General features: G+C 51.3%; 1 protein-coding gene across 2 annotated transcripts; it reads right to left on the bottom strand.

Moving 5' to 3' along the window:
• Window positions 1–12590: 12590 nt before the first annotated feature.
• Window positions 12591–58776, bottom strand: KCNJ12 (potassium inwardly rectifying channel subfamily J member 12). Of its 2 annotated transcripts, XM_033090835.1 has the most exons (3): window positions 58226–58775; window positions 24577–24698; window positions 12591–17552 (listed from the first exon to the last, which is right to left on the bottom strand). In XM_033090835.1, exon 3 carries the CDS (start codon window positions 17494–17496, stop codon window positions 16210–16212), a length of 1287 nt encoding a protein of 428 aa, XP_032946726.1. In that variant the 5' UTR covers window positions 17497–17552; window positions 24577–24698; window positions 58226–58775; the 3' UTR covers window positions 12591–16209. The 2 variants fall into 2 exon arrangements, with proteins under 2 accessions (XP_032946726.1, XP_032946727.1); XM_033090836.1 differs by lacking the exon at window positions 24577–24698 and having other exon boundaries at window positions 58226–58776.
• Between the last annotated feature and the right edge of the window lie 1354 nt (window positions 58777–60130).

Below are 60130 nucleotides of genomic sequence, written 5' to 3'. Positions count from 1 at the left end.
TTCCTGTAATGCAGGTCTTGTGATGGTAAATTCCCTCAGCTTCTGTATGTCTGGAAAATTCTTTACTTCTTCTTCTTACATAAAGGATATATTATTCTTGGCTGATAATTTCTTTTTCAATACTTTGAATATTCAATTCCATTCTCTCCAAGCTTGTATTGTTTCTGCTTAAAAATCCCATCATAATCTAATGGAATTTTCTTTATAGGTTAGCCATCTTCTTTTCCCTCACTACCTTGTGAATTCTTCCTTTGTCACTAATTTTTGACAATTTTAGTATAATATGCCTTGGAGAAGGACTTTTGGATTGAGATAAATACATGTTGTCTTTGCTTGTTGGTTTTGAGGATACAGATTTTTACCTGGGTTTGGGAAATTGTCATCAACCACTTGAATAGGCTCTCTGTTCCCTTCTCCCTCTTTTCTCTTCTAGTATGGCCATTATTCTTATATTGCTCTTTCTGTTGGAGTCAGATAGTTCTTTTATTTATCTTTTTATTCTCAAATCTGTCTCTTCTTTCATCTATGTCATTTTGAGATTTCTATCTTTGATATCATGAATTCTTTCCTCTATCTCATCAGCTCTACTTCCTACACTCACTAGTTAACTCTTCATTTCTTTTATTGATTTCTTCAGCTCCAGAATTTCTATTTGGTCTTATTTTAAAGTTTCAACCCCTTTGGCAAAGTATGCCTTTTGTTCATTAATTTTATTTCTGAATTCATTATACTGCCTGAGTTTTCTTGTATCTCATGGAGTTCTTTCAGAACTGCAATCTTGAATTTTCTGTCACTTAAATCACATATTTCGAGGACGTCATAGAAATGGCAGTAGGGCGCACTTTTTGAGTTCTCCTCCGGATCTTATCACAAACGGGACCTATAACCCATCAAAGGACTCTGGGCTCATCACGCAGAACAGCTAAGTGACTCATACAAGGATTACTTGCAGGCAGGCAAATTGGGCGAGCAAGGGAAGAGGGAAGGGAGCGGAAGGGAGACACGGGGAGACGCGGCCCGCATCTGCGGCTGCAGGGACGCGGTCCGCCTCTGTGGCGGTGGAAACCTGGTCAGCACCTGTGGCTGTGGGGACGCGGCCCTTACCCTCAGTTGTGTAGACTTGGCCCGCATCTACGGCAGCGGTAGAAACACGGCCGGCATCCGCAGCTACAGAGATGCAGGGGATCCCAGGACCAAACAGAGAGCAAAGAAGCCAGGAGGTGGGCTCTTTCCCTGCGTCCCACAGCTGATCTCTCCTGCCGAGGGGGCAGCATATCCATCATTTGAGGCAATAACCTCAGCTGGGACCTCCAGTTGGGCCCCAGGCTGGACAAAGGACACAAACTCCATACCTGGGCCCCTCTACCCCCTGCTCTTCCAATCCTGCCCCTGCCCTTCCAGAGACTTGAGCCGGCCCCTGAACTGAGGAGTGGCGGCAGATTGCAGAGGAGCCGTGAAGCTCAGACTCTGGGAGGCCTGGCGGGCAGCCCTGGCCCAGGGAGACTGGGAAGTGTGTGTGATTTTGGCTGCGCTGGGAGAGAAGAGACTCTTCCACCCCCAACCACCACCTTTTCTGGCCTGCGGGAAGAGGGCGACGCGCGGCTGGGTTGGGAGAGTGAAGACCCCTCCATCCCCAGCCCCCACCGTTTCTGGCCTGCCTAGGGCGGGGCAAATACAACTGTGGAGGCACTCCCAGGGGTCAGCAGTAAGCGGCAGAGGCAGCTCCCTGCTTTCAGCAGCTGAGAAATCTCCCACCCGCCACACACACACACACACACACACGGAAGAAGTGCCCTAAGACTCAGGAGAACTGGACACAGGGCTGGTGGTGCTACTCTCAGTGTGCATATGTGCAGGCAAGGGCAGAAACTGCACTGACTTTGTAAAAACTACCATCCAGACCCCTCAGCCCCACGCATCTGAAGCTGCAGTCCCAATGTCACTCTGGGCACCAGGTGACTGGTTCTGCCTGCACAATACACAGGGACTGTTTGGTACAGCAGAGGACGACCTGGAGATTACTTAGTGGGCTTAAGCCAAGACTGGTGCTGCTTTTTGTTTTGTTTTGTCTTTATATCTTTGATATCTTTGCCTGTGTTGAATTGGGGTTGTCAGTTGGTTTTACATGTGAATGTATTTGATTTTTTTCTTTGTTGTTGTTGTTGCTGTTGTGCTTGGTGATTTGCTTTGTTCTGAAACTGCCCTACCAGGGCCCAGCTTAAGAGGCACAAGATTCAACATATCCAGAGGCCAACTCCAGACCAAACCAGAGTACTACCAGGTGTGACCTACAAGTCACACACTAGAGGGAATTCTCTACAGGCACAAGAGTCCATAGAGGCCAAACCACATTTAAGAGTACTACCGGGTGTGACCTACAAGTCACACACTAGAGGGAATTCTCTACAGGCACAAGAGCCCATAGAGGCCAAACCACATTTAAGCGGTCAACCCTCATGCAGCAGAACACCCTGCGGTGGGCAGAGCCAAGTCTCACAACTAGTCAGCCTAGGAGTTAACCCCACCTACTCACAAGCGAAAAGCAATTAAAGATCTTCTTTAACAGGACAATTTACAAACACAAGAGTCACCTTTGGAGCACACGCAGAGGAGAAGCATGAAGTCGTGCAAGTCAAATATAAAGGACACATACTACAGAAGATAACCCAGCAAGAACTAAGGACTCTAGGGGATCTACCTAATACATCAAAGCAAACACAGAGAGTCAGCCAGAATGGGGAATCAAAGAAACATGTCCCAAATAAAAGAACAGAAGTAACCTCCAGAAGTGGAACCAAATGAAACAGAAGTAACCAACCTATCAGAGACAGAGTTCAGAACACTGATGATAAGAATGTTTAAGGAACTTAGAGACGACATAACGAGGGATGTAGAAATCATAACGAACAACCAGTTAGAACTAAAGAACACAATTACGGAAATAAAGAACTCACTTGAAGGAATTCACAGCAGGTTAGATGAAGCAGAGGATGGAATCAGTGACTTAGAAGGCAAGTTAGCAGAGATCACCCAAACAGAACAACAGAAAGAAAAAAGAATAAAAAACAATGAAGATGGTTTATGAGACCTCTGGGATAACATCAAGCGCAACAATATGCGCATCATAGGAGCGCATCATAGGAATACCTGAAGGTGAAGAGAGGAAGCAAGGGATTGAGAACATATTTGAAGTAATAATGTCTGAAATTATTACTGATGAAGGAAACCAACATACAAGTGCAGGAAGTGTAGAGAGTTCCAACCAGGATAAACCCAAACAGGTCCACACCACACGTTATAGTTAAAATGGCAAAGCTGAAAGACAAAAAGAGAATCCTAAAAGCAGCAAGAGAAAGACAGAGGGTTACATACAAGGGAACCCCAATAAGACTATCAAATGACTTTTCTATAGAAACATGGAAGGCCGGGAGGGAGTGGCAGGAGATACTCAAAGTGATGGAAAACAAAGGCCTACAACCTAGATTACTTTATCCAGCAAGGCTATCATTTAAAGTTGATGGAGAAATAAAGAGCTTCCCAGAAAAGAATAAGCTAAGGAATTTATTACCACCAAGCCAGCATTGCCAGAAATACTAAAAGGACTTCTGTAAATAGAAGAAAGATGAAAACAATCTAACTACAAATTTCAAAATGGCAAAACTATGTACCTATCAATAATCACTTTAAATGTAAACGGATTAAATGCTCCAATCAAGAGACATAGGGTGGCTGACTGGATAAGAAAGCAATACCCTTGTATATGCTGTATACAAGAGACTCACCTCAGATCAAAAGACACACACAGGCTGAAAGTGAAGGGTTGGAGTAAGATATTTCATGCAAATGGAAATGAGAAAAAACCTGGAGTTGCAATACTTATATCTGACAAAATAGACTTTAAAATGAAGAACATATTAAAAGACAAAGATGGGCACTATATAATAATAAAGGGATCGATCCGACAAGAGGACATAACCCTAGTTAACATCTATGCACCCAACATAGGAGCACCTAAATATATAAAACAGATATTGATTGACATAAAGACAGAGATCAACAGTAACACTATCATAGTAGGGGACTTCAACACACCTCTGACAACAAGGGACAGGTCTTCCAGGCAGAAAATCAATATGGAAACAACAGCCTTAAATGATACATTGGACCACTTGGATTTAATCAATATTCTCAGAGCCTTTCACCCCAATGCTGCAAAATACATGTTCTTCTCAAGAGCACATGGAACATTTTCCAAGATAGACCATATGTTAGGCCACAAAACAAGTCTTGATAAATTTAAGAAAATTGAAATCATACCAATTGTCTTCAATGCTATGAAATTAGAAATGAACTACAGGAAAAAAAACGGGACACACCAATTCATGGAGGCTGAATAACATGTTACTAAATAATGAATGGGTCAAGCAGGAGATCAAGGAAGAAATCAAAAGATATCGGAAATTGAATCAGTAATCAACAATCTCCCAACAAACAAAAGCCCTGGACCAGATGGCTTTACAGGTGAATTTTACAAAACGTTCAAAAAAGAATTATCACCTATTCTCCTCAAGCTCTTCCAAAAAATCCAGAAGGAGGGAAGACTCCCAAACACTTTTTATGAAGCCACTATCACCCTGATCCCAAAATCAGACAAAGACACCACAAAGAAAGAAAACTACAGGCTGATATCGCTAATGAACATAGATGCAAAAATTCTCAACAAAATATTAGCGAACAGAATTTAGCAATACATTAAAAAGATCATACACCATGATCAAGTGGGATTCATCCCTGGTATGCAAGGGTGGTTCAACGTCCGCAAATCAAGTAATGTGATACACCACATTAACAAAGTGAAAAATAAAAATCACATGATCTTATCAATAGATGCAGAAAAAGCATTTGATAAAATGTAGCAGCCATTTATGATAAAAACCCTTAAGAAAGTGGGAATAGAGGGATCATATCTCAACATAATAAAGCCCATACATGACAAACCCACAGCTAACATCATACTCAACGGGGAAAAGCTAAAACCATCCCCCCTAAGATCAGGAACAAGGCAAGGTTGCCCACTATCTCCACTTCTATTCAACATAGTGCTGGAAGTTCTAGCCACAGCAATCAGACAAGAAAAAGAAATAAAAGGCATCGAAATTGGTAAGGAGGAAGTAAAATTGTCGTTATATGCAGATGATATGAAACTATATATAGAAAATCCTAAAGACTCCATCAAGAAACTATTAAAGCTGATAGATGAATTTAGTAAAGTAGCAGGATACAAAATTAATATTCAGAAATTAGTTGCATTTGTATATACCAATAATAAAATATAAGAAGGAGATATTAAGAAAACAATCCCATTTACAATTGCTTCAAAGACTATAAAATACCTGGGAATAAATTTAACCAAAGAAGTAAAAGATCTGTACTCAGAAAATTATAAGACACTGAAGAAAGAAATGAAGGAAGATACAAATAGATGGAAACACATAACATGTTCGTGGATAGGAAGAATTAATATAGTTTAAATGTCCATACTGCCTAAGGCAATATACATAGTCAACGCAATTCCTATCAAACTACCAATGACGTTTTTCACAGAAATAGAACATATAATCCTAAAATTTATATGGGATCATAAAAGACCCCGGATAGCCTCAGCAATCTTGAGAAATAAGAACAAAGTGGGAGGTATAACAATACCTGACATCAAATTATACTACAAGGCTACAGTAATCAAAACAGCATGGTACTGGCATAAAAACAGAGACATAGATCAATGGAACAGAATAGAGAGTCCAGAAATAAATCCACGCCTATATGGCCATTTAATCTACGACAATGGAAGCAAGAATGTACGATGGAGTAAAGACAGTCTATTCAATAAATGGTGCTGGGAAACCTGGACAGACACATGCAAAAAAATGAAGCTGGACCACCTCCTTACACCATATACAAAAATAAATTCAAAATGGCTTAAAGACTTAAATGTAAGATCTGAAACCATAAAATACCCAGAAGAAAATACAGGAAGAAACTTCACAGACATTACTCAGAGTAAGATTTTTACTGATATATCCCCTCGCATGAGGGAAGTAAGAGAAAAAATAAACATGTGGGATTACATCAAACTAAAATGTTTTTTCACAGCAAAGGAAACCATAAATAAAAGAAAAAGGGATCCTACTGAATGGGAAAAGATATTTGCCAATGATATATCTGATAAGGGGTTAATATCACAAATTTATAAAAAACTCACTCAACTCAACTCCAAAAAAACAAACAACCCAATTAAAAAATGGGCAGAGGACATGAAGAGACATTTTTCTAAAAAGGACAAAAAGATGGCAAACAGACATATGAAGAAATGCTCAACCTCACTAACCATCAGAGAAATGCAAATAAAAACCACAATGAGATACCACCTCACCCTGGTCAAAATGGCTATCATCAATAAATCAACAAACAACAAGTGCTGGCGCGGATGTGGAGAAAAGGGAACGCTTGTGCACTGTTGGTGGGATTGCAGACTGGTGCAGCCGCTATGGAAAACAGTATGGAGGTATCTCAAAAATCTGAAAATGGAACTACCTTATGATCCAGCAATTCCACTCCTAGGTATCTATCTGGAGAAATCCAAAACTCCAATTCAAAAATCTTTATGCACTCCTATGTTTATTGCAGCACTATACACAATAGCCAAGACATGGAAACAACCGAAATGCCCATCGGCAGATGACTGGATTAAGAAACAGTGGTACATTTACACAATGGAATATTATGCAGTCATAAAGAAGAAAGAAATCTTACCATTTGCAACAACATGGATGGACCTAGAGAACATTATGTTAAGTGAAATAAGTCACACAGAGAAAGACAAATACCATATGATCTCACTTATATGCGGAATCTAAAGAAAAGAGTAAGTGAATGAACTAATCAGAAACAGTTTTGGAGACATAGAGGAAAAACTGAGGGTTGCTAGATGGGCGGGGGGGTTGGGGATAAGGGGGAAGGTGAGGGGATTAGAAAACAGTCGGTAACCACAAAATGGCCACAGGGTTTTGAAAATTAATTTGGGGAACGTAATCAATAATGTTGTGGACATTTTGTGGAGTGTCCAATGGACACGTGTCCCATTTGCGAGACCACCTTGGGGATGATGTGGATGCCTGATCACTGCGCTGTGCACCTGAAGCTGAATGATAATGAATGCCAACTATGATTTTATATATATATATATGTATATATATGTATGTATATACTCACAAGAAGCGGAGTACAGCATTAGGAATAGAGACAGTGGAAATGTAATGGCGCTGTGCGATGTCAGATGGATGGTGGGAGGGGGGTTCACACAGTGTGAGGGATATAAATGATAAACGTCTAAGTATTACTTTGTCTTGTGCACCTGAAACTAATAAAAAAATAAAATTAAAAAAATAAATAAATAAATCACATATTTCCATGCCTTTTAAGTTTATTTTCTGGAGATTTTTCATTTTTTTTCTGAACTGCCTTGTTACCTTGGTTATTTATCGTATTTGATGGATTATTTCTCTGCCTATCCTTTTTTGGGAATGAAATCTGCTTTCTAAAAGAGTGTTTAGCACTTTTCTATTTAGCAGGTTATAAGAAGAGTCTTTCTCTTGTTTTCCAGTAGGTGGCACTGCAGCACACTGTTTTTATTTGTCTTGCGCTACTGGCAGTTCTCTGGTGTCTGCCCGCCAAATGGAAAATGCCGTTAGAGGAACTGTGTTTAATGATGTGTTTGATTGAGACACCATGTTTGCTGATTTCACTGTGTGTGCACATATATGTATGTGACAGCTGTGTCACTAGTGCTAGTGTGGTGAACCACGTTCACTGACATGCATGTGGCACTGTGTTCAGTGCTGCATGTAAGAGATACTGTATAGCTGAGTGGGTTCACGAGATGCTGCGTGTCGAGGTGCGTGTGTGAGTACCTCACCTGGGTGCCTGCCCCGTGTGTGATGGCACCTTGAAGAAGTGTTCCTTGTGCCTCTCCACGCCCGTGGAGGCTTCTGAGCTCTTTGATACCAATGACCCCAGTGTACAGATGGACCACAGGGGCTGTACTGGGGCCCCAGGCTGAGGTGATATGAACCTCCTCTCCTTTCATACTCATGTCCAGGCCCCTTGAGGTACCTGGAAGGGATGGGAGAAGAGAAGTTGAGGGGAGGATCCAGTTGGTCTGCCCTGGACTGTCCCATTTCACCACTGTTCCCCAGGTAATTATTATTAATTATGCCTCCTTCCATTTCCAAAAAGGTCCTGGCTTGGACAATAAATTATAGGCCACCCATGGGTTTTAGTCACTTTCAAAGTGTCTCAGGGACTGACTGGGCTTCTCTTCCCAGAAGCCCAGATGCCCTGGAGGGACTTGGCTCTGACTGAGGTTCTGGCCTCTGAAGCATCACCTCAAGGCAGGGGAGGAAGCCCCAGAAGCACCACCTCTCCTAACTTTGGGATGCCACAAGATGGTGTCACCTGGTGCCTTGTTTGCTCAGCAGAAGCCCCAGTCATTCTCAACATCTCCCCAACCTCTCCTTTATCACGTTATTTCTACCTTCTCGTGATCATTTAGTTCTATCCACACCTCAGTGACCCCCTAGTCTCAGCCTTCAGACCTGACCTCTCCTCCAAACTCCACACACATTGACTGCATGTGAGTTTTGTTGGCAGCTGCTTTTTCTTTCCTTTCTAAAAAAAAAAAAAAAAAAAGTATAATTGAGCTATATTTATCCTTTGTGGCATAGAGTCCTGGGAGTCTTCACAAAATGGACATATCTGTGTGACCATCATTACGGTCAGGATATAGATGTGTTCATCACCCCTCCCCTCCAAAATCTCTTCCTGTCCCTTTCTAGTCACCCCTTCCTCCACCCTGGACCCTGGTGATCACTGATGTGCTCTTCATGCATATAGTTTTGGCTTTTCCAGAATGCCATATAAATGGCATCTTTCTGAGTCTGGCTTCTTTCACTGGGCGTCGTGCCTTTATTATCCATCCATGGATCAACATTCATTCCTTCTCGTTGCTCCAGAGGATTCCATCATGGCGACAGGCCATAGCCTGGTTGCCCGCTTACAGGCAAGGGACATTTCTGTCTCTTCCAGTTTTGGGTAATTACACATAAAGCTGTTGTAAACATCCACTTACAGGTTTTTCTGCAAAAAATGAATTTTCATTTCTCTTCAGCACCACAAAGGAGTGCAATGGTCTGATCTTACAGTAAATGTATGTGTAACTTTATAAAAAACTGCCAAACTGACTCCCAAAATGAAGTACCATTTGTTGGCATCTTAAAATGTCCAGAGATGCCATCCAGTCCTCCCCATCCATCCAGGGGCTCACACTAAAATCAACAGGGTCAGCCAGGGTGCCCCTCAGCTCAGCTGCACATGCAGCCTCCTAACTGGCCCAAACCCTCACTTGCCTGCCTGGCTCAAGTACCCTCCTCTCTTCCCGGAACCACGTTAGCCTCGCTGTGCCACTCCCTGCGTGGCGATCAGAGTGATCTTCTTAAGAAATCAACTATTTCATGGGTCTTTCTTGCTCCCACCACACCTGGAGTGAGCAAACCTCGGCTGCAGCCTATCCCTCTCCTGTTTGGACTCTGTCCCTGGCTCTAAGGGGTCCAGTCTTCCTTCTGAGCACCAGCTCAAGGCTGCCCCCACCTGGGATACTTGTTCCCAGATAGGTGACAAGAGAAAAGAGCTTGTACTTATGTTGCCCCTCTATTTCCCTGTTTCTTATTCATTCTTCATGCACTGCTTTGTGATCATCAGCTCCGTTTTACAGAAGAGAAAATGGAGGCACAAAGAAGTTAGCTCCCTGGGCCAGGACACAGAATCAGGGAGAGGTGGAGCCAGGTTCACACCCAAGGAGTTGGTCTTCAAGAGGCCATTCTCGCTCTCTGGTAACTTTCAGGGCTGGCATGAAGGTCTGCTCTGTAAGGGCCCTTCTGACTGCCCTTGTTCTCTGCTGCCCACTTGGTCTGTAGGTCTGTGGCATTTATCACTTCTGGGCCAGGCACAGAGGAAGCGTTCAACTACTGAATGAAGAAAAGCCACACCTCACTGTCCCTGCCTCTCATTAGGTGCTGGGTAGAGGTCATAGCCCTCTGGACCTTCCCAGTGCTCCATGGGCAGACAGAGGAATACTCTGTTTCTGAGATTCAGCAGAAGGTTCAAGAAATGGCCCCATCCCAGCCCACCCTCTGTGGTTATAACTCCATGGGAAGAGACCTCATGGTCACTCAGGACACTTTTCTCAGGCTGGGACCCCCCTCCTGAGAGGAGCTTGGCTCACTGACCCCCACAAACACAAGGCTGGTTAACAGAGTTCACTTTAACACCTGCCCATCTGGCTTTACAGGCTGAGCCCAGCTGTTCTTCCAAGGGAGAGGGGCATGTGGGCCTTGTTCTCAGGGGCTAAGATGGGAGTGGGGGTACCTGTTTGTGCTGAGGCATTCCTGGGAGGCCCAGAACCTTACTAGTGTCTCTAAATAAGGAGGGTCTTGATGTCATGTGCCCTCTGTCTGCCACCGGGGGGCCCCAGCACATACCAGGTCCCCCCTCAACTCACACCTCCAGTCACCAGTTCCCCTTCCTCCTTCTCTGCCAACCCAGCCTCCCCACCTTCTATGCCTGCCCCTAGAAGGCTCTGCGGGCAGTGACAGCTCCCAGGGCTGGCCAGCTAAAAGGGCAGGACATTGGGGCCTCAGACAAGTCACTCACTTCCACTCTCTGCTGGGCAGGACATGTGGACCTGGGACCGTCCTTCTTCAAGCCCTGGTCCTATCCAGGTGCTGCCTGTTCTCTGAGCCAAAATCCAGCCGCTTGCGCTAACAGCAAAGTTCTGTCCCTTGACACCCAGTCACTGGCTCACCTGCTCTCCACAGACAACCACTGTCCCGATTTCTATCGCAGATTAATGTCTGTTCTACAACTTCATATCGATGAACAGCATGTACCTCTTTGTGTCTGGATCCTTTCATTCAACATTGTGTCTGTGAGACTCACCCACATTGTTGCATGTATCAGTTTGCTATTTTCATGGCTGTGTAATATTCCATACAATTTGTATGTGATCGTATGCATTTGTGTGCATTTGGGGTGTGTGGACATGTTTATGTAGAGGGGGTTGTGTGTGTGTGCGGGGTGTGTGTGTTGGTATAAGCCTATACCACCCTTTCAAACATTTTCTAGCCACTCAGTGGGTTCACAAAACAGTTATTGGTGCCTGGAGAAGCAGCGCCCATCTGTGTCCCCATCCCTTTCATCCCACACTGCATGTTCCACGCATGCCGTGATCCCTCCCCAGTGAGCCCATGAGCAGCTCCTCTATGGAGCCTTGAGGCAGTGAGGAAAGGCAAGATGCTTCAGAGGTTACCATTGCTGTGCAACATTGTCTGGACTGTGAATGACAACCCTGGGGTTGTGCAGTTTACAACTTATGCCACCACTCTGCTCCAGAGGCTGGTCTGGGGGCCCTACCCTGGCTGAAGGCCACGGTCTCAGAGCTCTAGGTCAGCCTCTGCACCAAGCCTCAGCAGGGAGGAAGAGCAGGCCCAGGCCTCAACATTGACCCTGATAATGAAAGGAAGAGCTAACATCTGGGCCACACTCAGGGCCCTCAAAGAGTATCATTCCTTGTGTGTAAGACTGCACACAGGGAGGGACTGCAGCTGACTGAGGCAGGGAGCATGGAACCAGATACCAGGTCACTGATTTGCTCCTTTTTGTCCTGCCAAAGCACCCTCCATGTAGTGCCCCAATGGACCCATTAGGGTCCTGGGGTAAGAACCCCAGGTTCAACCCAAGGGAACATCCCCCAGGTCCTTTGCTGATGTGCAGTTATTCACGTGAAAATAGTTTGAGCAAAGGAAAGAATTCTCTCCCTGTGGGTCTCTGCCAGAAGGCCAGTGAAATCCCAGAGACTGAGCCGTTTATACAGATAAAATTATTTTCCTCAAAGCGGGCCTTGCGCATCTCCCTCCTTGCACTGTTCCCCCCGCCAGCAGCACCTGTCTGCCCTCTGTCACCCTGTCACATTGAAGCAGGAGTCTTTCAGCCCTCCACCCATCCTGGGTTCCTCTGCTGTCACAGCAGTGAGAAACAGAGCTGTTGTCATGTTCCCAGCACTATGGGTCCCAGAGTGGGCCTCTGGTCTCCTGCACTCATCACATCTTTGCAGAAGGAAGGGAAAGGTGGGAGGTGCAGGCCCAGAGAGGACAAGGCAGGGGCCGACGTCACACAGCTGGGGAGGTGTGATATCCAGTCCGAGTGGGTGGTCTGACACATTCAGGGCCGTGTGGGAGAAGGTGTGCAGTCATGGGGGAATGAGGGTGTGTGCGCCAGCTGGAAGAGCATGCCAGGGTCTGCGAGGACGCTGTGTTCTGTCCCTTGTCCCTGAGCGGCTGCCATGTCCCACCTCCACCCTCAAAGGCCCCTGGGAAGCCCCATCACTGCAGGACACATGGGGCTGAGGGAGCACAAGAATGGCAGCTTGTTCTGGAGCCAGGCAGAGCTTTCAAACACACATCTCCACATGGTGGCACTCAGAGATCAAAATGCATTTAATGTGGTCTAGTCTCGTGGCCTATGTGTTTGTTATTGAAAATAACATGAAAATTCTCCAGTTTCACCATTTAAAATATATTTCACATTCTGTGATCTCACGCAGGGCAGACAGGGCCCTCCTTCCCACCAGACCTCCCCCCGCAGCCCCACTGGAACCTTTAAGCAGGCAGGGACTGGGTGGCACAGCACCAGTGGGACACAGGAGGCAGTATGCAAGGGTGCACACATGGATACACCACCCCTTGATATTTGTGTGCACAGCTCCCAGGACCTGCACACACTGACACACACACACACTACCCCCTGCAGGCAGGCACCTGCTGCTACACAAATGCACCACATGCACGTAACATGTTCACAGGCCTCCTACATGTAATCGCTCACTGCTGGATGCCAAGGACTCACATTCATGCCTAGATATCACCTCATGCCCAGGCACACAGGAGCCTCACCCTGGCACACATACTCCACACAGCCCATGTGGACACGAGCAGGGCAGAGGGCCAGTGGGACTACTGGGTGCAGCTCTGCTGAGGACCATGGCCGGTGAGTATCCTGGGTGCTGTGTGTGCCCAGCCTTACAGCCAGGCGAACATTTAAACATCCGCATATAAAACACACACACACACAAACACCTATGGTTATATACACATAACTATGTGTGTGTGTATACATACTCACACTTCATGTATATATGGATATCATCATGTGCACACATCGGTACAACAGTCCCACACATCATGAATCTACACTCTCACGAACTTACAGGCAAAGCCATAATTGCATGTTTCATTCGAACACAGATGAGACAATTCCACATATAAATCCACATACTTGGTGCTCACAGTCTCACAGTCACACACACCCTTCTGCCAGCATGGCCCTTTCCCACATAAGCAGCTCAGTGTCTCAGGGCACAGTGCAGAGGCCACGTCCTTAGCGCACTCCAACCTCTGGACCTCCTGGTTCAGGCCGTTGAGAAACTTCTTGGAAATCTCACTTCCTGGGAGGGTGAGGGTGGGAGCAGGTTGGAACACACACCTGCATGTCACACAGACCACATACCACGTACATACACATGCACACACACACTCACATGTGCACAAGTGTGCCCTACTCACCTGTGCGCAGCACGTTCAGTGGGTTAACATCCTCTCCACTCACCACACGGACACACACGACCCCGCACGCATCCCAGGGGCCCAGTGATTCTGGCTCTGCACACACACAGCTCCTCCTCCCATCCACCCTCCCATTTCAAGTGCATTAAAGAGGAAGACTATTTTGGTCTTTAGCACAAGCAATAAATAAATAAATACAGGAGAGGAAAAGAAAAGGGCAGAAGAGTTTGAAAACGCAGCATCTACTTTTGGCGAGAGATGAAAGGCAGCTTGGGGCTGCTCTCCCACAGGATCTGGCGGCTGAACAGGGAGGGGACAGGTCTGAGAGGAGGTGCACCAGGCCACCTGAGATTGCCAGGGCCTTGGGGTTCCGGGGTCCCTGGGCTCTGCTCTGGGTCGGGTGAGTGGAAGGCTGGCCTACCTGGCCCTGGGAAGATCCGGGCTGCTGGGCAGATAGGAGCACTGGCCACTATGCTTCCCTAACTGGGGTTACCTCAGCCTGACAATCTGGGTGTGGGTGGTGGGTAAGTGCTCCTACATCAACTCCACCCTTACCACCACGGCTAAGGCTGAGAAAGGCGGGCGCTCAGGGCTGGAAGGAGCGGAGATCCCTCCAGCAGACCATGAGATAAAAGAGCTGCCTCAAGTATCTTGGGCTGAAACTTCTTGGCCAGAAGTTGGGGTGAAATCTGAGGCTAGGAGAGGGTGTCGGGAGTCAGGCCTACCTAAGGGCCTGTCTCTGGGTGGGGGCTGATAGCCTGTGCCCAGGTCCTCCACAGCCCCTGACCTGAGGTCAGGGCTCCAGGGTTGGAGGAGGAGGGACGAGGCAAGAGACCCCACCCAGGGCCCAGCCTTTGCCAGTCTCCCAAGTCCCATCCTTATTTGCATGACTTTGCACTCTGCCTCTCAGAGGTCCTGATGGCTTCATGTTGAGAGCTGTCTTTGGGGCGCAGGTTGGAGAGGCCTGGAAAGGCAGGCTGAGGAGACCCCAACTTTCTAACACTGACTTCCTTATGGGCCTGGTCATTTGGGAGCGCAGCATTCTTAGCTGTCCTGGGAAGGGTCCAGCCCCCACCAGCTGTCTTCTCTGCCAAGAACAAGCCCACATTAGGCAGCTCTGGGTCTCCGGGCCTGCTTCTGGGCCAGTAGAGCCCTAACAGCCCCAAACCTCTTCCTGATTGGGGTGCCTGGATGCATGTGACCCTCCCAGTCACCTTGACTGACAATTCCACGCCTTCCCTAAAATTGTTCCTCTGCCATTCTGGCAGGGTACAGCCTGGCTGCCACCGACCTGGGCTCACAGGTGGTGCTGCTCCAGGTGTAGGGGGAGAACCAGGTCAGACAAGCCTCTGTAGACAGAGGGGCTTGCTAGCAGGGACTTTGCAGTAGAGTCATGGCAGCAAGGAGGACAGGGGAGTCCAATAAAAACAGAAACAGCTGGAGCCAGATCACCCAGTGTCTCTAAGGCACGACTCACCCAATGGCCCCATTCAGGATGGGGCTGACCTGCTTCCTTCTAGCCTGGGAACCTTCCACCTGGCTTCCCTTCCCACAGAGCCATCCAGTCCTACATTTCCCAACTGCCTCTCACTGTAGATGGCATAGAGGCCAATGGCCAGAAAAAGGAGAGAGAAACAAAACAGGAGAATCCGGTATGTTGAAGGAGAGGGGACTCTCCACAGCGGGCAGGTCTCATATCTGGCTCTGAGAGATACCTCTAAGGTACAAAGTCAAACTCAGACAGCTCAAACTAGTTTTCTTCTTTGGCCTCTATCCCCACCTCTATGACATTGGAAAGCTTTTATTATGATCATTAACATGGTCTTGGTTTTTCTATCACAAATGGAATCTAATTGGCTCATGAGCATAAAGAACCACTGTGAGCCCTGTGCTTGCTGCCTGGGAGCCACCTACACACACATGGCCTGCCCAGCCTCAGAGGACCTTCTGGAGCCTTCACCCAGCTGCTTGTATCCTGGCAGACCAATGGCATTCTAATTGTCATTTTTTTTGGTACACCCATGGATTAAAAAAATTTCAAATCATTTGCTACATATATTTTTTGTAAACAGTCATACCCAAACTAAGATTGAGAAAGCTGTAACTCTGTTTCTCCTCAAGTTAAAAACCAGTGAGGTGCCCTGCAGCGTGCCAGCTTTTGCCCAAAGGCTGGGCGGCTGTCGAGCCATTTCTGGACAGGCTATATCTTTTTCCTCAGGCAAAAACCCTTAGCCCCTAGGAGGCCACCTACTTGCCCCTGAGCCTGCCCAGGCCTCTGAGGTGGGGGTGAGGCACCCACTCCAGCCTCCCACTCCTTCACCAACCTTCCGAGGCCATTGTGAAGAAGCGTAAAACAGCTAAAACGCTACTGAGTCTGCAACTGGGGCTCCTGGCCCATTCTGCTCAAACCCAGGGCCCTCGCAGGATGCGGGCCTCACCCTGGCTGGGCAGATGCTGCATCTTGGCTAACAGTGGCTCAGATCTCTGACTCCCGTCTGTAGGGCCGCTGCTCAAGGGTGCCGCCACTGGCCTGGAGTCTGTCAAAGTTGTGCCTGGCCTGAGGGCTACTGCTGTCCTGGTCTTCGTCCACTTCATCCTCCTCATCGCGGCTCAGGAAGGCCAGCTCATTCTCATAACAGAAGGAGTTGGCGCTGGGCAACAGAAACTTGTTCTCCACCAGGTCCTTGGCGCTGCAGCGGGGCGTGGAGGGCACCTCGTAAGTCTTGTGGAAGTGCGAGTAGTCAATCTTGTACTGGTTCTTCTCCTCAAAGAGGACAGGCTCAAAGCGGTGGCCCCACAGGATCTCGTTGGCCAGGTAGGAGCTTCGGGCCTGTGTCGTCATGGCCGTGGCCTCCACCATGCCCTCCAGGATGACCACAATCTCGAAGTCGTCCGTCTCCAGGTCCTGCCGGCTGATGCCGAACAGTGGGCTGGCCTCATCAATCTCGTGCAGGATGGTGATGGGCGACACCAGGAAGATGCGGTCGAGGCCCTTGTCAAAGCCAACATCGATGTCAATCTGGTCCAGTGGGATGTACTCACCCTCCTCCGTGACCCTCGGCTTGATGAGCTGAGCCCTTACATGGGCCTCTACAATGTGGCTCTTACGTAGGTTGCCCACACGCCACATGAGGCAGAGCTTGCCATCGCGCAGTGCCACAACGGCATTGTGGCTGAACAGCAGCGTCTGTGCCCGCTTCTTGGGCCGGGCCATCTTGGCCATGATGGCACCGATCATGAAGGAGTCAATGATGCAGCCCACAATGGACTGCGCCACCACCATGAAGACGGCTACTGGGCACTCTTCCGTCACACAGCGCAGCCCGTAGCCAATGGTAGTCTGCGTCTCAATGGAAAAGAGGAAGGCTGCCATGAAGCCATGGACCTGCATCACACAGGGCGTGTGGCCATGGTCCTTAGCTGGCTCCAGGTCACCATGGGCCACCGCGATGACCCAAAAGATGACGCCAAACAGTAGCCAGGAAGCAAGGAAAGCCAGCGAGAAGATGAGCAGCATGTAGCGCCAGCGGATATCCACGCAGGTGGTGAACATGTCGGCCAGGTAGCGCTGTGACTTCTCATCCATGTTGGCAAACTCAATGTTGCATTGGCCGTTCTTCTTGACGAAACGGTTTCGGCACCTGCGCCGTGTGTGCACTTTGCCATTGCCAAAGCCATTGGCGCCTGACATGGTGACCAGGTGCAGCCCGTCCTCCTCCGATGACACAATGCTGTAGGGGTTGGCCCGGCCAGCTGTGGTCATCCCGGGGATGGGGTGACCCTCACTCTCTCCCAGGCTGGCTCCGGGCAGGGTGGCTCCTGCAACAGATAGAACAGCATGTGTCTCACAGCTGCCCATGCCTCTGCCCCAACCCAGGGCCCTCAGAAGTGGCAGACATTTGACCCTAATTTACCCACAGCCAAGCTCCTGATCTTCCCTCCCACCTTAAGCCAGCTCTTCACCCTCCTTCTCAGCTTGGAGACTGACACTCCATCCTTCTAGTACTGCAGCCAAAAATCTTGGATTCATCCTTAACTTCTCTTACTCCCACACCAAGGGCTCTGCTTTCAAAATATATTTACTATCCAACCCCTTCCCCCACCCTCATGGCCTGAGTCCCCATCATCACCCACCTGGACCAGTTTGGCGGCCACCTTACCAGCCTCCCTGCTCCTGCCCAACCTCAGGCCAGTGGCAGCCACGGGGAGCCTGTCCATCATCATCTGCTCCATCATTTGCTCCAAGCCAGAGCCCCCGGCACCTGCAGGGCCTGCATAAGCAGAACCCGGGACTCCTTGGCTCTTGCCTCCCAGCCTCCCCCTCATTTACCCCGCTGCAACCTGCTGTTCCCCACTCTCTCTTCCCCGACTTTTTCCCAACACCTCCCTCTTTCAGGCCTTGGCTTTAATGCCACAAGAACATCTCCAGAAGTCTCCCTGAACCCTCAAAAGATGGTACACTTCACCCAGGTCTCCAATGTAACCCCCCAGCTCTGACCTCTGACCTAATAATGGTAATAAAGGTAACAGCAATGATGCCCATGGGGTTGCACTTGGCCACCAGCCCTTCCCTGAGACCGTCGGACACCTGAGCACTTTCATTCAGTGCTGTCTCACCTCCAAGACCTAGAAAAGGTCCTGCTTCCAAGGAAACCCAAGGCTGGGCCCCACCCAACCTCCTGATGCTCACGCATTCCCCCCCAGGCACACACTCTCAGCACTGATATGCCACAGCCTCTGCCTCCTTATCACTACCGTGTTTCCCCGAAAGTAAGACCTAGCCGGACCATCAGCTCTACCGAGTCTTTTGGAGCAAAAATTAATATAAGACCCGGCATTATATTGTGTTATTATATTACATCATATCATATCATTATATTATATAAGATCCAGTCTTATAGTAAAATAAGACTGGGTCTTATATCAATTTTTGCTTCAAAAGACACGTTAGAGTTGATGGTCTGGCTAGGTCTTATTTTTGGGGAAACATGGTAGCAGTAGCTAGGGAGGGGACCCTAAGTTAGCACCCAGAGTGTTTACTGATGGCTGACCCAGCCCAGGGGCCTCCCTCATCCCCACCTTTCTCAAGTCTACAGAGCACATGGGGAGCACTCAGTAGTGTCACTATCCTTGGGCTACTCAGGGAAGTGCCTAGTCGGCCTGCCGTGTACACATACACACACACACACTGGGCGGTCTCAGGGCACGCCCCACGGCATGCACCCACACCGGATAAACACTTCCCATGGCTGGCGGTACATGTCCAGCCCCCAGACACAAAGGCCAGGGGCCACCCCTCCCCCAGTGCCCTGCAGGCTCCAGGACAGCCTGTTGGTGCCAGGCTGAGGCATCCGCAGGCTGGAGACCATGGCACCGCCTGGCCCTGTGGGCACTGATGCCATCTGGCCATTAGCATCGGGGCTGCGGGTGCTCGGGACCTCAGCCTGTCTCAGCAGGACTGGGCTGCACTGGAAGGAGGTAGAAATTCCTGTCCAGCTGGCCTGGCTAAGGTGCTGAGGAGTTGGGCATGCTCCTCCCCACCAGTGGGGACCCCATGCACCCCCAATCCCCATCTGGTTTCACTACGAGGTCAGAGCTAGACAAGGCTAGGAGCCCTTGAGTGCCCAGAAGACAATGGAGCCCCCGAGAGAAGGTCCCAGGGTGGCAAGGCCAGGAACAGGGAGGCAGATGACTGAGCATCCACCAGAGGCTCGGAAACTAGAAGTGACAGCCAGGAGGTGGCAATGCTGGGATAGGAGATAGGTGAGGGTGGAGCCCTCGGGTTACAAGGCTTCAAACCTCTCCCAGAGTCTGTCTCTGTTGCCAGGTGCTGCTGGATCCCAGTGCTGGCACATATACGATGCGCACACAATGCCTGAGCGAACCAGCAACTCAAACCACAGAGAGAACAGGCCAGACACATTAGCAAATGCTCTTAAGTCATCCAGTAACAGCTCAATGAGGTAGGTACTATTCTTACTTCTATTCCCTGAATGGAGATTCAGAGAGGTAAATTGACTTCCCCAAATCCACACAGCAATAAGCAGGAGAGCAGAGATTCAAACCATTTTTGTCTAATGCAAGATCTCCCATCATGGGGTCCAGGCTCAGCAGGGGCATCTCACGCTTCCATCCCCCCCTCTCCCACAGGTGTTCCAGCTGACCACCTCACCATGGGTCCGAGGAGTTGAGGCCAGAGGCCATACTGGTGGATTCTGCTTCTGCCTGGGCCACGAGGCAGGGAGTGGGTGGGGACCCCAGGGACTGTGCTGGAAAAATGGCTCAGCCCCAGATTTCTGCACCATCCAGGGAGAGGTGGCTAGAGTCAGGGTACTCAGGTGCTGGGTACTCTGATCACAAGGGGTAAGTTTGTGTGGCCTAGAGGCCTTGGGGGATGTCCAACGGGTCATGGCTGCTCCAGCTGGGGCTCCAAGCAGCTCAAGGCCTGTGTGGAACAGAATTACAAGAATCAAAGGCCGGAGGGCCCAGCCTGGTGCACTTCTCCTGACAGTTGGACAGCTTTACGCCTGGCCAGCTCCCAGGCATATGTGGCTGCTGCACTGACTCCCACCGTATCTGCCGGGCTGGGCACCTGGGCCCCACCGAGACCGTGTCACACAGGCCTAGGAATCCCCTCTTCTGTTGACGTTCCTCCTAAAACCACACAGAGAAAATCAACAAGGTCATGTTCACATCTACTCCGCCTTTTCTCAGAGCTGGAAACTGAGACTCAGAGCAAAGTCACTTGTCCAAAGTCACCCAGAAACTAAAGAACAAAGACAGAGCTGGAGCCCCATGTGTCGGTGCAGTCCTCAGTCTCTCATGCCTCCATTGTGCTGTGTGTGTGTGCGTGCACACTTGTGTGTGTGTAGGCATGTGCATGTGTGCATGCGTGTATGTGTGTGTGAGACACTTGGGGTGTGGGAGCCCCTCACAGGCTTTTTGTGAATACAGCACCACAAAGAAAGATCCAGAAGAGCAACCATGAGTAGATACCCCAGGACCACAAACTTGCCAAACGTCCCAAAAACGACACTCCTCACACACACAGGCATGGCAAGTAGGTCACGCAGCTGTGCGGTCTTTAAGGACTCAATTTAAGAAATGTGGGATGGTATCCTCAACCAGGGATTTGCGGTCCTGTTTGGCTCCTGCTAAGTGGGTGTGTATGATTAAATCAGATAAGAAATAGAATTAGATTTGTTCTGCTAGAAGAGGCCTTAGCAAGCAATGAGGCCAGCTCCCTACTAAATGAGAACGGAGGCTGAGACTAATCCCAGGTCACAAAACGACTTGTGAGCAAGGATGAGATGGTAGATAATAGGACCATTCTCAGCAGATGACCAGGTTGGCCAACGAGGGTTCTGGGCATTTCTGGGAGGAATGGGAGAAAGGCACCAGGATGCACTACCTGAGCTAGAAAAGGTGACTTCCACAGACAGCCGTGAAGCGAGCCCAGCAGGCAGAAAACAGGCAGTGGAGAACGTGGACCTGGAACCCTTGAGAAGTGACGAGGCTGTCCCAGCCAGCCCTAGCAGCGGTGGACACAGCTTTCCAGCATCCAGCATGCTCAGAACACCAGCTGGGCCTGGGCTGCAAGCTTTTAGAGAGGCAGCTACCACATGACCAGTGGGAGGGGCCAAAAGTGAGTGGGAGGGGCCTCTGGATGGAGGAAGACACCCCACACCCAGTACCCTGAGGCTCTGGACACCTCAGGTTTCAGGGACATCCGGGAGGACACTGGGGCAAAGCCTGGGCCCACATTCTCAGATGCCAAGAAATCAGTGACTAGAAGGGCCAAATGGAAGTGTTCTTAAGGGGGCAGGGCTCAAGGTCCTCTTCCCTCAGAGGCCTCTCGGCTGGCAGGGACCCCTTCAGAGGTCTGACCATTGTAATCAATGCTTATCCAGTGCTTACTACCTGACAGGAACTGTTCTGAGAGCTCTAATTAATGCACTTAAGCCCTATAACAACATTATGATCATTACCCTATTTTCAGATGAGGAAACTGAAGCTAAGACTGAGTCACTTGCCCAGGGTCACACAGCCTTTAAAGAGTGAGCACCTAATCTGGAGGTAGGAGAAAAGTCAACCCCCCATGTCCCTCACTCTAAGGCCAGACTGTGGGCATGATACTGTATTCTAGTCTCGGTCCTCAAGGCAATCCCATGTAGTGATAAGACATACACGCAGCCTGAATCTCAGCACTCGAAAACAGAGGTAAGACGTGTACCAGCACCCTTGGCCTACAGCCATTTAGGCCTTACTTAGAATGTCCAGGGAAGGGGTACTCAGAACCTCATGATCAAGTCCTACAATTGGAAAAAACCCTTAGAGGTCACTTCGTTCAGGGAAAGTTACTGTGTGGCCTACACACACTTCCTCCTACAGCCTGTGCCAGTGGCAGACATCACTAATCCATCATAGAACTTCTTTTTCAGTGTGTCCTGGGATAGTCTCAGAATCTTTCTTAATCCATTCACTGTCCATCAGACTTAGCACAAGAGCTTTAAAAATCCAGTCTTTCATTTGCAGAAGGGGAGACTGAAGCTCCAAGAGGAGCTCCCTTACTCAGTCACACGGGAAGTGAGAGGGCCAGACCTGGAGGGTGCAGCACAGCGACTCAGGGGAGTTCAATGGTGACAGGTACCGAGGGCTGGGAATGCAGAGGCATTTCTAGTGGGGGCACTGTAGAGCAAGCAGGAGGAGGAACATCCTGGCACACTCGGGGGGGCCAGTGAGGAGGCTGAGGCTGGTGTAGGGAGAGCAAAGAGTTGGCACTGAAGGAGATGGAGGGTTGGGAGGGGGACACTTCCATTCTCACAGTCTGGAGAAAACATGATAAGCTTGTGTGTAGGATCAACTTTGCAGGCCCATACACAGACAGCTTCTGCCCACAATGCACACCCACGGACTGCAAACATTTGGGGTCAACACAGGGCGGGCTTTCTCTGCCAAGGCCATGCAAGGCCTAAGGAGAGACACAGCAATGATACATTGGTATTGTGTTTCCCCCAAAATAAGACCTAGTCAGACCATCAGCACTAATGCATCTTTTGAAGCAAAAATTAATATAAAACCTGGTCTTATATTAGTATAATATAATTAATATAATATAGTATAATATAATACTGGATCTTATATTAATTTTTGCTCCAAAAGATGCAATAGAGCTGCTGGTCCAGCTAGGTCTTATTTTCAGGGAAACACGGTATGTGCTGGGGATAGGGTGTGGTTGGTTTGCCACCCATTCCTTGGGCCCTCACCACTCCATGGCCAATGCCCAAAATCCAACCACCAATACCAATCATTTTGCCTGAAAGATCTCTCCGGCAACTGGAGCACGCTCTGCCCATGCATCTGGCAGTCTAGGGAATGAATGCCCGAGAAGAAGCCTTCGGTCAGTGGTCAGCTCTCTGTCCCTCACAGGCACTCTGGGGTGCCTACTCTATGCCACTTCTCCAGGTTCCTCAGCAGACTGAGCTCCAGTTGCCCCCAGCAGTGACTTTGTTGAAAATACACCCCACGGTGGCTCCTTCCCTTCCTGGTCTCTCCCCTCTAGCACTTCTTGGGATCACCAACCACTAAACTGTCTGCATGGAACCTTGTCTCCTAGGCCTCCCTCACAGGCCTCAGGGGGGCCCCTCTGTGGCAGAGGCTCTGGAACCCGAGCCTCCCCTCTTGGATGCCCCATGTGGTCTTGGATACCCCATGGCCAATATGATTCTTCTTTGTCTAAACCTCCGTCTCCTTCCTTTCCCCCACCTCCCTTCCCCTCCCCTTCCTTACTTCTCATTCTCACCTTTCCCCTCTTCATGGTCAGTTGGCAGCCTGACCACTTCCCCATTCACCCCAGCCAGAAGCCTGGCCTCCTTCCTCTCCTTCAGCCCCTAAATCTACTCCCTCACCAGGTCCTGTGTATTTTACCTCCTGAATTCTTAAAGCCATCCACTCTCCTTGCCCACAGCTACCCTCCTGTCCAGGCCACTCCTGTCTGGACATGGCAACAGGCTTTTGATGGATTTCACTGTAGTGCCCCTCTGCACCACGTGGCCCAACCTCTGAATCATAGCCAAAGGGAATGTTTAAAATCTTTCCATCCATTAGGGATCCGCTGAAGGCCATTACTTCCATGACGCCCTTTTGGATTCTCTGTCTCTGGGTTTCTCCTGTTAGGGTCAGAAACTACTCTCTACCTTGTGTGAGAGTTGACCTTGCCCAGGCCCCATCTCTGGCCAACCTCAGAGGCCCACAGGGGCTGATGCAGGCCTGGCACAGAGAGGGAATCCAGGAAATCCTCACTGACCAGACAAAAGAATGAGGAAGTAAGACACTGAATAGAGAAATGGATGAGGAGATGGATGGATCAATGAATGAGGAGATGTGGGTGGTCAAGCATATGGATAGATAAATGTGACTGACAGATAGGTGGACGGATGGATTGGTGGTGACCATAGAGATGGATGGATTAGGTAAGTGGAAAATGATTGGCTAGATTACTAGAGTGGATGAATAGCTAGATGAATCAGTGGATGGAAGGATGGATGGGTGGTTGGGTGAGTAGATGAATGGTTGGGGAGGACAGATGAATAGTTGGGAGATGGGTGAAGACATGGATGGAAAGATGACTGGATGGGTTGGGTAGACGGGTAGATAGGTAGATGGATGGGGGAATGTGTGGAACTAGTGGATAGATAATGGGTAAATGAGAAGGTAAATAGGTGGGTGGATAGGTGAATAGGTAGATGAATAGATAGATGAGTGGGAGGGTAGGTGCATAGATGAGTGTTTGGTTGAATGGATGACTAGACGGACAGGTGCACACCAGCGACATTAACCTTACCTCTTGAATCCTATCTTCTAAGTAACGGTGCTGAGTGGGCAAGTGACTGTCTTCAAGGCTACATTAGTAGCAGCTGCCATTTCCCAGGCACCAGTTGGAGACAAATCAGTTGCTAGAAGGCCCTAAAGTTAACAAAGCAAAGCTAAATTACTGTAGACAGTGCCACTTTCCTCAGAGGGGCTCAGAAGTCAGAAATTTCCACATGAACCCATACTCTGCTTGCTTCCCCCAGGATCCCAAGGGAGGTGGAGGGGCCTCCCACACTTCTGGTGCCCCTCATCTCCACAGCGTGTGAGCCTGTCCATAACAAACTTTCAGAACCAGAGAATGGCAATAGAAGATGGGTCCCTGGAGAAAACAACAGCTGATATTTAGCGAGTGCCTACTACATTCCAGACACTGTGGTAGGTGTCCAGATGTCAACTCATGTAATACTCACAACAACCGTACAAGATTGGAACTATTGCTGTTCCCATTCCAGAGAGGTGGGTACTATGGGAATTCTCCTAAGATCACAGGGGAACTTGGTTCCCTAGCCTGTGCTCCTAGTTATCACCTGCAGAGCCTTCCCAATAACAATCACAGGGCCCAGCATAGATGGATGGATGGATTACAGATAGATGGATGGGTGGGCTATAGAGGGGTGGATGATGGATGGATAATGGATGGATGGGTGGGTGGGTGTGTGGAGGGCTGGGTAAGTGGGTAGATGCGTAGGTGAATGAATGGATGAGGTGGTTGGTAGGATACATGGATACATGAGTGGGTGTGCGGATGGATGATTATATGAGGTGTGATAAAAAATAAATAGTGAATGTTTACATAAAAAAATTCATTGCAGTAAAACACACATTGCCATTAATCTTCTTCAAAATACGCCCCCTCTCTTCGAACACACTTATGTCATCATTCTTGCCACTTTCTGAAGCAGTTGTGGAAACCCGCTTTTGTGAATGTCTTTAGTTGCGCTGTCGTGGCTGCATTGATGTCCTGAATCATTTTGACTTTGGGGAAGAGCCAGAATATGCACAGAGCCTGATCCAGTGAATAACGTGGATGAGGACACACCGCAATGTTTTCATTTCACAGAAATTGCTGTATACCAGAAGCGATGTGTGACATGGAGTGCTGTCGTGATGGAGGATGATTTACAGCACATCTTTTCTTTTTTTTCTTTTCACTTTTATTTAAGTGTGTTTTTCCAGGACCCATCAGCTCCAAGCCAAGTAGTTGTTTCAGTCTAATTGTGGAGGGCGCAGCTCACAGTGGCCCGTGTGGGGATCTAACCGGCAACCCTGTTGTTAAGAGCACCACGTTCTAATCAACTGAGCTAACCATCCACCCCAGACTTTTTATTTTAGTTAAAATTTATTGGGGTGACAATGGTTAGTAAAATTACATAGGTTATATTATAATTCTGTAATATATCATCTTTATATCACATTGTGTGTTCTCCACCCAGAGTCTGTTCTCCTTCAATCACCATATATTTGATCCCATTTACCCTAATCTACCAATAGTTTAGTGGTTTTAGACAGCACACTTTAAAACACAACTTCTCTCAAGTGTAGCTCACACCCGATTGTCTGCATCGAACAAGCTGAAACTTGTCACACACTGTTACTAAGGTTTGACACGCCGCTTCCCATATTGAAGGTCCCTGCCTTTCCATTGGATGGCACTCGGCAGCAGCATTCACCAGAATTTTTGATCACACCTTGTATAGATGGATGCACATCAGTAACTTGTCAGAGATTTACCTTGAGCAACCACACATCCTATGTGGTCCCTGCAACCCTCAGGCCTCAGTTTTCCCATTTGTCAAAGGGGGCCCCTGCTTTCCTCTTGTGCTGTGAGGATCAGGGGAGAGTGTGTTGGGAAGGGGTTCTACAAACTTCCAGAGGCAAGCTGACTTGGAATGCCCTCACCTTCCCCCACCTATTAGCCACTGAGCCCGTGGAGCCCCACCCTTTCATAGCTAAGGATGGCTATAATCCACTGTCACACTGGCTTTTCTGGCTGGAATGAAGGTAACTTGGTGAGTCACCCTCACATCATAAGTCTCCTGCGGTAGGCAACAGCAATGGGTTTAGAAGCACCAGAGCTGGGATCAAGATCCAGCTCCGGCCCTTACAAGCTGTGTGACCTTAGGTGAGTCACTTCCCCTTTCTAGGCCTCTGCGTACTCCGTACAGGGATGGCCTGGCTGCTCCTTCTTCACCGTCTGGGCTCTTACCTCAAGACTCCCGGTCTTCTTCCCCTACTTTCCCATCCCTCATAATTCCCTGATCAGCTGCCCTAGGTCCTGCAGTGTCTCTCTAAGGTCATTCACTGTCAGAAACGATGGAGCACTTGAGGCTCAGGGAGGCTGCATCATAGATCACTGCCCACAGCTGGGACTCTCCATGGCAAGGAGTTGTGATCAGGTCTTTGTTCTTCTGCCCGTCCCTTTGAGGAGCCTGCATTCTGCCTGGCCTTGTGTGCTCAGCTCCTGCCTTCAGTTATTCCAATCTTCACAGCCCCACCTGAAGGAAAGATGAGTGTCCCCACTGGACAGACAGGGAAATTGAGGCTGAGACAGGTTAAGTCACTTGCCCTGGGTCACCTAGAGCTGAAACTCTGAGCAGAGGTGTCTGTCACAGGACAAGGAAGCCAAAGAAGGTTAGGGAGAAGGAGTGAGAGCAAAAGGCATGGATAGCCTGCCCCTCCCCACTTCTTGTTGGTCACTTGGCCTGCACCAGGTGATCTCAACCTTGTTCCCGACTCCCTATTTTGTGGAAGGGGCTTCTCCAGACCCACAAACCCAGTGAGTCAGCTTTGTTCTCACTTGCGAGGGAGGCAAAAATAGCTCCCCTCTACAGGGAAACTGAGGCTCGGAACAGAGAAGTGATTTGCCCAAGACCACAAAGCCATTGAGTGAGTGGTGGCTTGGAGATAAGAACACAGGTCTCTGGATGCCCTGTCCAGCGCTTCCCCTGCTACCCTGCAGCAGCTGCAGCAGCCCATGATGTGAGCTCGGCCCTCTGAAGTTCACCAGACACTTTCCTAGTCACGGTAACAGTCCTGGACAGGGTAATCAAGGTTGGGGAGCAAGGTTTGTACACAACAGAAGGGCAGCTGGAGCCCAGAGAGGCCAGACTGGCCCTCAGTCTCCCAGCAAGTGAGGGCAGGGCCTGGACTGACGCCGGAGCCTCCACGTGCCTTTACCCCCTAGCACCAACCAGTCAGCCAAGGCTGGAGCTGAAACTGCCTAGGGCACAGGGCAAGGCATTTCCCCTTCCTGAGGCCCAACTTCCTCCTCTACAAAATGGGCTGATGACTAGCCTCCAGGGGATGTGACTGTGAAATTCAATGTGGTGACGGAGGTATGCTCTGGGCACAGGGCCTGGCACAGCGAGACTCCAGGAAGAGGCAGCTGTCAGAATCATCGTCATCATGACACCAGCCGTCCCTGGAGGGGTGGGGTCCAACGGGCCAGCAAGTCCCCAGCGCTGCATTTGAGGCCGCCCCCAGCTCACAGTAACCCCTTCCCTGAAGGAGGGTAAACTGAGGCCATATTCCACTGTGTGGCACACAGAGCCATAGTAAATGCCAGGTCCTCCCCGTGTTCTCTGATGGGGGTTTTCTGGCTCTGACAACCACCAGCACAGGGAGCTCGGAGCAGAAATGGGGATCCCCAACGGGATCAAACCTGGGACATCCCTAACCCTCCCATATGCTATGAGTAATGCTCTCCGAATGTACCCCAACAGGCAATGATGCAAGAGGGCTGTGAGCTCCACTGGGGCAGCACTCTGGCTGCCTTGCTCCTCTGTGCCTGGGGTAGTGCTGGCCGGCAGGTAGTTCTCGGTACGTGGTGGTCGCAGCGTCCACAGGTGCCCCCGACCCCTCCGGCCCCTCGCCTTCTGTGGTCTGGAGACAGGGGCTGGACACATTGACCCCAGGGATAGGCTGCACCAAGTGGCCAGGAAGGGCAGACATCCATCCTCTGAGCCCTGAAGGGAATCCAGGGCAGGAGGTTCTGGTCCCCAGGGTGGACAACAGGTCAGGCCAGGCACCAGGGAATGTTTCCGGTCAGGCCAGGCACCAGAGAATGTTTCCAAGGGTATTTTTATCTTGAGAACATCCTTCTACAGGGGGCGGGGGCAGGAGGGAGACAGGGTGTCCTTGGCCCCAGGCCTCTGGGAGCAGCAGAGGACAGAGGCCCCTGGGCACTCTCTACTGGATTGGCCATTACATGCAGTCCTCTGTCCCTGGGTTTTCTTGGGTTCTGGTAGCAGTTGGAACCTGGAGGGTCTTGAGGGTTTCATGGGGCTCCCAGCTCTGCTCCAACTTGCTGTGTGACCTGTGGCAGGTGTCTGTCCCACTCAGGGCTTCCGTCTTGCAGTCAACCTTCCCTAAGGCCCTGCTCAAGCTGGGCTCAGCTGGGCACCAAGTACCTGCCTGTGTGGGGCATCCTGCCAAGCGGGGGACATAGCAAGTAAACCAGCAACCACAACAAGGTCAGAACCTTGAGAGCCCAAGGGAGGTGTCTAACCCAGTTGGGGAAGAACGGGGCTTCCTGCAGGGGGCAGAGAGAGCCTAGCCTGAGACTGACTGCAGTGCAGTGAGGGGGACTCAGAGTCCCATGCATCGGGGTGCACATCTGGCTCTATTCCTCACACACTGGGCTTTGGGCAAGGTCTCCCTGCCTCTGAGCCTCCCTATTCCTACTTCCAATGAAGGAGCTGGCCCTTCCAAGCCTGACATTCCAGGATCCTAAGGGATTTGGGGCTAAGGAAGGTGTAGAGAAACAGGTGGGGGCACACCCTGTCACCCTAATAACAAGGCAGGCGAAGATGTTTTGAGTGCCTATGTGTGCAGGTGCTGGAGCCGAGGCATTACACTGACAGATGAAGAGACTGAGGTTCTCAGAGGCCCCTGGATGCATATTTATGAGCTTGGACTTGATCCCAGAGAAGAGTTTGAAAGTATGAGTTCTGGGTCAATATGTCTTGGGTTCAATCTTGTCTTTTCTCTTTCCATGTGACCTTTGGCAAGTCATATAACCTCTCTGAGCCCGTTTTCTCACCTGTACAATGGGATTAATAATAGTATCTAACTATGGTGTGGTGATGGGGTGTCAGCAAGTTAATACGTGGAGGTTGCCCAGCTGGAATCTCCTGGCCTCCACCCACTGCCATCATCATGTGTCTGAGCCTGACTGACGCCGGGGACGGGTCACAGGCCCCTGGAAGGCCACAGCTGGACCTCACTCAATGCAGTGCAAGAAGGAATGAGCAAAAGGACAGAATGGGAAGGAACTCCAGGGGGAGGGACCCAGTGAGCAAAGGCACCCTGGCTTCTATTTTTCTTACAGCCGTAATTTTCAAGCTTCAACCTCAGTTGAGTCTCAGGTATTTCCCAAGTGCTCAGCAGGTGCATGGGAGAGCAAAGACCTGAGGTTAAGTAACAAGAAACATCCTGTAACAAAATAGACCATGAATAAATAGGCTGGAAAATTTGCCAACATATAAATAATTATGATGTTTACCAAAACTCGCCAAAGCAAAACAAAAGGTACAAATGTTTTGTTTGTTTGATGTATGTTATAAAACAGGACCGATGCACTTAATACATAAAGAATTCTTTTAAATCAACAAGACATGCTAGGAAAGAGCAGAGGGCTAGGGTTGGACTCCCCACCGAGGAGGGTCATGTGATCCTCAGTGAGCTGTGTCTCAGGAATGCTCACGCCTCAAAGCCTCAGTAAGCTGGTTCCTCATCATGCAATGTCTTGCTCTGCCTTCCAGAACTTGATGCATCCTTCAAGCTCAAAGGATGCCTCCTCTATGAAGCCATCCAAGATTTCCCTGGGTTCCCTGCTGCTCCTTGCCAAGTCCACACAATATGTTTCTTGGCCCCATGTTTCTTGGAACAGTGCCTGGCTTCAGCTGAGTGCGTGGCACTTCATCAGAGATTGTTCCAGGTGGGATGGCCTAAGCCCCTTTGACAGAGGAGGAAAGAAGGCAGAGAGGTGCACAGCCATGTGATAGGTCATGGTCTATGAGCCACATTGCTGAGCCTCGCACCCAGGTGTCCTGCCTCTGGTCCCTGCCTGCTCCAGCCAACTCTTCCCTAATGATTCCTCCAGCCCCACCTTGCTCCCATCAGGGAAAAGGCCCCACCTTGGGGGCCTCATATCTTCATGATGGGCTGTGCCCAATATGAGTCCTGACTAGGCAAAGTCCAGGCAAGACCAGGGCCTGAGACCCGGCCTCAGTCCCCAGCGACCCAGAAGCTCTGCTGGGGGAACACAGGAACAGTTGTTTTCTCAGCTTCCCTTTCCTTTTCCTCCTTTTATAAATTTGGCTTTATCTTGAGACCAAAAAATTCACTGGGAGGGTGTGACAGACCTTTGAGGGCACTGGGATTCGCCTGGCATGGGCAGGAGGCTGAGTTCTGAAATCAGGAGTCCAGGAAAATAGGGTGGGCTTTTCAGAGGGCCTATCCCTCCACCCTAGGACCCCAGTTACAGCTCAGATCTGGGATCACTGCCAAGGCCTTGGGTCTCCCTCCATCTGCTCAGCAGAATCACACTTAGCTTTTACTCACTCACTCAACAGATACCTACTGAGACTCTACTATATGCAAGCATAGTGCCTGGGGCCACCGTTTGAATGGGGCAAGGCAGAAAACATGTTGAGGAGAAAAGAACCCAAGTAGTTCCGGAGGCAGGGCGGGCACTATTCTAGAGGTCAGGGAAGAACTCTCTGAGAGACTATGGGAACCACGTTCCTGGAACAGCAAGGACAAAGGCCCTGAGGCTGGAATGTTGCTCTATGTGTTTAAGAAACTGGAGGGAAGGCAAAGGAGCTGGGGCTGAGTGTGCCAGGGAGAGGGGAGAATAGGTGAGAAGGAGAAGGGACAGCTCAGAGAGATGACTTAGTTGGGGACACATAGCCAGCGAGGCAGATGGGAACACCTGGGCCTCCTCTTCCTTATCTGCCAGTGACAATAATAATCTATGTCCCAGAAATGGCGCCAGAGGAAATGCTCTCCACCTCCTTGCCAGACCCTCTGCCCAATGCCTTTTCTTTCTCATTCTCCCTCAAACTCCCATGCATCCTTCAACACCCACTTGCAAGCACCTAACCCTTGTACTTCCCTCAGTCCTAGACCAGACCATTCTGGGTGGCAATTAACTGTCCTACCAAGTCTTCCCACCAGAAGCCCCCTGAGGCCAGGGCCTAGGTCTGACTGCCTCGAGCATGGGGCCAGGTTCCAGGAGGAGGCTAAGGAGGGCAGTGCAGAGTGCAGAAGCCCCTCATGATCTGCCCCGGTAACCCAGGAGTGCCCTTGAGGCCTGCATTGCAAGATGGCAGGCAGGGCTGTATGCCGTGTCAGGACCACTCCGGCCTCAACTTGACATGGAACCTTGCTCTGTCTGGGCCTAAGTTTCCCCATCTATCAAATGAGAGGCTCCCCTTGGCCCTCTTCAACTTGTTGCAGGAAAAAGTCAGTGGCCTGAGGGATGGGGAGTCTCTCACCTCCTTCTCTTATTAACTGCTCACAGTAGGGAGCGGGGCATGGTTGGCACCACCTTGAGCCCCCTTGGAGCTCTGGGTGAGCCTACAGGGCAGGAAATGTCAGCTTTCTGCCAGGTCAGCCAGGGGTTCCAGGCCAAGCCTCAGCGTGTTGGGGGGCCCTCTCACCCATAATAGAACCCTGCTGGGAGACAACCCAATGCCTGCCTTGGGCATTTCACCTAGAACAGCTAATTTGGTGGGCCTGAGAGAGCAGCTTCTCCAGGCCGTGTCCAGGAAACTGAACCACAGGTCATAGCCCATGATGCCTGTGTTGGTCCCCAGGCCCCCATGAGGGCTGCCCAAGAAGAATGGAGGGAAACTGAGGGAGCCTGGGGGTATGTGGAGGGGTCTGGCAGGCTGCATGGGGCAGGGCAGGGTTCTGTGGTCCCTGCCACAACTCAGCACATTTCAGGACTCTTTCCAAGGGCCCAAGGATGGAATTCAAGGCTCTATGACCTTGATGGGGAAAACACGTGAACTTCCCTTTTCTCTCTGCAAAATGTGTTCTCTCTGTGACAAATGGAGACAGCAAAGCCCTGAAGCATCACACGCTGTACAGAAGGTATGAGGGCCTTCGCTAGGTCTTGCTGTCGAAGGCATTATTAAGCAACAGCATGCTATAATCACTGTATCGCATACTCTAAAATCATGTTTTGATAACTATTTCACATTTCTGGTTTCCTTTGTGGTCTTATGTGGGTTCTCTCATGCGTTCAAAAATGTTATCCTGAGCAAGTGGACATCACAAGTATCCACAGCCAACCAGACCGCGACTGGAGCCTCACCGATGAAATGGTGAGGTTGGGTGTCTGGGCCATCTCACTCATTCATTCGTCCATTCGTTCATTCTACAAGCATGTCTTCACTAAGCACTGAGTCCATGAGAGGTCCTGTGCAAGGCATAGTGTGAACAGGATGGAAAGGCCCTGCCCCTTGGTGCTCAGAACAGATAGGAGGGTGACAGATATCTGAGAAAAAAAGGAATCAGGCTGCAGGAGGTGCTGTGTGACTGCCTCCTGCTGGGTGGGACAGAGCCGGGGCTTGGAACAGGAAACAGCTCCAGGCAAAGGTCACGAGGCAAGAAGGGGCTGCATACAATCTGAGGGAGGAGGTCAGCAAGAGGGTGAGGGGGAGAGGAGGTCTACGGTGGGGGGGGGGGGGGCCAGGTCGGGGTCTCACCTGTGACCCATCTATGATGTCCCAGGTCAAATCCAAAGTCCCTTGGGAATCTTCCGAAGGCCCCGGGGAGGAACATAAACCTGAGGAATTTTCTGGAACACAGGGACAGCATCACCCTTCCATGCAATACCTCATCTAATCCTGGGTGAGATGCAGGCTCTTCTTGGCATAATTTCAATGAGGAGAATGAGGCTCAGGGTGGAAAGGCACCCACAGCTTCAGGGCAACTGACATTCGCACCTCACGCCGCCTCACACTGACCTCACTACCACGCAAGTCTTTCTAACTCCAGGGAACTGGAACTGTACACCCATCATGCCCGACACTTAACACATGCTACTTCAGTTCATGCAACCGTTCCTTTCAATAGAGGAAAGAGACTGGGGCTCAGAGAGGGTGAGCATCTTGCCCAGGGCTACAGAGCCGGTCCACAGCAGAGCTGGGATGGGAATCCAGGACTTCCGGGGCTGTGGGAACAGAGACCCTGGAATTAATCACACATACCTGGCCCTAACATCTCTAGGAGAAACCAGTCTCTCCAGGTGACTCAGGACCACCTCCTACAGGAAACCTTCCCTAGCTGCATGGCTCCCACCACCTTTTCCTCATGGCTAACTGGTGCTGTGTAGAGGCAGGGGCTGCAGAAAGCCCGGGGCTGGTGGGGCAAGGGCCTGGTGTCTGGACCTTGCCTGGCCCTAGCTGTGCTGTGTGACTCTGAGCCACTGGCCCCCTCTGAGCCTGTGCCCAGGAAAATGAGGTAGATTTAGGGTCATTTGTCCTACAGCAATGGGTCTTATCAGCAGATCTCTGTCCCGAGAGCAGGACGAGCAGCCACTGAAAATCCCAGAAAAAAGTGTTCTCATGCTTCAACGTTTTATTTATCATCTACTGTGTGAAACACTGCCTGGGTCTCTCCCTGCCCCAAGAGGAGGAAACAGGGTCAGAGAGAATCCAGTGGCCCAAAGCAACCGGCCAGTCAGTGCCTGGGGGAGGGGTGGTGGCCCTCCTCGAGCTAGGTATTCTGAAGAGGTCAGGTGCACCTGGCAGCTGGGGCACATGGCCAGGGCTGGGAGGGTGAATAAGGGTGCTTCCCACCTCCATGCTCACTCCAGCATCTGCTGGGGGGTGGGAGTGTTAGGGTGGGGGAGGCATGGATTCCTCCTATGCCCGGTCCTGCTCTAGCTTGCCCTGCCTCCGCCTCTTCACTCACTCATTTGTATGATTCATCCTTGCCTCAATTTCCACATTGGTTACATCAATTCCATTGCCTCCCTGGTATAACTGTTGGGAATTAATGGAGTTATTGGATGAAAAGTGCCCAGTACACGACAGGTGCTCATGTATGCACCATCCTTTCATGGATACACAGCCTACAGCACGGTGCTTGCTATTCTAGGAGTGTCATGGATGTGCGTGCACCTAGCCCCACTTTGCATTTCCCCAGAAGCAGGTAGTGTGGGAGGTGACCCCGAGGAAAGTGACACAGGGAAGGGCAGCAGCCCTTAATGGCTGTGTGATGAGTGCCTTAATGCAGCAGGCACCGGGGCTTCTGCCCACTGGCGCCTAAACTTGCACATTCATTATCCTCCTCAGGGGCAAGACAGTTGCAGGAGTGGCCTATGGTGCTGTGGGAGGCAGGGACTATAGTGGCCTGGTGTCATCCATCAAGGGCAGCAGGGTGGGGAAAGTTCCAGTGGCCAGAGGAGGTGCTCATGCAGAGACGAGGGTGCGGATGGAAGTTCCAGGTATGAAGTGGGCAACCTGACAGCTCACGTCTCACATGCAGCAGTGTGTGTCTGTGTGTAGTGTGTGTCAGCTGCTCGCCCCTGCTCCTTTGTGGGAACACAATGGTGCGTGTGCAGGATGCACACAGACACGGACCTGTGTCCTCACGAGGATGGATCTGTCCCAACGTTAGTGCTGGTGCTGGACACCCTGGGCTAGGTCACCGTGTGTCTGCTTTTGCACTCATACCTGCACATGTTCAAGCTTTGTGCAGACACACGTGTGTACCAGGCATGGCACACACATGCATGTGCACCGTGGTCCCTTGTCCAGCCCTGTCAGTGCAGATGGTTTGGTCACCTTTGCAATGGGGCAGGAGCTGGCTGAGCTGGGACAGCTTTGGTTCAAACCATGAAACACAAAGAGGCTGGGAAAAGAAAACGAGCTGAAGGGATGGGGGCGGGCAAAGGCTCTGCTCACAGCTGCCCCGCCTGCACCGGGGACTGCCCTATCCCTCCCCCAGCTAAGGGCTGCTGGAAGCTGGAACCCAGGTCCCAGGCCCTCTGTCAGGCAGGGCCCGCTGTGCGTCCTGGGGAGTCCCACTCAGAGGACAGCAAGCAGGGATGATGTGGGTCCTCCCAAGCCACGACACTGCAGGATCTGGGGAGGGACAGCTCACAGATTCACCGAGCACCAGAAGAGGGAGCCCCAGATACCAGGCACTTGGTAAACCATGGGATGCTGGGTCACCCAGCACAGAAGTCACCCTCTCTGGACAATAATGCACTAATTGCATATGCTGCCCCATGGCAGTCCATTAGCCCAGGTTGTGCAATGATTTATTCACTAGCTCTCATCTCTTTCTTGTCCCCACACCCAGCTCATCAGCTTCACTGCCTATGCCGGGAGAGCCTGACCCATACACACTCCCCTATCTTCACTTGAAAACGCTGCATGTGATGTCATCAGACAGCACGAGGATGAAACCCACAGGCAGCCAGGAGTTGAACTCCCACACGGGCGGGGGCATCTGGGAAGTGGACTCTGGCTTTCTAGGCAAGTCTGTGGATTCTCACATTCTTTCAGGACAGCCCTTGCTTGAGAGCCTGGGACAGGTGCTCCACTTATATTTACTGGGCTTCACCCCGAGTGCCTCATTGTGTCCTGAGAAAGCCCTGCAGGAAAGAGTCTACTATTATCCACATTTTCCAGATGAGGAAACGGAGGTTCAGAGAGGTGAAGTGACTTACCCAAGACCAACAGCCTATAAAAGGAAGAGGTGGGGACTAAAGCCAGGCAGGGGCCCCAGAGCCTGTACCTCTCCTCACAGCACGTGGCCTCCCTGACTGAGCAGCCCTGTGAGGTAAGCCCCATTAGGATCCCTGTTTTACAGATAAGAAAACTGAGGCTCAGAGAAGTGAAGTAACTTGCCCAGGGTCACACAGCCAGAATGGAATGGAAGCCAGACAGGTGACCTTGACTGATAATGTGCTTCACTCCGTGCCCTGGGTGACCCCGTGGATGTGTCCAGGGAGGATGAGAATGGCTCATTGCAGTCAGTTCCCACTGCTACCTGAAGCCGCAGCCACGTGGAGTCCCCTCACCTGACTTCTTCAATGCCCAGCCCCACCTCCCAGGCGCTGAATGGAGGCCCAGGTTGGCCAGCTTTGGTAGCTCCAAGGACACAACTCTCAGCACAGTGACAAGTGTGAAGGGCCCTCAAATCACAACGCTGACCTCTCATCATCACCCACTCGTCATCACAGAGAAGGGGCCCCTTGTGCAGCTGAACAGGCCCAGCCATGTCAGTACTCGGCTGGGAATTCTGCGAAGCCCCTGGCCATCCCCAGGGCATCCTATAACCCCTGGCTTCTCCCAGGACCCCTGCACACAGAGCTATCTAGAATCCCTAATCCTGCCAGACAGGTTAGTCCCCTCTTTGGGCCTCAGTGTCCTCATCTGGAAGATGGGGGCTGACAGCCCCTCCAAGGGTGGGGCTGGCCATGTGAGGACTTGATGGCCAGCATAGGGCAGCATAGGGCTTGCAGGCAGTAATTGCTCAGCAAGTGCCCACTGTGGTTGGCATTCACACCACCTGCAAAGCCTGAGGCAGCACATCTGCTTAAATATAGACTGCACAGGCTTTGCTGTGGGCAGGCTCTGGGTTCACATTCCAGCTCTGTGACTCCCTGCTTGTGTATCTCAGGCACCCAGCTGCCTCTCTCTGAATCGCAGTTTCCTGGCCTGTCAGCTGAGGATGTCACTCCTTCCCCACAGGGATGTGGGGACAAAGTGGGTCCAGGCATGTGCAGCACTCATCTCCAGTCCCCGCAACCGCTAACAGCTGACTGCCCCTTTCCCATTCCAACTCTAAAACCAGGGCAGCTGGAACTCTGAGTGATCCCCCACCAATGCCTGCTGATCGGGGACCCAGAGGAGCCACTGTGCCAGGCCTGGCAGGGACCTCAGGACAGCAGAAGTGTGGCCCAGCTGGAAGTGGAAGGTTCAGGCCCAGGGACCCAGAGAGGGCCAGCTCCGCCTGTGCCACACAGTAGGACAGGGCAGGGCAGGGTGGGCTCACACCAGGAACAGCCCCACGCACTCACCCTGCCTCAGAACACCCTTCCCCTCTCCCTGGGCCAGTGCACAACGCCGGCCTGAACACCAACCATGTTCAAATTGCAGCTCTGCCGCTCAGATGTGATGAGATCTTGGGGAAGTCCCTTTACCGCTCTGGGCCTCAGTTTTCCCATCTGTAACACGGGGTTAATAAGATGTGATTGTAGTAAGGATTAGTGAGTTCATAAATCACTTAGAACGGTGCCTGGCATCGAGAAACATTATCACCATCACTATGATTAGCATTCTCAGCATTTCTGTGCCAGGCACTGGCGGCACAGCAGGAAGAGGCCCATGGGTCCCAGCATTAAACACACTAGTTCATGGCCTGTATCCAGCCCTGCCAGCTCCAGAGGTCCTCATGCACTTTCAGGCACCCCTTTTCTGTGGCTTCAGCAGGGCCTGGAAAGAGCTTCTGAAAAGAAAATGAAGTGACATTTTCTGACAGTTCACCTCTGACAACACCGAACTCCCAGCAGTTCCCATCTCCATACTTTTGCCCAGGCTATTCCCCCCACCCCATTCCCCTACCCCTGCGATGCCCAGCTCCTGGCTAACCTCTGGCATGTCCTTCAGGCCCCTAGCTTGAGTGTGAGGTCTCCCTGGCACAGAGCAAGGGCTCTGCGTCTACATTCAAAGCAACAACAATCTATAACGAGAGCTCGTGTGTACTGAGCGGGTACGGTACACCACATCTTGTCCCCAAGTACTCTACCTAGATTCTCCCATTTAAGCCTCAGAAGAGTCCTATGAAATACATGTTATAATTTTACAGACAAGGAAAGTGAGGCACAGGGAGGTGGCCTGAGAACACTGGAGATTTCACATGGCTTGAAGCACGAACTCAGAATCCTCTCTCTGCTCCAGCCTGTGGGGTGGGCAGGAGAGGCCAGCACTAATGATCAGCTGTACCCTACAGTGGGGATGGTCCCTTCACCCCTCAGTGGTACCCCCAAGGCCTAAGCTTGGAGGAGCCCTGTACTGTCACCTACCAGCCCATAGGAGAGGCCCCCAGTGCTCAGTGTGGGAGCAGGACAAAAGAAGAGTGAAAGCATCAGTCTGGCTTCAGATTTGTGGGACTGCACTGTGCATTCCAAGGCCTCTGTGAGCTCATCTGTAAAGTGGGGGAACTGAGATGAGTCAGCACCTAGTGCCTAGTGCAGAGTGGGAGCTATCCGTCCTGAAAGAAAGGGGTGGAGGGGCCCGTGGGTGTGTGGGCCTCGCGCCACTCACGCCTCCACCTCCTCGTGGTAGGTCAGCCCAAACAGGGGTCCGAGGTCCTCAGAGGGGCATTAAAGGGTCCAGCACCAGATCAATGGCCTGCAGACAGTGTTGGCCCTGTGAGCAAGAGAGAAAAGGCACCTGAGGCCTGGGACAAAGGCAAGGCCCCGCACAGGCTCTGTGCGTACCAGGAAGGAAAGCCTAGGAGCAGGGGTGCGCGGGGCCAGCCCTGGGGCAGCCAGCAGTTAGGGACAGACTTGTGGGGCCCTGATGCTGGGCTTCTGAGGGCCACCCGTCAGCCAGAGCCGGACCCCTAGACCAGAGCTCAGAGGAGCACCTGGGCCCCAGAAAATCCCTTAAACCTCTCTGAGCCTCACATCCTCATCTGTAAATGGGGACAGCAAAAGAAAGGCAGCTTCCAGGTCCTTTCCCGAGACCGAGACCAAGACCGAGGAGGCCGCACTCTTCCTCCAGCTGAGCAGGGGTGGGGGGTGAGAGGCACTGGGGGTGGGAGGATAGGTGAGCCAGAGAACCTGGGGGTTGGGGGGATGTAGGCACCAGAGTACAGGGAGACAGTGGAAGACTCGAAAGACACGTGGACTTAGAAATCCAGTCCTGGCCTGGAAGCAGCCTGGGCCCCTCCTCAGAGAGTGGTGGGTTGGGCAAGAGGGGTCAGGGGTTACTGAGGGTCAGAGCGCGGGGGAGTGGAGATCCAGCCTGTGTATGCCCCTGCCCTCCCTGACCTGTGTCATCAGGCCACACCCATTTCACTGCTCACAGCACTGACACAGCGGAGGCACCCATCTCCACTGCACACACCTGCCTTCAGGCCATCCATCTGCCTCCACAGTCCACATCTGTCTACACTGCCCCAAAGCCCTACCCATTCATTACCAGGGGCCACAAACTCTCTATACTGTCAGCCATTCAGACAGCCGGACCCTGTCTACACAGCTGGTCCCAGGCCCCACCTTCTGAACCCACTTGCCTGGGCTCCATTGGTTATGAGAAGGGGAAAATGGAGGGGAGTTTCCATGAAACTCCCACTCCCAACAGCACTTGCATCCCCAGGCCAAAGGAAGCCACCTGGCTTGAATCCCTTCCATATCCAGCTGCTGGGCACAGCCCTAGTGGGGGGCTCTTGCCCACTCTTCAGGGCTGACAGGCTAATCAGGGGATGAGGGATCACCTGGGCCAAGTCCTCTGCATCTCAAGCAGCTGCAGTCTGCGCTGGTGCAGGGTGGGGGTCTTGTTGGGAGGAGACATCTGTCCCCTGCCTGGCTTTCTAAACCCATCACAGCCGGCAGACCCACCCTTCCCTGGGGAGACCCACCTGGTGGACTGGGCACCACTGAGCACACACACACACATCCATGTCCATGACCCATGACGCCCCATGTGAGCACATGCTGAGCGCCTACTGTGTGCCAGGCCTATGGGAACCCCTGGACACAAAGCCCCGCTAGGACCTCTATAAGTAGATTATTCCCATTTTACACCTAGGGGAAACTGAGGCTCAGAAAACATCTGTGGCATGCCTAGACTGCTTCCTGCAAAAGTTGCTACAAATCAGGAAGTGAGACCGGAAGAAAAGCCCTGTCAGAAAGTCCCCTGTGCAGGCCAGGCACGTGGCCTTCTATACAAATCACTGTGATTCACCATTAGGACAGCCCTAGAAGATGGAGACTGTATTTTCTTATTCACAGTTCAGATAAGGAGCCCGGAAACTACAGTGGTGGAGTCAGGAAGCAGCCCTGCTGGAAGGCAGTCCCCCAGCCCAGCGTCCCACCTACTGGTTACTCTGAGAATTTCTGAGAGGTCATCGCAGCATGTATGTTGCAGCCTCATCTTCTCTTGGAGAGGAGCAGAGGTAGCGAGAAGGCAGAAGCTTGGCGGAAGGTGGAAGCTTAGCTCTTGCCTAGAGAGTCTTGAGGTGCCTGCAGACACCCTGGGGAGACGCTCGTGGGCAGGTGGGTGGCTGAGCCTGAAGACAGGAGAAAGGTCTGGACTAGGGATGAAAACTGGGAGTTGGGTGAGTGATGGACTGAGGTCTGCAGGGAAAGGGGCACCCCAGTGAGCAGACCTTGGGAGGAGGCAGAGCCAAAGGGCCAGGAGGCGGGATGAGTGCCAAGCCACGCAGGTCGTTCCCGGAGGGAGTGAGAGTGAGCAGGACGATGACAAGGTGACCATGGCCCTGAATAGTTTCACTGGCATCGCAGAGGTGAAGGCCAAAAGCAGAAATTGGGGAAAGCAAGCGGGGTTGCCACCTGTGAGTTGTGTGGTTGCTGAGAGCAGAGAAGTGAGGCACAAGCTGGAGAGTGGTCAAGGGAGGTGTTTCATTGTTGGAAGACGTCTTTCAAAGATAACATGTCCTCAGAAGCTTAACCAGACAGCTACCACAGGACCCAGCAATTCCACTCACTCCCAGGTGTACACCCAAGAGAAATGAAAACAGGTGTTCAATCAAAACTGTGTGCACACACGTCCACGGCAGCACTATTGTTCACAACAGCCAAAGGTGGAAACAGCCCAAACATCCATCAACTACTGAAGGGTAAACAAAATGTGGCGCATCCACACAGTGGAACATCACAGCCATAAAAAGGACATGAGCGCTGACCCATGCTACAACATGGAGGAGCCTCAGAAATATTCCGCTAAGTGAGAGAAGCCAGACACATACAAAAGACCGCATACCGTGTGATTCCATGTATACAAATGTCCATGGGACGGCTCAGTTGGTTAGAGCGCGAGCTCTGAACAACGGGGTTGCCGGTTCGATTCCCACATGGGCCAGTGAGCTGCGCCTCTACAACTAGATTGAAGACAATGAGCTGCCAGAGGGGCGGCCGATGGCTCAGTTGGTTAGAATGCAAACTCTCAACAACAAGGTTGCCGGTTCAATTCCCGCATGGGATGGTGGGCTGTGCCTCCTGCAACTAAAGACTGAAAACTGCAACTGGACTTAGAGCTGAGCTGCACCCTCCACAACTAGATTGAAGGACAATGACCTGGAGCTGATGGGCCCTGGAGAAACACTGTTACCCAATAGTCCCCAATAAAATTAAAAAAAAAAGTTCATTAAAACAAAAAACCCAAAAAACCACAAACGTCCAGAAGAGGCAAATCCATGAAGACAGAAAGCAGACTCCCCAGGAGTTGGGGAGGTGGGTGTGGGGACTGACTCCGGATGGTATGGGGCTTCGTGTGGGGTGAGGGGATAGAGAAAAGGCACTGGTTGCACATCATTGTGACTGTACGAAATGCCAGTGAAAGGTTCACTTTAAAATGGTTAATTTTATGTTACGTGAATGTCACCTAAAAAATAATTTTTTTTTTTGGAGACACATACAAGAGATTGAACCCAACTGCACCCTGACAGATCCAAGCTTAACTCCTCACACCCACTCAGTACAGACACAGCCACCTACCAAGGAGTGGGACAGAAATGCTTGTTGCTGTAAGAAACAATATGGGAACGCTGCACCGCCTGTGGGCCCTATGCAAGGCTCCCTCCGTGCTCACTCCACTCCAGCCCCGATGTTCTGTTCTCCTGCCTGGTCCCTGAACCCAAGGAGCACCATCCACCCTTGGCCTCTCCCTTGGCTCCCCAGCTCACATATCCTCCTGGCTCCTCCCTGATTCCATGCAGGTCCCTCCGTAGATGTCCCCTTGCCTCTCACATGTTCTAGGGCCACTTATTCAGGAGTCTGTGCTCAGTTACCTATTGACATGTGAGGGCAAGGATTCATTTTTGTCTCCAAGACTATTTTTTAGAGCAGTTTTAGGTTTACAACAAAATTGAGGGGCAGGTACAGAGATGTCCCACATACCTCCTGATGCCACACACACACACCCTCCCCTATTATCAGTGTCACTCACCAGAGAGGGACATTTATTACAGTCTGTGAAACCATATTGACATATCATCATCACCCAAAGTCCAGAGTTTACATTAGGGTTCACTCTTGGGGCTGTACTTTCTATGGGTTTGGACAATGTATAATGACTTGTAACCACCATGACAGTATCATACAGAGTACTTTCACTGCCCTCAAAACCCTCTGTGCTCTGCCTATTCATCTCCCCTTTTCCACCACCGGCAACCACTGATCTTTTCACTGTCTGTCCATAGTTTTGCCTTTTCCAGAATGTCATATAGTTGGAATCATATATGTGTAGCCTTTTCACATTGGCTTCTTTCATACAATGATTTGAATTTAAGGTTCCTCCATGTCTTTTCATGGCTTGATAGTTCAGGTCTTTTTATTGCTGAATAACAGTCCACTGTCTGGATGGACCGGTTCATTCACTCATTCATGCATTCACCTACTGGGGACATCTGAGTTGCTTCCAAGTTTTGTCAACTATGAATAAAAGATGCTATAAACATCTGTGTGAACATAAGTTTTCAGCTTCTTTGGGTAAATACCAAGGAATATGATTGATGGGTGGTAATAATATGTTTAGTTTTGTAAGAAACTCCAAACTGTCTTCCAAAATGGCTGCACCATTCTGCATCCCCACCAGCAAGTTCCTGTTGCTCCACAACCTCAGCTGCATTTGCTTATATCAGTACTCCGGATTTTGGCCATTCTAATAGGTGTATAGTGGTATCTCCTTTAACTTTTCTTTTCTTTCCTTAATGATATATAGCGTGGAGCACCTTTTCATGCTTACTTACCATCTGTGCATCTTCTTTGCTAAGGTATCTGTTCAGGTCTTTGGCCCATTTTTTATAATCAGGCCATTTGTTCCCTATTGTTTGAGTTTTAAGAGTTCTTTGTGTATTTTGAATAACAGCCCTTTATCAGATGTGTCTTTTGCAAATATTGTCTCCCAGTCTGTGGCTTCTCATTCTCTTGACAATGACTTTCACAGAGCAGAAGTGTTTAATTTTTAAAAAGTCCAACTTATCAATTATTTCTTTCATGGATTGTGCCTTGGTATTCTGTCTAAAAAGTCATTGCTATGCTCAAGGTCATCTACGTTTTTTCCTATGTCATCTTCCAGAAGTTTGATAGTTTTGCATTTTACAGTTAGGTCTGTGATCCATTTGAGGAAATTTTTGTGAAGAGTGTAACGTCTGTGTCTAGATTCATTTTTTTGCATGTGGACGTACAGTTGTTCCTGGACTACTTGTTGAAAAAACTATCTTTGCTTCATTGTATTGCCTTGTTCCTTTGCCAAAGATCCACAGATCCGTTGACTATATTTATGTAGACCTATTTCTGCACTCTATTCTTTTGCCAGGACCACGTTGTCTTGATTCCTGTAACATTACAGTGAGTCAGGTACTATCAGTCTTCCAACTTTGTTCTTCTCCTTCAATACCGTGTTGGCTGTCCTGTGTCTTTTGCCTCTCTATGAACTTCAGAATCCGTTTACTGATATCCACGCCAAAGCTCAATAGGATTTTCATTAGGGCTGCATTACACCTGTAGATCAAGTTGGGAAGAACTGACGTCCTGACAATATTGAGTCTTCCTATCTATGAACATGGAATATCTCTCCATTTATTCTATTTATTTAGTGTTGTTTTTTTTTTATTTTTATTTCCTTCATCAGACTGTTGTAGTTTTCCTCATATAGGCCTTGCACATATTTTGTTACACTTATACCTAAGTAATTCATTTTGGGAGGACACATGTAAATAGTATTATTTTTAATCTCAAATTCTATTTGTTCATTGATAGTATATAGGAAAGCAATTGACTTTTGTGTATTAACCTGGTATCCTGCAACCTTGCTAAAATAGCTTATTTGTTCCAAGAATTTTTTTCTTGGGGGGGGTCAATTCTTTCAGATTTTCTACATAGATAATCATGTCACCTATAAAGAAACACAATTTTATATCTTCCTTCCTAATATGTATACCTTTTATTTCCTTTCCTTAACTGCATTGTGAAGGACTTCCAGTACAATGCTGAAAAGGAGTGGTGTGATGGGACATCCTTGCCTACTTCCTGATCTTTGTGGGGAAGCTTTGAGTTTTTCACTATTAATTATGATGTTAGCTGTAGGTTTTTTGTTGATGTTCTTTATCAAGTTGGGAAAGTTCCCCTCTATTCCTACTTTGCTGAGAGTTTTTAATCACTAATGTGTGTTGGTAGGACTTTGTTTTGTCCCCTGGAATGTCCTGGTGCTCAGAGAAAGTGCAGGGTTTTACCAATCACCTTAGGAAGAAACAGGTACAGGGTGTAGAGGAGGGTCCAGTTGAGAGAGGGAGACTTGCCACAGCGATGCTCTTGGGTAGGCAAGAGGCGTGGGATCCCAGGACAGAAAGCAGGGATAACAGTCTATCCACAGGAAAGGGAGAAAGGCACGGTGAGGGGCGCAGGTGTAAGGGCGTTGGGTAGCTGTGGTGGGACCAAGTGGAAGTTCTCTTCTTTGATTTTCTCTGTGACAGAGGAGGCCACACTGTTGGCTGAGAATCTAGAACCTTGGAATGGAAGGTGGGGCCCTACCTTCAGAGGCAGGTTCTGGAATGGAGAGAAAGGGGGTGGTTCTGGGACCAGCACCCCAAGCTCGGAAGCCTGACCTGGAGTAAAAGGGATCTATAAGGCCAACTGGCAGAGGGCTGAGCAGCAGAGTGCTGTGACTCGACTCAGGGGTCCTTTAACTCTTTCCCTGTGTGTCTAGGAGGGCTAGGGTGGGCTCATGAGGCAAGTGGCAAGGAACTTCTCTGCCCTAGCACCTGCCTAAGGTCGCAGGGGTGGCTCTGCAGGGCTCTCTACAGTTTCTGCTGGCTGGACACTCACCCTGGGAGGCACTGGTGCCACAGCAGCCTCCCATCAGGTCAGGTTCCAGAGCCCTCTCCCTTGGGTGCTTTCTCTGCTCTGCCACCTCCAGCATCCTGCTCTCTTCAGAGACCTCTACTCAGGCCACATGGATTCTTCTACTTTGGATCCAAAGTTAAAAGCATAAGTGCATGAATAAATCAGTGATCAACAGTTCCATTCTTTCCCCAAACAGCAAAGCCAGTGCCATTACATCCTGGGGCATCAGACAATATTTATGGACAGGTTCGTGGACAGCCTGACACACCTGCTGCCACATCCACAGAAGCACAGAACTCAGTCATGGGAACGTGGGGGCTCTTAGGACATGGGGCAGATGGGGAGACATGAGCTCCATCTCTAAGAAATGGACAAAGGGGGCAGGATCCCTATCCTGAGAGCTTTAGCAAGACCTTAGCTAAAATCTTCCCTCTGCATGAGCCTTCCAGCATACAGTAGGTGCTCAAGCAAAGGTCTGTCTTTCTAGCCTAGTCTTGTGAGGGTAAGAATGAAGGAGAGTGAACCAGACCCATGTTCTGGCAGAGGGAATGGAGGGCTGCAGGCCATTCAGGTGAGCATCAGCTCTGCCAGTCCCTCCCCATTTGAGGGCCTCGGAGCCCTCTGTCATTGAGAATTTGGAAATAGTTCTTGCGCCTGGCACACACAATCACAGCTTAAATGGAGTAGATAGCTCCATTTCTCAGAGTAGAGAAGTGAGGCTGAGAGCGGTAAAGCAGCTTGCTTCGAGTCACACAGCAAATAGAGAGGGACATTTAAAGCCAGGCCAACCTGGCTCATGCCCAACACTGCAACTCCAAGACAGAGATGTTTCAAAGACATCTCTGGATCCTCAGCGCAGGACATCTCCACCTCCCCTGAAGGGAGAGTCCAGCAGGGCCCATGGCATTCTTTTTTTTTTAAATTATAATTTATTTTTTTAAAGTATAATTTATGGTTAGTAAAATTACACAGGTTTCAAGTGTACAATTCTGTAATACATCATCTATATATCACATTGTGTGTTCACTGCCCAGAGTTAGTTCTCCTTCCATCACCATATATTTGACCCCATTTACCCTCATCTACCACCTCCCTCCCCGCTCTGGTAACTGAAATAGTGCCATTTGTGAAAAAAATGAATGGATCTTGAGATTATTATGCTAAGTGAAATAAATCACACAGAAAAAGTCGAGAACCATATGATTTCACTGATATGTGGGATATAAAACGGAAAGCAACAAAAGAACAAGACAAATAAATAAACAAAAAACTCATGGCATTCTTAAAAGACTTCGTGCCTTTGGAGAGAAACTCAGGCCCATTCATGAGGCTTCTCAGTCAGGCCAGGGCATGACAGCATCACAGTTCCCAGGGATGCTACTGCTCAAAGGCGGTTTGGCCTCCTGCCTCCTTCAGTGGCCTCTTCTCTCAAGCCCTGCTCCCCACACGGTCAGGATGTTTTGAGAATTAAATGAGATGATGTTTGGAAAATCACTGAGCACAGCACCTGGCACCAGAAAGCACCGGATAAACAGTCATTTTCATTATTATTTTTGAGTGCCAAGTCTTAGCAAAATGTCACGCCATTTCCAGAGAAAGGCACCTGGTGACACCATGGGCAGCTGAATTCACCACCAGGGTATGTATTTTGCTGAAGCCCCCAAAATATTCTGATGGCTGTCAGGAGCCACGGGAGGGGGCCAAGGATACCCAGGCTCCTCAGGCCACACAGCATCAGGCCAGGGCATGACTGGTTCATCAATGCACCAGCCATCTGCAGAGGGACATTGCCTGGCAGCCCAGGGAGGAGGCCGGGGCGGGGAGGCTAGCAGGACTGAAACCCAGCTCCCTCCCTCCAACAACAAAAAGCTTTCAGGGAAACCCAGACACCTGAGGAGCCTATCGTCAGCCTGGGCTGCTAAAATAGAATGTTTTCCTTAAAGAAGAAAAAGTCAAGGTACAGGGCAGCATATTCAGCTTGATCATGTATAATAGGTTGAATAATAGCCCTCCAAACATTATCCACCTGGAACCTGTGAATGTGACTTTATTTACTGTATTTTGCTGTGTATAATGAGCACTTTTGTGGCCCAAATTTGTGAGGGAAAAATAAGGATGCGCATTATACATGGGTAGTACCAATTCTGTATCTATATAAATGTTTTTAATTCTTTTATTTATGCTTATGAGTTATAAGTGTGACCCTAGAAATCAATAATGTTATCTGTATACAACACAATACCCTGGAATATGATGATCAGTTTTGTTGAACTTACGACAAACTTGCAACAACGAAGAGTTCTTGGGCTTTATGATGCGTAAATATCGTAAATTTGTTAACAGGTACATAAAATTTCTTGTACCTTGTATCTGTTCATGTGTTTTGTAATTATTTGTGTGGGGACAGAGCTAGGAGTGCAGTTTGCAGGCTCTCGCCCTCATGTGGAAAGGTGCTCACTTGGGTAGTAAATGGCCATCAACTGTGATTGCATGGCCATCAGCTGTGGCTAGTTGGCCATCAGCTGTAACCAGTGAGCCATTGGCCACTAATACAACCGCTGTGGCTACGCTAGCAGAAAATGGGGGCTAGCAAGAGGATGGGGGCTGGCAAGCGTGGATTGCAGTTAGCATGGCAAAGTGTGGCGTGGTGGTGTGGTGTCCTGGTGTGGCAGAGTGGGGATTACGGATTGCAGAGAGGAGGATTACAGTTAGCAAGTGAGGTTGGTTGGTAGAGACAAGTGGACGGCAAGTTGCGGATCGTGTGGCTCCTGCCTCCTGTGTCTCCAACCCAGCCGCCAGCGAGACTGTAGTGGTGTGACTCCCCTATCTATGGCTCCGTGGGTGTTCCTTTTTGGCCTCACCATGTCCTGCGTTCTTATGTGGGGAGCGGGACTAGAGACCCCGCCTGTCATCCCGCATGACAATTTGTTACATAAAATTTCTTGTAAAATTTCTTATGTTAAAAATAAATGCTAAAATTCCTTTATAATAAAAAAACAAGTACCTCAATGTAAACAAATAAAAATTTGAATTAAAAAATTAAAATGAAAGATTTTTTTCCCCCTGAAAGTTTGGACCGAAAACGTGGGTGCACATTATACACAGCAAGATAGGGTAGATAAAGAGTTTTTGCAGATATAATTAACTTAAGGATCTGCAGATGAGATCATTCTGGATTAGGATGGGCCCCAAATCCAATGACAAATGTCTCTAGAAGAGAAGAGGGATTGGGAAGAACACACTGTTCCCCAATAAAGCCCTGTAAAAACACACTGTTCCCCATAAAGTCCTGTTTCCCTTCCCCAATAAAATCTTAAAGAAAAGAGAGAGACAAGAGGGAGACACAAAGGGAGAAGCAGCCTATGTGAAGACAGAGACAGAGATTAGAAGGATGTGTCTACAAGCCAAGGAACCCCAAGGATTACCAGCAGCCACTGAGGCCAAGAGAAAGGCATGGAACAATTCTCCCTCAGAGTCTCCAGTAGGAAGCAACCTTGCCGACATCTTGATTTCAGATGTCTGGCCTCCAGAATTGGGAAATAATACATCGGTACTGTTTTGAGCCATCCAGTTTGTGGTTATTTATTATGGCATACACGGGAAACTAATACATGGCCCAATTTGCTCCTTACTGTCCTGCCTCTGTTTCCTGTCTGGACCTAACTGATTGTCCCTCCAGAATGCTGGCCCAGTGCTTCTTCCACCCCCTAGACTAAATGTCAAGGATATGGATTCATTCAACCCATTTTCCCAGGAGTTCCCATTTCACAGATGAGGAAACTGAGACCACAGGCTCATCAGGTCACAGTTCCCAGGGGTGCTACTCCCCAACCACACCCCATCCACCTGCCCTTGATCTGTGGCAGAATAAGTGGAGAACCCCTGGTGCCCACCCAGCTGCAGCTGGTCCTGAGGCCGCCAAAAGGGCAGCTGGGTCAGGACAGGGCCCAGAGCCAGGTCACCTGGCCCTGGAGTTCCAGGGCCATGGCATCTGCTGTAGGATCACGGCCAGGTCCCAAGGCTGCCTCTGAGGCTATGGCTGGCAGGGCCAGCAGAGGAAAGAAAGAGGGCAGCCAGGGTCTATTCCATTATTCAGCACCCAAGGAGGGGCTGGGCCACTCTGTGGCTGCCCCAGGGACTTCCGAGGGCACCCCCTCCATTGGTTCTGAAGGCTCCCAGGGCCCGGGACAGGGGGGTCTGGCTGCCCCAGCCGCACAGGTGCTGCCGACAGCTTGAGGCCCAGCAGGCCAAGGTGATGGACATGGCCGAGCCTCCAGCACACAAGGCAGAGGGTGGGGGAGCAGGGAGAGAGGAAGCTTCCTGCCCTGCCCTGCCCGCAGAGCCAAAACCAAATGGCAATGAAAAAATGGATACTCAGATGGGAGCCTGGTGTTAATGCCCATTTCACAAATGGGGAAACTGAGGCTCGGGGAGGAAGAGCACCAGGGCTGATTAACATCTCTCTCGGACTTAGTCGATCAGATCCTTTCAAACAGGGGCCCTGGGTGGAGCAAAGCAGGGACTATCCTTCTGATTTGGCACAAACCAGGTTACAGGAATGACAGGGTGGTGGGCACCTGAGATGGAGAAGCTCAGAGATGAATCAGAGGTGACCAGTTCCCCCAAACAGAGGCCTTCTCCCCATCTGAGCAAGTAATGGAGACGAGCGCCTTCGTGGCAGCCCCTATTTGTCTACACTGCGCTGAGTGGCAGATGTATTGGCTTAGTGGTCCCTGAGGCCCAGAAAGAGTGGGATTGCTCCAGGGTCAGGGAGCTTGACTGCAGCAGGGTGACTACCCATTAAGGGGATGGGCTGCGGGCTGTGCTATTGGGGAGATTAAGAAACTGTAGATTCCAGGCAGCTAAATGGCTCAGTTGGTTAGAGTGCGAGCTCTGAACAACAGAGTTGCCAGTTTGATTCCCACATGGGCCAGTGAGCTGCGCCCTCCACAACTAGATTGAAGGCAACAAGCTGCTGCTGAGCTGCTGGTGGGGCGGCCGGATGGCTCAGCTGGTTAGAGTGCGAGCTCTCAACAACAAGGTTGCCGGTTCAATTCCTGCATGGGATAGTGGGCTGTGCCCCCTGCAACTAAGATTGAAAACCGCGACTGGACTTGGAGCTGAGCTGCGCTCAACTGGATTGAATGAAAATGACTTGGAGCTGATGGGTCCTGGAGAGGCACACTGTTCCCCAATATTCCCCAATTTAAAAAAAATGTAGATTCCTAGGCTCTATCCCAGACTGTCCAAACCAGAATTTCCGGGAATGAGGACAAGAGATCTGGATTGTGCACATCAGGGGTCTGAGGAAGGAAGTACCCTGGCAACAATTCAGCGCCTCTCCAGGGGCTACGATAAACCGATTCCGCAATTCCAGGTTCTCTGTCTCAAACCTGTGCACTCTGGTGGCTCTGTTCATTCAAAGGCTCTATGGCTGAAAGTCTATGAACTGGAGATTCTATGGTGCCCACCAAAGGAGAAAGGATGAAGTCCCTAGGTCCAGACTGCTGGGGCACCAACGGGGACAGCACGTATGGAGTGATCCCATGGGGGGAAAAGCAGAAAAAAAGAAAGGCAGAGAGGAGAAAGGGAGCTATAGATGTTGGCATGTTTACATCGCTACATTCACATGTTTGCATAAGCAGTCAATCCAGAAGTTTCTCTAATGAGGGGCACTTCAAGAACATAAAACTTTGGGGTGGGAGTGAAGTGGATACAGGTTTTGAGAAAGAGAAATTCACTTTCCACCCTTACAATTGTTTAATGGCTTGCCATGAACATGTAACATTCATAATTAAAAATTGTAATAATTAACAAAAGAATATGACAAAGTCTGTACTTCCTTATGAATTTGTTCACTTGTTTCTTTCCTCCTCCCCACCTACCTAGACGTGAGCCCCTAGCTCTGGCAAGGCGCACAGCACATGTGCTCAGAAGCTAATTGTTGAAAGCATGAAGGACAAGTGAGACCTCTCTGAGAAGCTAGGGGAGAAGCTGGCAAGACAAGAGATTCCCAGGGGCTGGTCCCGAGGGGGGTGTGTAAGGGGGTTTCCCAGGCCGTGTTCACACCCTGCTTCCACAAATCCCATTTTTGGGCCCCCCACCTGCCCCGGAATCCCAGCACCCTCAAAAGCCTCAGGAATCCAACTGCCTCTGCCCTCCATGTGACCCAGCCAGGCCCCACACACTGGGTCTTGCCAAGTTCCAGTCCTGGGAAGGGATGGGGCCAGCCTCCTGCGGCCCTCCTTAGTCCTCCTTGAACCCCCACAGGCCTGGCCTTGGCTTGGAACCAAGAGCCCAGAGTCATAGAGTCAGGGGTTGGGTGGGGGTGTAGCACAGCAGCTACCACCCAGAACACCAGCTGCTGGCAGCGATTAATTTTTGGTTTAAGTGCTGGAGAATTGCAGGGCTGGAGCAACCAGCTCAGGGGGCTCCGGCTGCAGCTGGAAGGAGAGGAGGTGGGCAGGGGGTGGGAGCCATACAACCCCCACCTCCAACATTTCCTGCCCTTGGTCTTTCAGTCTTTCTATCTCACACACACACACACACACACACACACACAGGCCAGCACCTCCCCATCTCCACAGGCTCCTTCCTCCAAGTCCCAGCTTCCTAAGTAGTCTCCAAAGAGTTTCTGGCAGGCTTTGAGGGAGCAGAGGGTCTCCTCTGCTGCCCGTCACCTTGCTTCTAAGGAGTTGTGCCACCTCTGGCTGTGACTGTTCCTCTCTGGGCCTCAAGCTGCCCACTCCCACAGTGAGATATTCATGTTGTACCCTCCCCCTACCACACCCCCTTGCAGGGTGGGGACAGGTCAAAGGCTGGCAATAGCCATGGGTGAGTTGGACATGATTCTGGTTCTTGTTAAGACCCGGTCCCTTTTCTGCCCCAGAGGTGAGCCTCAAGAGACAGTGCCCTGCCCGGGGTGCATCCACCAGAGAGGCCCAACCAGCACCTGGTGGAGCCCAACAGCCCTGGCCAGGGCCCAGCCTCTTGGAACCTGTCTGCTCAAGTAAGCCCCGACTTTTCACAGGCGACAGGAAGATCAGGAGAGAACGGAAGGGGGAAGCATGTAGGTTCTTTTTAAAGTGGGAAGTTGCTATTGTTAAAAATGGCAAATGTTAAAAAAAAAATTAATCTGGGTGCTATGTTCAAAAAGAGAGTGGGCGGGGTGGGGGGAAACACATTGACACACAACACAAATAGCCAATGGACACCTGAAAATGCTTAATTGGCAAGAAGTGGGGAAACTGAGCCCTGGGCCACCCCAGCCCCCAGGGTGGGAGGCAGATGAGAGCTGAGAGGCGCAAATCCCTGTGCCTTAGTTTGCTCAGATCTGCAATGGGAACAGCTTCTGACACTCAAAGGGATGTGGTGGGTACATTCTAAGCTGGAGGTAAGCCAAGTGCCAGGGACACAGCAGGTTCAGAGCTTGAAGCAGGCGAAGTCACAGAAAAAACTCAACACAGAGTAGGGGCCTTAAATAATGCCAACTTGCTCCCCGTGACACAGGCAGATGGCAGGCCAAGAGCCCAGAGCAAAGGTCTGAGTGCCAGCCCCGACAAGCTCTATGATTCTGGGACAGTGATGTCACCTCTCTGAGGCTCAGTCTTCTCATCTGCAGAATGGGACAATAATTCTGGCAACTGAGCACTCACTGTGTGTTGGGCACCATGTATGGAAACTGAGCACCTGTATACACTGGGCGCTGCTGTGGCACTGTGGCCATAGCTATGAGCAAACCAGACCAAAACCCCTACACGCAGGAAGCTTATGTTCCAGGGGGAACAGGCAGTAAACAAGATAAGCAAATAAAGCATAACATGGCAGGTGGCATGAAGTTCGACAGAGGAATAAAGCAGGAGAGGGATAAAGCATCACTTTGTTATGCAGGAAAGCCAGCAGAAGCCTCATGGAGAAGGTGGCATTTGGGTAGGACCTGAAGGTGGCGAGGGAGGGGGCTGTGTGGAGATCTGGGAGAGAATGCTCCAGGCAAAGGGAGCAGCAAGTGCAAAGGCCCTGGGGCAGGAGCAGGCCTGGTGTGTTTCGAGCACAGTAAGGAGGGAGGTGAGGGGTGGCCTGAGGGGAAGGAAAGAGTGGTGGGAGTGAGGGCAGTAACGAGGACAAGCTGTACGGAGCTTTGTGGACCGACCGCAGTGAGGAGTGTGCTTTTTATTCTGTGTGACAGGGGAACCGAGGGAAGGTCCCGAGCCGAGGGGTGTCCCGAGACTAAAACACCCAGAGTGTTAGTCAAGCTCATTTGGTGCTTAAGCGACCGCGGCTGGATCTTTAATTTTTGCTCCCTGACCCCTGTCCAAGCCTGAGTCCTCCAGAAAGGCCCAGATCACTGGTGAGCAGAGGAGGGAGAGGCTTCAGTTACCAAGGTGGTAGGAGAGCTCTGTCCAGGCTAGTGGGGAGGTGACCCCAGCAGGCTCCAGGAGGCCCCTTCCAGTGACTCTACAGCAGCACTAATCACAGCAGCCCTGCTCCCTGAGGCCACTGAAAAGGGGGCTTCCACTCCTATCTGGCCATGCAAGCAGAACTGTGTCTAGTGCTACAGAAGGCCAACTGGGGGCTGGATCAGAGGTCCCGTAAGTCCCCGCAGCCTCGCACTGCCTCTACAGCTGCCATTTCTGCAGCCAGGCAGGAAGACCTGAGCTGTGGCACATCAGTGGGAGTGGGTGGAGGGAGGGGGTAACGAAGGGGGTATAGCGGACACAGCAGGAGCAGGAGGCCTGCGTTGGAAGCCCTCTTTTGCTGCAGCAAATCACCTACCCTCTGTGGGTCTCAGTTTCTCCACATGTCGAAGGGAAGGCTGGACTGCAATAACGAATTCCCAAGGCTCTGGCATCTCGCTCCTTCCTGGAGCCCCCTATGCACCCCCATTTCTGTTGAGACCCCTTGCCCAGAGGCACACACAGGGGCTCACATTTCTACTCTTCCATCCTGTGTGCTCTCAGCAGTCCCACTTTGCAGATGATAAACTGAAGCCCAAGAGGAGAAGTGACTCAGCCACAGTCACACCACAGGCCTTGCCCAGCCTAGCTGTCTCCTCCCAAATGCTAAGATCCTCGAGGGTAGGAGCCAGATCTCCATTTATTCAACACCAGTTTATTAAGCATGTTCTGTACACCAGACACTGCACCGGGGCCCAGCTGAACACTGGAGTGCCAGGGCCCCACCCTCAGAGCTCACAGCCACCCCAGAGTTCACAATCAGCCACAAATCCTGCCAGCACAGCAAGGCCTCACTGAAGCCGCTGTGGCCAGAGAAAGCAGCCAGACATGCACCCACCTAACATTTTCTGAGCACCTACTGCATCTCAGGCCTCACTAGGTCCCAGGGATACAGCAACCTGGGAGCTGCACCAGGGCCTGCGTAGAACCAGCCTGGGGGTGAGGGGTGTCAGGAGGGAATGCTGTGCCATTCTGGCGGTCCCACAGCCAGCCTGGCACACAGATGCACCTGGCAGGTTATCTGTGGAATGAGGGAAGATAGAGCTGTACCTGGGAGAGTGCCAGGGTTCTGGAACTGAGGGGCACAGGTTCTTGTCCCTCCCAGGGCCTCGAATCTCCCATCTGTACAATGGAGCTAAAGCCACCCTCTGTATTGGCAGACCATTAGGAAATTAAACCAGATGGCAGAACTCTGGGCCCTCAGCCAGTGCCCAGCAAGGACTCCACTCTTGCTCTCAGCCCCAGCTCCTCTGGAAAACCTGCCTGCTTTGGCCAAGCACCCCCCATCCCACCCCAAGGCTCCTCTGAAGCATCCAGCCTCCCTGCCCGGCCCATTGCCCAGTTTTAGGCTGGCTTTCATCTTCAGCCTTTGCTGTCTCCCTATCATGCTGCGAATTCCCCTGGTGCGGCCATTCCTTGGGACTAAGGCCACACACCCACCATACTCCACGTGGCGGACCCAGCTTCCACCCCTCCTACTGCCCACAAGCTGCCTCCCTCCCAGCCTCTCCTCTGTGCCAGCCCGTGGCAGTGCTCCAGTTGCAGGCCCCAGGGGAGGGGCAGGTGTGCCCATGTGTCGTTCACAGCAAAGCCCTGACGGGAACCCAGCAACAAACACCAGCTGCACCTGTCAGAGGGTGGCCCAGCCCAGAGCCAGGCCTGGGAGCAGCAGAACTGAGGGTGGGCATAAGGTGGCCTCTGAGGGGGCACCAGCACCCTTCAACCTTGGGACCAGGCAAGGGCCACAGAAGTTGCCGGGTGTGACGACGTAGTTGCTTCCGCCCTAGAAGTGTGCCAAGACCTCTGGATGCCAGGCTACGGCCCAGGGCATCAGAGGCCTAGTCTGGCCAGAAGAAACTGCCTCCAGGCAGAACCAGTCCCAGTGCTGCAGGGCACTCCTGTCACTGTTATAACTATTGTCATTGCTGTTGTTATTATTTCACTGCCACAGGGCTACCAATGTTACCTTCTCCTGCTTTGAGCGAACTTGAGGAAAGGGGTATCATGGCCCTGGAACAGGAGCCTGGCAGGGCAGAGCTAAGTGGAGGCTTCTGCTCAAAGCCCTGACTTGCTGCGGAGCTTTGGACAAGAGCAGCTCTTCCTCCCAGCACAGCACAGCCCACCGAACATCCCCCAGGAGGCACTCATCTAGAGGGGTTCCCTCCTGAGCTACCTGGAAGCCCTATGGGGGTCTGACCTGGCAGTTGGGCATGGGGGGTTTAGAGAATGGCTGACAAACTCAGGCTCTGTCCCTCCCAAGAGAAGGGCAATTCCCTTCAGGGATGAGGAGGGAGCGCTGCTGTGCCCTCACCTGGAGAGGGGAAAAAGGAGGTGGTCGGGGACTTGCAGTTAGTGTCTGCCGGGTCTGTGTCAACACCCAGTATATAGTGTCCATTGTACACACTCAGTAGTGCTCCAGTGGAGAAGATGGACCTTCTCTGTTGTAAAGCACACTGGAGCCCCCCTTCTTGTCCCCAGGTGCGCTCAAGCAAGCCCCTAGCCCTCTGCACCCTGCTCTCCCTCAGGGGTCCTGGACCCACCTGAAGGGAGCCCTTCTGAAGTCCTCCTCTTGGAACTGCCAAACTGCAGCCCCCTGGCTGGAGGGGAGGGGCCATCAGAAAGCATTAGGGTAGACCTCGCTGAGGAGTCTCTTAGAGTCCCAGCATGGGACGGGGATGCTCTTCTCAGAACAGAAGAGGTAATACTCCACAAAAAGACTATAAGCTTCCTATGGCAGTGCGGGGGGGGGGGCGGGATCTTCTCCCCGACTCTCTCTGGCCACATGGCGGCGGTCCAGGGTCTGGAGCAACCTAGCACAAAGTGAGGCTGGGGTTGGGGCAGGATAGCCTTCCTCTGGCACTTCAAGGAGGGGGTGAGGGGTAGGATGGAGGGCTAATGCCTTCTGGCTTCACATCACTGAGGAGGCAGCTGCTGATTTCAGAGGCATGAGGGCGCCTCTGGGCTCCAGGGAGATGGAGCCTGAGAACCCAGGCTCTGGGATGTGGATCTGGGGGGCAGGAGGTCCCCACCACTTTATTCCAGGCCTCTGGCCTGGGCACATGGAGCAAAGGAGAAAGTAGATATGGTCACAGGTAGCACAGCACTCCAGGATGGGCATGCCCCCTAGGAAACGGGGAGCAAGTGGCCCCAGGTCCCAGCAAGTGCAGACTATAGGGAGGCAGAAGAACCTCCCAGGACTGAAGACCACCTCCAAAGAAACACTTTCCTGTGACCTGCTCCCCTTCCGAACACAGGTTTTAAGGTATTCACATGACTTGTGCACATTCCATCCAAACAGGCAGCACAGACACCCCCTAGGGCCTCAGCTCCCCTTTGAAGCCCCCCCTCCAAAAGCTCCCCACCCCAGTTGCCTTCCAGGGAGCTCTGCCTTCCCCATCCGCCCGCCCTCCCTCCCCCCTCCCCAGGACATCCAGAGACACGAACACGTGGTGGGAGGGACCCGGCCTTGAAACGCCGGGGGGCTTCTTAGCTGCAGGGCCATCCCCTCCGCAGTCAAGGCCCATTTCTAAAAGCAAGAAGCTCGGGCTGGAGTCGTCGGCTCGCTCGCTAGCGGAGAACACCATTTCCAGAATATTTTTACTCCATTAGAGCACAGAAAGTGAGAAACCGAAACGACTCCAAGGACCCGCAGATCTCGGGCCTGGGGGCGGCTGGTAGACGGCACCCTCATCCGCCCCGCACCCTGATTCCGGGATCTCCGGGAAGGTCACGCTTAGGGCTGATGCCGCGCGGGAAAGTGTCTCCCCACGCTCCCTCCCGAGCCCCCTCGTGCAAGTCTGCCAGAAGGGGCCGAAGGAGCCTCAAAGTTTCCCGGAGCGCCCCCAGGACGAAGGTTAGCAACGAGCAAAGTTCCTTGGTGGTGTAGCCGGAGACATGGCAGAGGAAGAAAAAGCTTGCTGTCAGCATTTCCTCCGATGGCTCACCAAGAGAGGAAAAAAACCCCTGAAAACCAGAGGGAAGAAAACCCTCCCGCGCCACCTTCCCTGTTGCTGCACCACCTCATGCTCACTCCGGGCCGGGAGAGGGCCTGCGGGGAGCTGGAGCCGGGCCCGCGGAGTCCGTGCGCCGGGCGGCCGCGCACTTACCTCGGTCAGTCCCCCGGGCGCGGCGCGCTCCGCGTCCTCCGAGCTCCGGGCGGCCGTTCCTGGCCACGGCCGCCGCCGCGCTGGCTGCATCGCCGCCGCCGCCTCAGGGCAACACCCGGGAGCGCTCCATGTTGAGGGGCGCGTTGGTTCCGGGAGCCGATCGCCCCGGTGCAGCCACGGATCGGGGGAGCGCGCCTGGACGGCGCCCCCGGGTGCGGGGCGCTCGGTCCGGCCCGCGCGGCTAGAGTCCGTCCTTCGGTTGGGCTGTGAGCACTGCCGGCGCACCCCCTCCCCCGCCGGCTGTTATCTGATCCCGGGCAGGCCAGGCGCGCTCCCCACGCCCCGGCGCTCCGCGCCGCCCCGCGCCTCCTTGCCGGCTCCGGCCGCACCAGCCCCCTCACCCCTGGCTGCAGTTCCCAAGGAGGCGGTGGCAGCAGCCAGGCCCAGAGAAGGCGGCGAGAGAAGGATGGAGGGCGAGGTGGCGGCGGGAGTCTGAGGCTCGGCTCGCACCCAGCTCCGCGCCCCGCTGCCACCAGAACCCTGCTCCGCAACTCCTCTAACTCTCCGCCGAGAGCACACCCGCCCCGCGCCGCGCGGCTGCTGCCCCCGCCCTCACGGGCGCTGGCCTAGCTATGCGCCTCCCCAGCCCAGGGATGCCCCCCCCCACACACACACACAACCACCAGCCACTTGAGCACTGGCGCGCGACCGCGCGCGACTGCGCGCGCGGCCGCACGAACACACACACACACACACACACACACACACACACAGAAGCATGTCCTCCAGAGACACAAGCACACACAGGTGCATGGAGAGTGCACACACAAGCAAAGGAATCTTGCACACAGCCAGCACACAAGTTCAGGCGTCTGTATCCATATGCGCAAAATGAGTGCCCTGACGTCCATGATGGTTGCAGGTGCACAGGTGCATACATACTCAGAAGTGCACATGCAGGGTAGTATTTGCACATATACACATGTGCACACAGATCTTGGCTTGTACATTCCAACGGGATCCTTTCTCCTTGCACACCAGGCATGCACACTTATATACACACATCATCTCCCCCTCTTTAATAGCATTTTCCCCTCCCATCTTGTGCTCCGTTTGGCTTCTCCCATCTCCTGCTTTCTCCTCTGTGCTCCTCCCCCTGCTCTCCCTCTTTGCAGACCTGACCCCCGTGTGACCCTCTTCTCCTGCCACCCCTGCCTCTGGAGGTTCAGGCGTTTTTCCCAGCCTGTCCCCACAAGCCCTGCCCTCCCAGCTTCCTGGGGCCTATTGTCTGGGTCTCAGATCTCTCAGCCTCCTGCAGGGCCCAGGCCTTTCATCCTGGCAGACAGACCTGCCTAGCTGGGCCTTAGCCCAGGGAGACCCCATTTTATCACCACTCTGACCCCTTGCTCAGCCTTGGGGTCACAGCATTGAACTAAGGAGGCAGGTCTGTGCTTAGAGCACAAGCCTGAAAGGGCTACCAGGCCCCCTCAGCATCCAGTTCCCCCTTTAATGTGAAATATAATTATGTGTCTGCACAGCAGGGAGACTGGCTGCAGGATTCTAACTGAGGAGGATGGCTCTCTGGCCAACGCCCAGATTGCTGGCAGCTCAGACAGAGCTGTCTGCAGGACCTACCAGCCCCAGGCTCCTGCCCCAGGCCCCTGGCCCCAGGCAGCTAGCTAGTAGATGCCACCCGGCCTAGGCCACCCAGAGAGTTCACCGACCTCATGCTGTCTAGGGTTTGAACCCCACCACCTCCACTAACAGGCTGTGGAGGCAGGTAACTTCAGCTATCAAGGCCACACTTTCACATCAAGTGGGGATAGTGAGTGAGATTTCCTACCTCCTAGAGCTGTGAGTGAGGATTCAGTGAGTGCAGAGTCTACCCAGAGTGCCTAGCACAGC

This window comes from Rhinolophus ferrumequinum, chromosome 21 (assembly GCF_004115265.2).
Source record: "Rhinolophus ferrumequinum isolate MPI-CBG mRhiFer1 chromosome 21, mRhiFer1_v1.p, whole genome shotgun sequence".
NCBI lineage: Eukaryota > Metazoa > Chordata > Mammalia > Chiroptera > Rhinolophidae > Rhinolophus > Rhinolophus ferrumequinum.
This window is presented reverse-complemented; position numbering and strand designations above follow the sequence as displayed.

What these genes read in the sequence shown, in the direction of transcription:
- KCNJ12 (XM_033090836.1), bottom strand. Translation starts at nt 17,496, where the DNA reads ATGACCACAGCTGGCCGGGCCAACCCCTACAGCATTGTGTCATCGGAG.